The sequence below is a fragment of the Silene latifolia genome, chromosome 1, assembly GCF_048544455.1.
Source record: "Silene latifolia isolate original U9 population chromosome 1, ASM4854445v1, whole genome shotgun sequence".
Classification (NCBI taxonomy): Eukaryota; Viridiplantae; Streptophyta; class Magnoliopsida; order Caryophyllales; family Caryophyllaceae; genus Silene; species Silene latifolia.
The window spans coordinates 178,251,532-178,323,620 of NC_133526.1; the positions used below are offsets into that span (position 1 = coordinate 178,251,532).

Here is a 72,089-nt window from a genome sequence, read left to right on the forward strand (position 1 = left end):
ACTCCCATCTTTCTTTTTCACAAACAACATTGGTGCTCCCCACGGTGACATGTTAGGCCAAATATACCCCTTGTCTAATAGGTCATTCAGCTGTTTCTTCAACTCTTCCAACTCTTTAGGCCCCATACGGTACGGTGCTTTAGATATAGGCCTCGTCCCCGGTTTGAGCTCAACATTGAAGTCGATATCTCTCTTAGGTGGTAACCCCAGTATCTCATCTGGAAAAATATCACTAAACTCCCCAACTACAGGTATATCAGATGCTGACGGCTCCTCAACGCGCATATCCCTTACTTGGCAAAGGATCAAGGGCCACTTCTTCCTCAAACATGACTTTAAAGTCATCATTGCGATAAACTTCCACTTTGGTCTCACTACAAACCCCTAATATGATACCTTGACTCCTTTAGGCCCTTTTAAAGTGACTCTCTTTTGCCTGCAATCTATCTTAGCATCATACTTGCCCAACGAGTCCATCCCGACGATAACCACAAACCCATCCATAGGAAACTCTAACAAGTTGACTGGTATGTCTACCTCCCCCACCAACATGGATACATCTCTATATAACTTAGAACAAGACACCGACTTCCCAAAAGGTATAAACACACTATCTCTTACAAGTTCATGCTCTCCCAAACCCATCACTAAGGCGTGACTCCTAGACACAAAAGAGTGGTTTGCCTCCGAATCAAACAAGATAAAAGATGGTGTATTATGAATAAGAAAAGTACTAGTAATAACGTGAGCATCGTCCGCTGCTTCCTGTTTGCCCATCATAAAGAGCTTCCCACTGCTTTTCTGACCTCCACCCTGGACTGTGGTAGTCAAAGTAGTCGGCTTGGCATTCGAGTTCTGCGTCACACTGTTGTTCGGACGCTGATAGGACTCTCCATTGTTGCGGTTGAAGCCGTCGTTGTTGTTTTGCCTTTCACGATTGTACCATGACCCAGATGGCCTGTTACTAGCAAAGCTTTGGCTCGGAGCCTGAGAAAAGTTCCCCTGATAAGTTCCCGGAAAACCTCCTCCTCCCTTAGCACTGGTGCACTCATGCCTCTTATGACCCACTCCGCCGCAATTGAAGCAGGTAAGGTTGGAGTTATCACTAGTACTCCTACCTCCTCCTCTTCCCCAAGCTCGAGATCCCCCTGCATACCCAGATCCTCCAGAAAAGGCCCTAGCCTGACTGTAGTTGCCCCTCTTGTGGCCCGACTGATTGCCACTCTCACTCTCCGCTTTTCTCTTCTCAGTATTCCTTTCTTTAGCCTCCTTAGCCAAGTCCACTAGCCTCTCAGCATGCCCATCTCGTGCATATACCTCTTTCAGATCTGTGAGTAGACTAAGTACCTCAGCTGTTAGTCTATCCATGATCTTTGGTGCCAACCCATTTTCAAAGCGAAGAGCTAAGCCCCGTTGACCCATCTGCATATCCTTCGCGTATCGTGACAACTCTAGGAACCGGTGATAGTATTCCGTGACGGTCATATCATCTGTCATGGTGAAAGAATCGAACTCAGCCCTCAGCTTGTGATGGATGTGCTCCGACGCAAAATGTTCCCTCATAGCGCTTTTGAAGCCCAACCACGGTATAGCATCGTATCCCTGGTCCTTGTATTATGCCCTATCATCCTCTTTCACGTTCTGCCATCAGACCCCAGCCTCACCTCTCAGGTAGAACGCAACCTGTTGTACCGCCATCTCCGACGGACACTTCACGACCTCTAGAAGACTCTCCATCTCCCGGTTCTAGTTATCGAGTAGCTTTGGCTCACTGATGCCCTCATAAGTAGAGGGGTGGAAGCGAGAAATGGTGATGCTTAGTTGGGATGCGTCCACCGGTTTCTCACCTCCCTTACCCACATTCTTAAGTGCCTCCATGAGCGCATCCTGTTGCTTAATCATATGGGCAATCTCATCCACAGACATCTCGGTGGCTTGGATGTATGCAGTTGACCTCTTTAGCGGCATTTTGAGCTGATATAACCAAGGAAACGTAAGCACATAGCCTACGGCTCAAAATAAACAAAACCCTCCGCCAAAGAAGTACTCGGCCGAGTATGGTGAAATATTCGGTCGAGTATGGACTACTCGGTCGAGTAATGAGACTACTCGGCCGAGTATTCCACTTCAGTAGCCAACCTCAAAAACACATAAAAAATACTCGGTCGAGTATGTACGGTACTCGGTCGAGTATTGCCCTTACTCGGTTGAGTGATCACAACCAGTAGCTACTGCATCGTACACGCAAATGAACACTCGGTCGAGTGCTTGGTTACTCGGCCGAGTATCCCCTACTCGGTCGAGTACCCGCCCTGCTCGGTCGAGTCATGCCAAAACGAGCTATCTTCATAGGGGAAACATAGTTATACATGCATACTATACTCCCAACACTTTACTACCCTTCAAAAGCAAAGTAATAAATCATACATCATGTTCAAAGTCTATCATGTTCAAGCTACGCAATTCACTTACTCATTTCTTCCAACAATTTCACAAAAATCACAGCTACAAGTACAACACACATTACTTTAAACACACAACGATTCCCAAGACACCCCCATGTTGACCGGCTTGAAATTGTAAGGGCCCCAATGCGACTTCGGGACGTCTCCAAAGTCTTTGGGGTAGCTCCAAACAACTCTCCCCGGTATCATTTTATTTAGACTCCTTAGGTTCATTAGATTCATTGGTTTTAGGTTCAAGAATTGTCACTCTGATACCACTTTGTAACACCCCCACATACAAAGGTGTCTTACCAATGACCACCCTAGCATGAGAAGCTGTTACCATCTTGGTTGCCCGAGGATAGTATATCAAAAGAAACCATTCCACAACATTTATTAAAGTATAATGTTTAAACGATTACAATGTCTTAAAATCAAACCAAATGAAAGTGTATATGAATCTCAAACAACTGAAATCAAAACAGCTAAACTCGTAACAGCGGAAGCTAGACTCGAAGTGATGACATCCCATCTCGTCCCCATAGCTAATGATAACCATCACCTATCACAATCTGCTCACCATCCCCGAATGGATCACCATAGTTTTACAAAATAACAATGGGGTCAGTTCATTGTATAAATAAAATAACCAAATTACACAAAAGTAATGGCAGCTATTTCGCAACCGTTCCACATTCCCAAACATGCCTCAATACTGACTACACACTTAAGTGTGTAATCCTGCCAGTGGGAGACCGCAGCCTTGCCCACCTAAGCCCCGCTCATCACAACGAGCAACAACCCATGTTCTTTAATGTGCTCATCACAATGAATGGATTGTTCGTGAGTCCTTGTTTCTTTCTCTCTTGCATCGATATGTACACTAGTACAAGTATTAGCGGTCCAATACGAGATGTGAACGATATAATGAATATAATGAGTGGTTGGCCCTAATCATGAAGAGTATTCATATACACGTATATATGTATAATAATTATACACATCAAAACTCCATCAAATAGATATCGACCTTTGCCATGCATGTCATATTGATATAGTGAAACAAGTTGAGATCCTTTGGGGAACACAACATTTGACAATAATAGTAGATTACCGGGAGAATGTCATGTGAGACTTATAGCGAACTTCGAGACGAAGTTCTCTTTTAGGGGGAGTGAATGTAACAACTCAGAAAATTTAGAAAATATAGAGCACGATACGTGAGAAAGTAATGAAAGTGAACAGGAAACTTAGGATAAATATGATATACGCGTTGTTTCATATGCATATATTGGATGAAGAATGTGGTTGAAATCGATAATTTGGTTGGAAAAGATGGAGTGGTAATTCCATGAGAATATGAATTTTGTGATTAAGAATATGTTTATGTGACGAAGTGGATTTATAATGTTGTTGCATTAGTAACATGTTATTAGGGGATGCGATATTGTATATACATGTTATTGTTTATGTAAAGTTATGAAAGCATGCGAGTAATATAAGTCGTGAGCATGACTCGACCAAGTAGGGTGGACTCGATCAAGTAGGCTTGGCTCGATCGAGTGGGTATGTGTACATGTTGGGCAGTAGCTTCTGGACTCGTGTTACTTGATTGAGTAAGGGGTGTACTCGATCGAGTCTTGTGTACTCGACCGAGTACGCATGTGACTCGATCGAGTAAGTTTTATGTCATTTCTAGACAGCTTCTGGGGTTGGGGTACTCGATCAAGTGTGTAGGTTACTCGATTGAGTGACTCCGGTGTATCAATAAGAGTGATGATGGTAAGAGAACACACGAGAACCGGGAACGAGGCTTCAGAGAAGACCGACGAGGAATAATTGGGAAAGAGAGTAAGTTGCGAACTTCGGGGATGAGGTTCATTTTAAAGGAGGGAAGATTGTAATACTAGGATAATTTGGGACCCACAAAGGACCTAGGGACACGTGAGGGAACCCACATATACTCGGAAGTAAAGGATGACCCATCCTACAAGACCAAGTAAGACCTAAACTAGACCTAGTAGACTTCTAGTGGACCGAGTAGAACCTCTAGTGGACCAAGTGAGTTGGAACTCGGTCAAGTAAGGAGTATACTCAACCGGGTGAGTGCCACTCGGTTGAGTGAACCGGTCACTCGGTCGAGTGGCACTGTGCTGTACCTGAGAAATGATATTTCGGGATTTCATCTTATCCAAACCTTATCCCTTTCATTCTTCTTCTTCTTCCTTCTTACTCTAAAACACTCTCCCCTCTCTCTAAAATACTCCCTAAAACTTTCCCTTGGCCTTCAAGCTTGGACTATTGGTGGAACACCCCTCCTAATCCCCGATCTACCTTTGTAAGTCGAAATATCACCTTTTTCCTCTTTGTCTTAAGTTAATCTCGAATTAGGGTTTACTAAGAGAGATTAATTAGTATTTAGTTATGTAAAATGAGTAATTAGTGACTAATAATAAGGGGTTTTATGTTGTATTATAGTATAGAATGATTTATGATAGTTATTATATGATTTATGTAGGATGAGACGGTTTTATGAGATGGATACCTGGTGATTTCGATTAGCTTATGGATTATGCTAAAAGGTAGGTTATCCTACTCGGTTTCAATATTGTGTATACATATTTGGGTGCCTTTACTTACTAGAGAACTCATGAGTCGGTTAGTATGTATGTGGGATTGAATTCATGAATTTGGTCATGTGTTAAAGGTTGTTCTTCTATTGGTCATATATGGTTGTGGTCGTATTCTGTTGGAGGTCTTTGGTGGTGGTACTTGATTATTAAGGAGACGTAAGACGGTTGGGAAACCGTCTTACGCTTGGGTCACCCCTTGGAGCTTCCCTCTCCAAGAGGGATGTGCACATTAATGACTTGAGTCACGGAGGGACTCGTGTGGTTGAGGCACGACGTCTGGCAAGGGGATCCGGTTGGCTTCCGGACCCGGTACCTCTGGGCATGTCCCGCTACCTTTGTGTGAGGTGTGGTGTCGTGGGCGTGTCCCTGGAACCAGAGGTTGTGGGTACGTCTGGGCGTGTCCCGGTACCGGTATGGTGATTGCATAATCGAGTCACATTCACATAATTATGTCGCATCTACACTTATCGAGTCATGTCTTATGTTTGCGTATTGAAACTGACGTTTGTTGTGTCCGTGTAAATGTCACCTAATTCCGGGGTAGCCTGTGTCGATCCATATGATATTTCCGATCATATAGGGAGTAGTTGTTTACAGGTTAGCCTTGGTAGCATGCGGGAGAAGGGGCGAGCCGTGATGACATTCGAGTCGATGTATAGTTTATTAGATTAGTATGTTAGTCATGAGTTGTATTATTCATTTCCTTTATTCTTTATGTTAGGTAATCCATTAAATACTTTATTTATAATAAATGTTTCTTTATTGTATCTCCGATTGACCGCCTCGGGAAACCGAGATGGTAGCACCTCCCAATTACCTTGGACGGGTAAGAAGGGGGTGTTACAGGTCCGGTTTTGGACCGGTGCCCAGCCCTAGTAGAAACTCGTTATAAGATAATTGTGTATAATTAATTGATTAATTAATATGAGTACATGGGTTTATATAGTAATTACAAAGAATATAATTTAAACTATTACTAACAACTAGTTTAAATCCCGCGCGGTTTTTTTAGATAAAAATATTAGAGACTTTGAGTATTAACTTAATGATATTTAACACCATTTTGAAATGTGGCTAAACAATAATTTATGGAAAGTTTGTTTCCCAATTCTCACCGTAAATATTTATGGTATTGAATTAATTAGGAGGCAAATATTGTCTATTAATAAATATAGAAAGTAGGATCAATTAATTAGGAGGAAGATATTTTATATATTTTATACTAGTATGTCATTTAGGCAGGAAAATTTGGAGACTTGTTAATCTTTTAGTAAATAGGAGATTAGCCTTGATTTACTCCTAAATTAGTGGGATTACACGGCTAATAATCTTGCTAATTGATACAAAATATAAACATAACTGATACGTATTGTTTGTTGCCAAGTATAGAATATCACATAGCTTGATTTGTGGAATCAGTAGAACTATCTTCATTACTTCCGCGCAAGATGGACGATCTAATCTTGAAGACTAGGGTTTGAAAACGATGCTTGTGGAGGGGTTTAGTGACAGCGTCAGCTAGCTGATTAGTCCCGTTAATGCGTTGTATGCGAATGGTGCTACGTTGTACCTGTTCTTTGACAAAATGAGAGGCAAGAGCGAGATGTTTCATGCGTGAGTAGAAGACGGGGTTTGCGGAGTAATGTGTAGCACTTAAGGTGTCGCTGTAAATAGTGGGAGAGGTAGTGACAAGGATGTTGAGTTCCTTTAGTAGCGATGTCAATCAAAGATTCAAAGGACTTCGGAAGTGGTGTCAGTTATGGCTCGGAACTCTGACTCCGTAGAGGAGCAAGAAAAGCTTGTTATTTCTTTGAGGCCCAAGAGAGTGGGTTGTTGCTAAGGTAGACAAAGAAATTGGTTGTGGAAATGTAGTCATCGGGGTCACTTGCCCAACCGGTATCAAAAAAGGCGTGGAGACACAACAGAGAGTGTTTCTTGATGTGTATTCCATAGTGGAGGTGCCATGATGGTAACGTAGGACACGTTCTAAGGTTGTCCATTGGTCAGCCGTAGGGTGATGGAGAAATTGTGCTAGTTTGTTGACGGGGAAGGCGATGTCGGGTCATGTAAATGAGAGATACTGTAAACTACCAACGATTGCACGATAGTCAGTTTCGTTATCGATGGGTTTAACATGCTGTTTTGTGAGAGGTGGGTGAGATAACATTGGAGTTGTTGTTGGTTTGCATTCATGCATATGAAATTTGTGAGAGATGTATTTTGTTTGATTTAAGTGGAGTCTGTGGACAGTCGGTGTAACCTTAATGCCGAGAAAATAAGATAGGGGTCCAAGGTATTTGAGGGAGAATTCTTGGGAAATACTGAAATAGTGGAGATGAATTGGGCTATGTGACTTAGGTGTGGTCTTGTGACGATGATATCATCGACATAAAGGAGGACATAAAGACGGGGGTTTTTGTGTGGGTAAATAAATAGTGAGGGGTATGACAAGGAAGTGCTAAAACCATATGTAATTAAATAATTACGAAGTTCAGTGTACCATGCTTGAGGCGCTTACTTGAGGCCATAGATGGCTTTGTCAAGTTTACAAACATAATCTAGTTTCTCCGGGTCAAAGAAGTCAGGAGGTTGGCTCATGTAGACGGTATCGGTGAGGGTGCCCTGTAAGAAAGCATTATTAACGTCAATTTGCCTAAGGTGCCAATGATTTGTCACGACAAGAGTGAGTATCAGGCGAATTGTTGTTGGTTTTATTACAGGGCTAACAATTTCGGAGTAATCAATGTCGGGCCTTTGATGAGAACCCTTTGCAAGGAGGCGTGCTTTGTGTTGTTTTAAGCTACCGTCGGGATGCTATTTGGTGCGGTATATCCATTTGCAACCCACAACATTTTGAGAATAAGGGCTTGGTATTCGTCTATCATGGCTTCACGCCATCGTGGATCAACGGGGGCCTGTTTGGTGGTGTTTGGGGTTACATAGGGGTTGGGTAAGACATCGACATTGGAGTATTTAGGTTGGGTTTTCGAATGTTGTTGCATAATCGGGTGAAGGCACGGGGACGAGGTGGTGGAGGGGGTGGCGTGAAAGGACTATAAGCAACGTTAGGTGACTGAACATGGGAGGCAGTGTGAGGGGACTGAACAGGGGAGGCACCGAGAGGGATTGAACAAGAGAGGCAGAGGGTGAGGGTGTGTGTGGTGTGACGGCAGTGGGACTGGGAGGAGGCGAAGAGGGTGGTGTCGGGTTATGGGGTTCCAGGTGGTCAGTGGGAAGTGGGCAGTGGGTTAATGTTGTCGGGGATGGGTGGCAGAAGGACAGGAAGGGTGAGAGTGCACCATTTATCGGGTGAAATAGAGTCCGAGTAAGGTTGGATGTGAACGAGGGAGGTGTATGGGAACTCAGTCTCAACAAAGCGTACGTGACGAGAGACGTAAACTTTGTTGGTGGAGGGATCAAGGCATTGGTAGGCACTTTAAGTAGCGAAGTAACCTATGAAAACGCAAAGGATTGATTTTGGATCGAATTTATTGTTGGTATAAGGGCGTAATCATGGGAAACAAAGTCAGCCAAATGGTCGAAGTTTCATGTAATAAGGTGTCTGACGAAGGAGCTGCTGATAAGGAGAACGATTTTTTAGGATGGGTGTCGGAAGTCTATTGATGAGGTATACAGCCGTGGAGAAAGCATATGGCCAAAATATGGTTGGTAGTTTAGCATGTGTGAGAAGAGTGAGACCAGTTTCAATGAAATGGCGGTGCCTCCGTTCAACGAACCTGTTATGTTCGGGTGTGTGTGGTGGGGAGGTAAGATGATTTATGCCATCATCGAGAAGTGAGTGATTTAATTTTTTGTATTTACCGCCATTTTTGGAGAAAAATTGTTTAATGGGTTTTTGAAAAAAAAAATTGATAAGTGCTTTAAAACAATTAAAAGTGGAGGTTGTGCATATTTGATTTTAACAAGATAGAGCCAAATATAGTGAGTGAAATGATTGACAAAATTATATAGTATTTACCTCATGAAACATAATAGGTGCGGTCCAAACTTCGGAAAAAAATGAGATCGAGGGGCGCATTAGATTGCAAGAAAGAGACATAGAAAGGTAACTTGTGGCTTTTATTGATTAGGCATGTAATACCACGTTTTTCTAAGTTCTGTTACTCGGTCGAATATGGCTTACTCGGCCGAGTAATGCGTCGTGTGTTTCTGGTCAGGATACTGTCCAGGAATACTCGGCCGAGTATGGTAATACTCGACCGAGTAGGGGATACTCGGCCGAGTATCCTCTATACTCGACCGAGTATCCTCTATACTCGACCGAGTATCCGGTCTGACGGTAATTATTTTCCGCGGTTTAATTAAAGAGTATTAGAGTTATAAATTAAGACTTACAGTTTCACTTTCACTTTTACCAAAAACCTAAAAACATTTCTACGTAACTCTAATCACCTCTAATCTCTCCCAAGATCGTGGATTGTTCGTGAGTCCTTGTTCCTTTCTCTCTTGCGTCGATTGTGTCGGTAAGTCACTAGTCCTATACCTTTTGCCAGTTTCGTCTTTTAGGGTTTTACCCTAGTATTGGGAATTGGGGAAAAGGGATGATTTCATGTGGTAATTGGATTTTATGATTATTGTTAGGTGGAGAATTTATAGAAGAGCAATTCTAGATTCCTGTGTTGACTCGTGATCGGATCTGTACTAAGGTAGGGCTTCCCTACTCAGTTGATTGTATAATTGATTTAAGTTGTGATGATGTAATTTAATTGATATGATAAGTATTGTGGTTGAATTGTATGCCTAATTGTGGAGTTGTGGTGGATTGATGATGATGGTGAGGTGCGTCATCGGCTGAGTGGAGTCACTTGCGGGAGTGGCTTCACGCCCTTGATTCGCCCCCTATGGGGCCCGCCACAAGAGGGGATGTGCACATTAAGGAACATGGGTTGTTGCTCATTGTGATGAGCGGGGCTTAGGTGGGCAAGGCTGCGTTCTCCCACTGGCAGGACTACACACCTAAGTGTGTAGTCAGTATTGAGGCATGATTAGGAATGTGGAACGGTTGCGAAATAGCTGCCATTACCTTTGTGTAATTTGCTTATCTTATTTATACAGTGAACTGACCCCATTGTTATTTTGTACAACTGTGGTGATCCATTCGGGGATGGTGAGCAGATTGTGACAGGTGATGGTTATCATTAGCTATGGGGACGAGATTGGTGAAATTCTCGTGTGTTCTCTTACCATCATCACTCTTATTGATACACACGTATATCATATTTATCCTAAGTTTCCTGTTCACTTTCATTAATTTCTCATGTATCGTGCTCTCTCTTTTCTAAATTTTCCGAGTTGTTACATTCACTCCCCCTAAAATAGAACTTCGTCCCGAAGTTCGCTATAAGTCTCACATGACATTCTCCCGGTAATCTACTATTATTGTCAAATGTTGTGTTCCCCAAAAGATCTCAACTTGTTTCACTATATCTATATGACATGCATGGCAAAGGTCGATATCTATTTGATGGGGTTTTGATGTGTATGATTACTATACATATATACGTGTATAGGAATACTCTTCATGATTAGGCCCAACCACTCACTATATTCATTATATCGTTCACATCTTGTATTGGACCGCTAATACTTGTACTAGTGTTAAATACTCATCATGTGACATGTACTCGCCACTATTGTTTATTTATCCACCACTATTACGGTATGCATACATGTTCTCATGCACTTTACGCCATCATATAATCACTTGTAGCTTGACTATTCTCGTATATCACTCAAACAAATGACAAGATCAAATGTAAACAATCCATAAAAGTCCATCGTGTGGGGTTCCTATGGTCGTTCCAACTCTTAGGAGGTCGATATAGTCCAAAATCAAGGTCAAACGCGTCATAGGTGGTCTAAAATTCCTAGAAATGGTCAAATCCCTTGGTACTCGGTCGAATTCGTCAGTTACTCGGTCGAGTAAAGGTCACTCGGTCGAGTGGGAGTCTTTACAGGAGGTTTCCAGTGTCTGTCTTTCGGGCTACTCAATCGAGTGAAGGGGTCACTCGGTCGAGTGGACCACCACTCAGTCGAGTGAATAAGGCACTCGGCCGAGTGTCACTGGGTAGTCTAAATTTTTGGTCATTAATGGTCTCCAAGTTCTCCTATGGTCGAGCACACATGTAATGGGGTCCAAATAGTGATCACCACACCATCCCTCCATACAAGGTCTACTAGTCTTAACCATATGGCCAGTTTACAATACGAGAATTAAATTGTTCACAAAGTTTTAAACGATAACGAAAAGTTATAAAGAGTCCCGAAACATAAAGCCGCCACTACTCGGAGGGCTTCCTCTTGTTGCCAATGCTTGACACCCATTTTGCCCACCCGGAACGACTCTTCACCGTCTTGCTTCCTCCTCCCGATTACTCCTCCTCCTTGTCCTCCTCCTCTTCATTTTCCTCTTCTTTTCTCGGCCCCTTATGAGCCGTCTCCTCCCATACTTCATCAAGGTCCATGGCTTCCGCCGCTGCGGATGTTCCCGTCTCACTTCCACCTCCTTGGAAGGCATTGCTAAAGTAGACCCCGGCATCACCCATAAATGGATCACGCAAGTATCCTACACCGAAAGGGAGGTTGTACTCCCATTCCGATGGTTGGATTCCATAGGCCTTAAAGACTCTGGAGGTGTCTCCGGCTCCGGACCAAAAGCTAGGGCGGTGGGCGGGTCGTACTCCTTGGTTATAAGCCGCCTCGTGCATGTCTCTCAACACAAGGTCGGTGTTCACTCGGTGTATGAGGTACGATAAGGGATAGTTGGAGTCAAAGATGGGTTGGCTTTGGCCAAAATTCTCGGCATAAGGTAGGGCCATCATCGTTGTGGGCATAGAGTGGGGAAACAAGGTGGGAGCTTACTCTACGGGAGCACAAGGTGAGGAAGGTAATGGAGAGGTCTCCCGTTCCTCGGTAGCATCGTCAAGGTCAAAAGTAAGGCTACTAGGGATGGTGTACCGTTGGGCCTTGGGGCGGGGTGATCCCTCTCTTTCAAAAGGGGAAGTCGGGGGTAGTCGTTCACCGGCGAGAAGCTTCATATGCCATTGTTCATCGACTCTCCAAGAGTAGGTATCCTCCCCCTCCCCATCTACAACCCAATACTTAGCCTTCAACCACTCAAGGTCAAAATGGACAACCCCTCTAGACATGGGTGCATCCATTGTCCCCAATTCATAAGCTATCAAGTTCTTGGCTAACCGAGTCACCAAGGCCCCACAATATAAGGAGCACTTGTCCTACTCGGTCATCCTCTCAAGGGCAAGACACACCATAGACACGACATTAAAGTGGAAACGCTCTTCACAACGGGGGTTAAGGTAGGAACTCAAGATCAATACCTCCGTGGAGTTGAGTTTGCTCGGGTCCTTCCTCCCATAGAGGAGGTTGGTCAAGGAGCGCAAGAAAATCTTTAGGATGGGGTGTTCGATGTCACTAGTCTTCATGTTACTCACACCAACCTTTTCTTTACCCGTATAGAGATGAAAATACTTTGAGGCCTTCATGTCTTTCTCAACCTTATCATGGTGACCCACGACTCGCTTACCTACTCCTAAGTGGTCGGCAAAGGCATCACTACTAAAGTTGAAGGTGGTATTCTTGAGCCTAAAACTCACATTGTGGGTCTCCTTATCATAGGTGATGGAGCTCAAAAATTCAAGGGTGATGTTATGGTAACTTATCTCCTCTGAGTTGTACAATCCCTCCAATCCAAGAACCGTAAAAATGTTATGCAGTTCCTTCTCTATCCCTAAGGCCTCCAAGGTAGTTACCGATGTACACTTGGTCGGGGCCATTCTCCTAGTGGCTAGCACTTCAAACCTATCATGATACTCCTCACTCTCAAAGGCTATTGACGGGTACCCCAGGAGGGTGATAGCGGGCGGTGCCTCTTGTTGAGGTTGGCGAGCATTCTTTCCACGGTCGGCTCTAGTGTTCCTCGATATGTTACAAGAGAGAATCACACAAGATATGGAATGGGAAAGGTTAAAAATGGGAATTCTCTCTTTTTCTGACAGAATAAAATGTAAATAAAAAAATAGTTGAAGTACTTTTCTTACCTTAATCCGCGAAAATGAAAAGATATACTTTGAAATTTCCGACGTCGGTGAGGGAGTAGATCTGGCTGTTCCTTGAACAGTTCTTTTTTCACAAAAGTAATAGTTAATCAATGAGTCTAATAAGTTAAAATTAATAAATATAAATAATTTAAATTAATTTAACCTAAGTTCATTTATGAACCGCTAAAGGATTTATTTTTCGAAACCATATCGCTAAACTAAGGTCCGTGGACGAGAAATCAAAAATTACAAAAAAGAAATAAAAAAATTCCCGAACTCCGGAAAATGCTAATGTTATAAGGTGCTCGGAAATGGTTGAAGTAGTTGAATAGGAGGATCACTATGACTATAGCCGTTGCTAAATTTACCAAAGACGAAAAAGATTTGTTTGGTATTATGGATGACTGGTTACGTAGAGACCGTTTCGTTTTTGTAGGTTGGTCTGGTCTATTGCTCTTTCCTTGTGCTTATTTCGGTGTAGGGGGTTGGTTTAAGAATTTGAAACCAACTTCGAATATAAATGAAAATTTCTCTATTTCTCAAATGGGTGGAGGGCAAATAAATAATAATAAAAAATCCCAATATAGTTCTCTTGTATTTTAACTCACCTTTCAAAATTTCCTCATGTTACAAATTCTTTTCCGGAAACTAAAGATTCTTGTGACATAATACGGTTTTAAAACATGACTTTAATTACACGTACTATTCTTATTCATCATCCAACTTGTCAAATTTTGACTCAACCACGACACACTACACCTTAAAGTTTCACTTAGGCGGTTACATGTTATTATCATCACAAAATTTTGTTAAAATTGGTCAAGATAAAATTTAGCTTGTCAAAATTTAAAAGGAATCCGGGCAAGTGGAATGCTTCTTTGCCATTTTAAAGTCTTTAAGTGGAGTAAAACGAGAGGGTGGTCCTTAATAAGCCCAAAACAGGCCGCAAATGCTCAATAAAATAGCAACAAAAGCAACAGTACCCGAGACCGTTACATATGACACAAAAATAACATAAAAAGAAGCCTAAAACCGGGCTAAGGATAGGACGGTCCCGTAAACCGTTTGGCTTGTCCTCACCCTCGCATTGGAAGGAGCAAACGAGAAAGGGAGGAAGAGCCACGATCCAAAACAAATCCAACTAACAAACGACATATTACAAGACCCGAATGACAAAAGTAACAGTCAGGCGGACTGTTGCTTTAGGACTGAAAACAAGCTATTTTTTGTGTGTTGTTTGCTCTCGGTTTGGGGGCTGTTTTGGAGGGTTTATTTGTGTGAAAGATAGAAAGATATTACTTAAACAAGATCACAAAGAAATTTTAAGCCTAGGATAATACTCTTCCAAAGCACTAAGCAAATGGATAGAGTTCATCTCCAAACACTAAGTAATGGAGGTTGTTCAAGCACAAAGCAAAGAACTAAAGAAAGGGTTTTCAAAAACCTCCTATATTCATCTCAACTAATCTTCAAATCTGAATGTTTTACGAAGTTGGGAGCTCTTTAAATAGATGCTCAAGTTACATCCTAGCCACCCATCTAAAAGTAAATCTAAAGGCTACAAATAAAAGAGGAACAAAACAAAAATACAAAAGCTGAAAAATTACACCTAATAACTAGTTACAAGAGTACAAAATACAACTTGGGCAGCCATATAGGACGTGAGGCAGCAGCATGGGAAGTTGTTGGTTGCTTTTTAATTGTTTTGGACTCTTTAGAAGACAAAAAGAGGGGCCATATAATGTCATTTGTCCATGGAATCTTGCAATTGTGCTTCACCCTTTTATCTTGCAAAACATGACTGCCAAGACACCAAATATCGGCCATGTAACCTGATTTTGTCCATTAAGTCGGACAACTTTTCAAGGGTAAGGTTACTTCAAGCATCATGATTTGAAGTTTTGAGAAGTCACAAGTAAGTAGCAACAAAAGTAGTGAGTATAAAATTAAAATTTGACATGGTTAGTGTCGGATTTTCAAGTATTTGAGACAAATTTCCTTTAATCCCTATAGAATTGTAACAACTATAAAATTCTCAATCCCACAACATAGTAAAACCACTTTTAAGACATAAAATGCGTTCATGGGAGTTTTAGGAGAAGTTGAAAAATTTCACCCAAGTTTTAAGACGATATTGTTTTCATTTTGGGACCACATACTACATTATCAACCAAGACAGTAGTCTCATAAGACAATTAAGCTAAGTTTTACTCATGAAAAAATCGAAATTTGGGCATGACTTGTCTAAAATTCGAAAATTTAAGACAGAGTTTTAAGACGAAATTTTTCACATATTAAACAAGATTAACTCATGACAACAAAAGTTAAGCTTTTGTTGTCCAATTAGACACAACAACAATCACCAAAAATCCCATTATGGACTCAAGAACAACATTTTCGAGTTCATCAATGGTGGACAAAATTTCATCACAAAAATTTGTTTTTTATCAACAACAATGGTATTAAAAGCTTACTAGTATCATGAATTAAAAAAAATAAACAACTAATTAACAAAACTCAAAGGATTTAAGAGTAGATCTAAAGAAAACTCAAATTGGGAAATAGATGGAAGAGGGTGAATAAGCATACCTTGACAAGTTAATGGAACTAGGTGAGAAAAGTGGAGTAATAGGATGAATTCCAAGCAAAATAGGACAATAATGGAGGTTTTTGGGAAATTTTGGTGAGGAAAGAGATGAAGGTATGAAGATATGAAGATAAGAATGAACATTGGAGGAGATAAGGGCTTTTAGCCGAGTAGTCCAACTCGTGTGAACCCACTCGGTCGAGTGCCGAGTGTACTCGATCGAGTACGACTCTACTCGATCGATTGGAAGACCCACTCGGTCGAGTAACGGGTTTTTCGAGAATGTATTACCTCCTGGAATTGGGTCCACTCGGTCGAGTCAAGGGTCCACTCGGTCGAGTGCTTTCTTACTCGGTCGAGTTGGTACTCGCACTCGGTCAAGTGGTTCCGATGGGTCCAAATCTTTAATAAAATCTTATCGATGGATTTCCTGCAAGACAATACAAGGTTCAGGGGTCCACCGTCTATCGGTGACTCGTCCCGAGTTAGTTCATGCGACATCAAGATCGCCGTCTCTTATTTATTACATCCACACTCGTACTTACTCTACCAAAATGATCGCAATCTATATACTAACGATGACACTATCAAGCATTAGATATATACATAGTATGAATCAAGAGAATGGAATTATCATCTTCCAAGAGGTGTCATGACATGTAAATCTACTCATCAAATTTTCCGTATCTTACCATACACATGTGAACTCATAGCATGCAAAAGTCTAACAACAACCACATCATTCATGCAATCTCACAACATCGTCTATTTCGTTCACCCTTACTTGTAACCACCCACGTAGTGACCAACCGAAGCAATAGGCACTAATCTTGATATGAGGGCGCCGACTCATCCAAAACCGATATCCTATTGTACTCATGTCGGGTTCATTTTATTAGACACGCCTAGGTTCAATTTGGTTCATTCGTTTAGGTTCCAAAATCGAAGCTCTGATACCACTTTGTAACACCCCCTTCTTACTCGGCCAAGGTAATTGGGAGGTGTTACCATCTCGGTTTCCCGAGGCGGTTAATCGGAGATACAATAAAGAAACATTTATTATAAATAAAGTATTTAATGGATTACCTAACATAAAGAATAAAGGAAATGAATAATACAACTCATGACTAATATACTAATCTAATCAACTATGCATCGAATCGAAAGTCATCACGGCTCGTCCCTTCTCCCGCATGCTACCAAGGCTAACCTATAAACAACTGCTCCCCATATGATCTGAAATATCATATGGATCGACACAAGCCACCCCAGAAATAGGTGACATTTACACGTACACAACAAACATCAGTTTCAATACACAAACATAAGACATGACTTGATAAGTGTAGATGCGGCATAATTATGTGAATGAGACTCGATTATGCAATCACCATACCGGTACCGGGACACGCCCAGACGTACCCACAACCACTGGTGCCAAGGACACGCCCACGACACCACACCTCACACAAAGGTATCAGGACACGCCCACACGTACCGGGTCCGGAAGCCAACCGGATTCCCTGCCAGACGTCGTGCCTCAACCACACGAGCCCTCCGTGACTCAAGTCATTAATTTGCACATCCCCCTTGGAGAATGAAGCTCCAAGGGGGGACCCGAGCGTAAGACGGTTTCCCAACAGTCTTACGTCTCCTCAATAATCAAGTACCATAACCAAAGACCTCCAACACAATACGACCACAACCATATATGACCAATGGAAGAACAACCTTTAACACATGACCAAATTCATGAATTCAGTCCCACATACATACTAACCGACTCATGAATGCTCTAGTAAGAAAAGACACCCAAAGATGCATACACAATATTGAAACCGAGTAGGATAACCTACCTTTTAGCATAATCCATAAGCTAATCAAAATCACCAAGTATCCATCTCATAAAACCGTCTCATCCTACATAAATCATATAATAACTATCATAAATCATTCTACACTATAATACAACATAAAACCCCTTATTATTAGTCACTAATTACTCATTTTACATAACTAAATACTAATTAATCTCTCTTAGTAAACCCTAATTCGAGATTAACTTAAGACAAAGAGGAAAAAGGTGAGATTTCGACTTACAAAGGTAGATCGGGGATAGGAGGGGTGTTCCACCATTAGTCCAAGCTTGAAGGCCAAGGGAAAGGTTTAGGGAGTATTTTAGAGAGAGGGGAGAGTGTTTTAGAGTAAGAAGGAAGAAGAAGAAGAAGAATGAAGGGGATAGGGTTTGGATAAGATAAAATGCCGAAATATCATTTCTCGGGTACAGCACAGTGCCACTCGACCGAGTGACCGGTTCACTCGACCGAGTGACACTCACTCGTCGGTCGAGTATACTCCTTACTCGACCGAGTGCCAACTCACTTGGTCCACTAGAGGTTTTACTCGGTCCACTGGAAGTCTACTAGGTCTAGTTTAGGTCTTACTTGGTCTCGTAGGAGGGGTCATCCTTTACTTCCGAGTATATGTGGGTTCCCTCACGTGGACCTATGTCCTTTGTGGGTCTCAAATTATCCGAGTATTCTAGGACCGGATCGGAACCGAAATCGACTAAAACCATGGACCGGGACCGGACTGGACTATAAAAATTCAGGACCAGGACCGGACCTGAGAAATTCCGGTCCAAGATCGGACCGGACCAGTTGGACCAGAATTTGTCATTACATGCCCACTTTTTCAAATTCCGGTCCAAAAATTGATCGGACCGGTTAGACTAGACTAAAAATATAGGGTTAAGAAAAAAATGCAAATAACAATAATTTCAGGCATTCCAGTCCAAATCGGTCCGGACCGAAAACCGGAATGTTAGAAAAATGGTGGACAGGAGACCGGACCGAAATTTTAATACCAATTTCGGTCCACTAAATTTCGGTCCGGACCGGTCTATTTTTTGTTCCGAATCGGATTATGCCCACCCCTAGTTCCTACCGTATATAAAACCCCACAAAGGTTTGAAAGCCATTAGCTAGCTATGCTATAAGATAATCGGCAGAGGAGAAGCATTATCACAGTACTTCCTCTGACTCATCATGGTTTTTTATGTTTGTTCAAAATTCCTCTTATAAAAAAATGTAAAGAAGGTAATGAGTCATAAGGACAGGGGTATCATTTTTGTTGGACATAGCAACGCTAGGTTCTTTCTTTTTTTTTTTTTGCTGAAAAGAATTGAACTGAACGGAACGGAACTGAATGGAGTTGAACTGAACTGAAATAAGAGTTAATTTGTGAAGAGATGAGCTGAACTAAAGTAAATGAAGCTGGAACTAAACTGAACTAAATATAGCTAAACTGAACTGAAATAAGATCAAATTAAGTCTAAAGGAAGAGAACCTAAGCTTAGTGGATAAAACAAAGTTGAGTTTCATTGACATAATTGAGGTTCATGTTTAGAGGATGTCCTTAATCAAACATGGGAAGAAATGAGAACGCTAGACATAAAAACTCTCCTCACTCTAAGATTTTAGAGGGAGAAAGTTTCTCTGAAAATAAGAAACCCCCAAAAATGAAATATAGGTTTTGAATTCCTTCTTGGTTTTCTTCTCCCATTTAGTTCATCTATTTCTTTAGAAATTTCTTGAGTCAATTTTCTTGACTTCTACCTCGTCTAAGATTTGGCTCGATTTGCTCTCCATTTTAGCATAGGAGAGTTTTCTTGAGCCATATATCTTAAGAACAAAGGTTTAAATCAAGAATCTTAATAGAAAATTTGTCGAGTTTTATTATCACATATGATTATAGCAAATCAATGTTAACATTGGAAAATCTAAAATGACCTTTCTCATATCTATGGTGCTTTAGGAAATTTTAGCTAGGTATTTGTTGATTCAGGAAGTCTTGCTGAAAACGGGTCGGAGCAAGTGACGGATAATGTCACTCACAAAACGAATAAGGGGGACAAGGTGGGGCACCCCATGTGCTTCCCTCTCTCCTCTATTTGGATCATTTGTGAGAGAAAATGGTATCCGTCACTCCAAAGTGACGGATACGTGCCGTCACAAATGAGATTTTGTGTTGTTGATTAAGTATCTTTTCTTAAGCTGCTTGCTCATTTATGAGTTCCTTTCTTGTTTTGCTTCCATGACACAAGTGGAACTTGGAAGCCTCTTTTAAAAGACACTGAATAATTCATAATTGAATGACTTTTGGCTGAACTTTTAGGCAAAACATTGTGGATCTTTGGATTTACTTTTTTGGTCTTTCTTGTAGTTGGTTTTTCTTTTCTTTTTTTTGGGCTTTTGAAGATTTAGTCTTTCTTTGTGAGTCTTCTTTTTGCCCTCATTTATCAATAAGCTAAGAGGTTCAATTGGAACTGGATTTGGTAGATTGATTCCCCCCCATAACCATAGCTAAGCCCCTAATGCCTCTCTTCCTTCCGTCGTATGATTAATCAAATTATGCAAGTCCACCGCATTTCTTAATTATAATTCTCCAACGGGAACTCCGAAAAAATTGATACAGTGGTAGGGTTGACGTATACCAGAAACGCGATCAGTGGAAGAGTTAAGTTGACTATTAGAATTCTATTACTAACTCGACCAACGGAAACAGATGAAGAGTTAAGCAGCACCTGTCTTATAAAGAGAACCTCCCCAAGTAACAGCTCGGTCGTCTAACCGCGCTGAGAGCTGTAGAATTCCGCTTAAAATCAATTCCGTAGGTGAGCATTAGAGGTAATGAATGACCAACCCTTTAACATAGACGCAACAACTGGCGAAGCTAATTTGGGAATTGCTTTCTCACATACCTAGCCCTTCCCGTTAAGGGCGGACTGACTCTTGTGTTGGAGAAAGAGGAAAAGGAGGGTTCCTCGGGTTTGATTAGGTAAAGAAAAGACTGATGGGTCGTCAAAGCGAAGAGTTAAATTGAAGCATACTTCTCGGGAGCCAAAAGATGATAACTTCTTTCTCGTGACAGATCTCCATCACATAAAGAAGAAAGTACTAGTAATAACATAACAGAGTGAATTCACATATGAGCTTCGGTTCCCTGTCATGTTCAGTTTAAGGTTGCCCACATCCCGAACCCAGTCATGGAATTATGCCTGGAGCGTGGTTTTCACTATACGGTCGCGTGTTTAGTACTATTGGAGCATAAACTGGTAAAATCCATCGGTAGTACCTACTTTTGATGAGTTTACTTTTGATGAGTTTATTGGATCTCTGAGATCGTAATATTGGGAATAAAGTGAATTTCGTGACACGACACCTTATCAATGATATATCCACGGGGATTTCCGGACGTTAGGGGGATGAAATACCGAGCAAAGCTTGCTTGCGTTGAGGCCTCTTTAACTTTAAGCAAAGGAGTTCAAATTGTCTAGCAATCAACTCTATTGATAACCTAGGTTGCACGGACACTCCTCCTAATCAGCGTTCCCGTGTCGGACACCCGTGTCAGACACGACACTCGCTGGACACACGTCAAAACGTGTCGGACACTTGTAAAGCCGTGTCTAACTTTCATCTTTTATTTGGGCACGTATCCATGGTATTTTGAGCCGTGTCCATGGTATTTGGACACACCTCCAAACGGAATCAAGTTGAATTTAAGGTAAATGGCGAGAATTGTTATATGGTTGAATTTGGTGGGGAAATAAGCTGAATTGGAGACAAATGATGTTCTTTAGAGTTTAGACTAGTAATGAAATGTCGAAATAGATTGATTATAAGTTGGTTTTTGGTTTTGGAAATGAAAATGAGTTATAATTAACGTAAGTTTTACTTTCACTTATTTAAATTTAATATTCAATACTTTTTCAAAAATAAAATCACATATATAACTATAAAATATATACTTTATTAAATTTAAATGGCGTAATAAAGTGTCCCTAAATTTCATAGGATCCGTGTCACGATCAGGTGTCGTGTCAGTGTCCGTTTTGGTGCAACCTAGTTGATAACTAGACTTCAATCGAAAACACATACTATAAAACTACCACCTTCAAATTACAGCACACATTTGAAAAACTTGAATTTAAAAAAAAAAAACAAAAAAAATGAGATGAAAGCCGACGAGTGTATAGGAGACATCGCTATAGCTGCTAGCTTGAGTGAGGACTTGGTGTCAATAAAACGAACGAGAAACGCGACCTCTAGTATACTTATTACTAGAGGTCGCGGTAAATCAGATGGTTTTATGACACAGATCCAGCTCAAAATTAGAACCCAAATCCAAAGAATTGGCAGCAAAGAACAAATTTTATTACAATTCAGCAATTTCGAATGTTGTGAAGTAAGTACTACACAATACGCCTACCCAAACCTACAATGCACGCTTTCTGCTGCCAAAAAAATATATATATATACACAATTGATGACCGTCTACAACTCTCATGGTTCTACACCAATTACTAAAGCATCAATCCCACTTCAAGAGCGCTGCTCGTCTATACGCAACACATGACTAATACAAGCGCTGTAGCTAGAGATAGAAGTCTTGGCGACATTAGTCAAACAATCAGTTAGAGAGGAAAATGAACCCAGCTGCACAACAATCACTTCCTGGAGTCACGGCAGAAAAAAGGGTGCCTGAGAGCTTCACGAGCAGTGAATCGCTCTGACGGATCATATCTAAGAAGTCCTTGCAATACATGAATAAAATCACCACCGGAATGATCCACATGCTGCATCACTAGGTTCTGCAACAATTTTAAGGCTATTGTCAGAATAAAAGGCCCAACACACAAATTTAGACTTCCCCATGTGATCTTGCAAGATGATACAACTCAACTGCCCTGACCCAAAATCCCAATTAGATCCAAACACAAAATTATAAACCAAAATTAACCCTGACCTGCAGGCGTAGTAGTTTTCCAACAGCTCGTACACTCTCCCTAGAGGTAGACCCATCAGGCCAATCCAGCCTCCCTCTTCGAACATATTTCTCGGAGTGTCGACTGCACGGATATTCAAAATTATGATAAATAACAATCAAAAGAACGCATCGCAAAGTAACATTTGAGATTATTAGACAACTTACTCTACTCTTTTTAACATATGCTGAGGCAGTGGACCTAGAACCCTTTCCATCATGGCAAGGTGCTCCAAGTTTTCGTGAGTTTGAAACAAGGCTTCTCCCTATAAAGTTTAAAGGGAAACTGATCAGAACCTTTCCAGCTATAAAAAGAAGGCATACCTTACTACTGTCGAGAGATTATGAAACTTACCGAGCAAAGCTCCACCAGTATGCAGCCGATACTCCATACATCACAAGGGTAGCTCCAGCCAAGGCCTGAATGGTTTATAGCATAAAACATCAGGAAACAAGGCAGATAACCAGTCAGAGATTCGAAAGACGTCAAAACTGTGGTATACCTAAAATAACCTCTGGTGCCCGATAATGACGGGTTGACACTATATAACTCTGGTCCGCACGTTCATAAATGGTGCTACCAAAGTCGATGACTTTTATAGCACTGGACTTGGGAACTCTTTTGAAATACGAAGAATCTTTAGGTGACCTAGAAGATCCCTGTAATAACAAAAAAAAAAGACCATCAGCTAATTTACAGATTAATGAAAGCCAAAAGCAGTATGCCTAATAGCAATCAGTAAAATTAGAACATGAGCAAAAAAGCTTAAATAATGGAAATATCACTGCATACAAAAAAAAGGAAGAAAAGAAATAAAAGCCAAGCTAAAAATTATCTTAGTACAATGTCTCAACTAAGATTCAGACCTTGTAATCAGGGATCTTAACATAATCCGGTGAGACTAACAGCACATTTTCGGGCTTCAAATCAGTGTGAATGAGGTGGAGGTCATGCATAACTGCAACATTATTCATAAAGCTTAATGTCATGAAAGAAATCAAACAACTCCCACAACTAGTTTAAGACTTTCCTATAGTATCAATTCAACATTCATTAGCTCACTTCTAATCAGCCGACAAGAATAACAGAACTCGTAATATTTTACTAAGTCTAAAATATAAAACAGTTTGTGAACCAATAAACTTAGGGAAGATATATTTTATTACACACATGCTACACTTTCCAACAGTTGTCTTCCAATCTCACGGACATGATCAATGGGAAATGAGCGGTAATTGTTTTTGCGAAGGAAATCATATAAACTTGGTCCAAGCTTCTCAAAGACCTGTTAAGACCATTTGAATTCACCCATGATTCTCAGCCCCATAACTATTACGTCATCGGGGAAATCTATTCCAAATCAATTATTGTACTTACAATACATATATGGTTACGAAAGTCAAACCAGTTCCGTATTTGCACACAACTGCAAGGAGCAAAAACATTTAACAACCACAGTAAAACTTAGAGCCCTGCGACTGATGGCAGAATAGCCACCAACACAGAGTAGCAAGTGCAACATAGAGTCAGAAACTCACCGGCTGCCTCCTTTATCATGTTTACCAAGTTGTTGCAGCACATCAATCTCAATCATAGCTGCCTCTCTATATTTCTTAATCCCCCGAACAATCTTAACAGCCACCATTTCTTTTCGTTCGCGATCCCAGCATTCTAATACCTGACCAAAGGTACCTGCGACAGCCGAAGTTGGGAAGATTGAGATAAACCGGACTTGCTACACCATTAGAAAGCCATTCACAGAAAGCCTTCGTTATTTAACATACCTTCACCCATCTTGCTGTGGATCTTGTCTGTAAGAATCAATGAAAAAAAAAGAGCAAATGAGAATCAAGACAAGAAAGCCAATAGATGGAAAGCGTTCAGAACACTATGTCAACCTAAAGCTGCCCGCTTTACCGAGCATAATCAACTACAATATGTCAAATTGTCAAGCTGTAGCACCTCGCATAAAATGACTAGAACAGAAAATAAAGGAAAAGAACAATTGTTCAATGATCGAAGGAACGAAAATTACAGCGAGAAGTTAAATTTTCTCCGAGCTCAAAAATGTAATGCCCATCTTTGTCATCTTCCCTCCGAGGGGGAGAAGCGTTTCGAGTTGCTCCCTTGAGAAACAAAGAAGTAGTAGTACTTATATCACAAAGTGCGGCCGAAGGTGCAAAGCTTGCAACATTCCCAACTTCTTGTTCACAAAATAAACCTATCTGAGCCTACACACAACCATCCATCCATGTTTCGTTCATGTTAAAACAATTCCAATCAATTCTCATCGATTTTTACTCAACCTTCCATTACGCCGAAAAAATAAGATACCAACATAACAAAAACTGGCATAAAATCTACTCCTCCGTCTTAAAAATATCTTCCATTTTACTGTATTTGCTCGTTTCAAAGATAACTTTCAATGTTTCCTTATTTTTCACTTTCAGGACGTCTAATTTCATTATTAACCCTAACTTTTATATAGAAATCGAACAATTTTCGTATTTTTGAAGATATTTCTGAGACGGAAGGAGTAGAGATCAATTTAATTGAATAATCGACCAAATTCAAATTAAAAAATTACATTATGATCATCATATAAACCCTAATTGATTTATATCCCTCAAAATTATCAAATCGAATAGAAAAAAAAACAATTAATTTTTCAAAAATAAAAAATCAAGAAAAAAGTTCAAAACTTTTTAAACGTCACAGAGAAAGAGAAAATAAATCAAATCTAACATCACAATAATAAAATAAATCTAACATCACAATTAAATCGTATAAGATCTACAACAAAAACACAAGAAAATCAACCAAGAAAAAATTAAAACTTTTTAAACATAAAAAAGAAACAGAAAATAAATCAAATCTAAAATCAAAATTATCCAAATAAATTAAATCTACAAATTAATTCATGAATTAGCTGAATCAACATATATACGATATAAATCAAATTAAATCGCATAAGATCTACAACAAAACACAAAAAAAATCAAAGTTTAAGCAAAATTAAGAAGATCGATTACCTTAGGGATTATTGGCGCGACATCCCAACCTAAACGCGGTCGTTTTCGAGGGCGGCGATCGAGGTAAGCTAAAGGAAACTCGGTGACTCGTTCCGTCTCCATAGTTGAATCGGTGGTTGAAGGAGATATGTTTGATTTTGATTTTGATTTGTTTGATTAATTGGGTGGTTGAGAAGAAAGGAGGGAATAATTGGGGATAGAGATGAATGAATGAATGAGTGAAACCCTAGATTCGCAGAAATAGAGAGAGACAAGCTATTGAGGTGGGGTTATGTAGAGATCTGTTCGTACACCTGTAACCTGTAGGAATTGGTTAGTTGGGCTGGGCTGATTTTTTTTCCGAATCTGATCCGAAATCGGAAAAAAAAAATCTTAATATATGGATATCATTTAAATTGGATATTCGATCCAGTTTTTTCCGAATAAACTGGATCGGATGTGGATTGTGATTTTCTTAAAACCGGATATCTGAATCCGATCCGAATTTAAAAAATTTATATAAAAATAAAAAGGAGAAAAACTTTATGTTTAGTTTACGGATAATTTTAAATTCGGATAAAAATAAATCCGATCTGATTTTCGGATTCCAGATTTTCGGATATCCGGATTATTCGGATCGGATGTGGATCAAGAAAAATGATAATTTTAAATTCGGATATCCGATCCGGTTTTGAAATCCGGATCGGATATCCGGTTTTGCTCATCCCTAGTAAGAATTCATGTTAGATCGGGTCGGGTTATGTCGAGTTATAGTCTTTTATAGCACTATACTAGTTTTCATGCCCGTTCGTTGCACGAATACTAAGATAAGTTGTAACTATAGTGTCTTGCATTACTTATTTTGAGTTTTACTAACAAATGAGATAAAATAGAAAGATAATGAAGATATAAATAGTGAGATATATTTTCATCTCAAATACAAACCAAAATCCCACAAGCATAGGATAAATTTGAAGTAAACTTATCATATTCCAACTAGTTTTGGCACCCGTGGGAATCACGGGTTTTTTTTTTAAGTATTCTGTGTTTTTTTTATTTTTTTTTTGGTTCTTTTCTAGTCATAATGTTATTTTTTTTATATTTTTGACGTGTAGTGTTTTTTTGTGTTTATGCTATCGTATTTCCATAATCTTTGTTATTGGGTTTTTATATGGGTACGATAGGAGACACGGCTGGTTATTTATTATTTTTCGTTTATTGGAGATGGTTTAACATATATATGAATATGATCTGATACGGTTTTTTAGTAGCTTTATTGGTGGGGCATTACCGATACGTTGTATACGGTTTAATTACGGTTTTTGTGTGTTATTTTTTTGAATTTGAGAAATTAACATATTGCCTTATAATGTATTCATCATTTTAGGCGGTGAGAGTGTTAGACAAAACACACATCCACCTAACATTTTAAATCCCCCACCCCGTGTAATTAGATCCCCAAATTTTGATCCCAATTTTATTCGATTTCCGCTCCCGAGTTGCCATTTCATCCCGTTTATTTTCATTACTTTTCGTCCCGTTTAGCAGATCTCCATTTCATCCACCATTTCTCAATATGTGAACCGTTAATTTTCGTCTCCTGCCAGTGGTAGTGGTGAATCGTTTTGTCATTTCGCCATTTCCTGGTTGTTCTCATTCATCTCGTTGAGTCGATCTGGTTGGTTTTATTCGCATGCATCCCGAATCGCCATTTAATTCCGTTTATGATCATATCTTTCCGTCCCGTTTAGTCGATCCCCATTACATCCACCATTTTTCAATATGTGAGCCGTTAATGGTTGTCTCCTGCCAGAGGAAGTCGCGAATTTTGTGATTCTGAAATTTGGAGTAAAGTGAGAAATGGTGGTACTGGTGGATATTATAGAGATGTTGATGTTCTCCATTTCTCTTCTCAATTTCCTCCTGATTCTCAAGTAAATTTGTTTTTTCTCTAATTACTTTAGTAAATTTGTATAATTCTGACATAAGTAAATCAGTAAGAGGCAGAGTACTAACCCGCTACAAGTTTGAAACAATCAATCTCCCAAAATGTAATTTGGCCAGAATGCTTTATCCTATATCAATTTGCCACCCCTTAAATTCCACACTCAGTAAGGTAGGCTATCAATACCCTCCAAATAACCCAATTCACGGGAAAAAGAAAAGAAAATCATAATACTCCATCCGTCCCAATCATTTGTTTATCTATGATTACAATATCCCTCACGAAGAATAAAAAAAAAGGTAAGCAAATGATTGGGACGGGACGGAGGGAGTATCAATTACTAAATTACACCATCAAACCGTAAAATTGTTATTTTCACCGGAACATAATTCAGGTAAACTCATCTGTTGTATGAGTCAGAAAACGCATATAAGTTTGCGCCTTAAATTTATCGTAAGTCAAATTCAAACGGTACTAAATTACAATTATAAAATTTCAATAACCATTTACATGTCTATATCATATACGAAACAAAGGAAGGCAACGTACTAACCCACTACAAGTTTGAAACAGGTAGTGGATATCCAACGGAATTCGAAATTATTGGCTACAATTGTTGTGACGCTGTCGCACTAAATTACAATTATAAAATTATAATAACCATTTACATGTCTATATCCTATACGAAACAAAGGAAGGCAGAGTACTAACCCACTACAAGTTTGAGGCAGGTAGTCGATATCCAACGGAATTCGAAATTATTGGCTACAATTGTTGTGACGCTGTTTCTGTCCGGATTTTGTGGCACTGCAACAAATTGAAGCGAAATAACTATCAATCAATTTCAATATCGTCACAATAAAACACTTACAAAATTATAAGAACACAAATTGCCAAGTAACACGTTACATCCTGAGATGGCAAATGCGCGCGTCAGTGATAAGAAAAGGGTAATCCTAAAATTTAGGGAATTGCAAATAAGAAAAGCGTCTCAGTAGAAATGGAAATCAAAGCCCAAATAGTACAGTAATATGGCCTTGCTTTCAACAAACAGTAGGTCATGATAATAATATGAGAGTAAAAATATATTTCATGATGTGGTGATTTCGGTTTCGGACAGAGGTATACAAAGAGGTTGAAGATTAAGGATCTTTTTTTATTGTTTTATGAAATATAATAACTGTGTTTATGATGAATTTGACAACCAAACCATTATAATTAGTATGCACTCAATACGGGCATTCAATTGGATTTAGCGGTTTAACTGAGGAAGAAGATGAAGGAACTGAGGAAGAAGATGAAGGATTAGGCGGCTGATTTATTACTTTTAATGACTTTCCTTAAGTAGTAGGAAATATAAGGTGGCAGCTGATGTGGAAAGCACGTGGGATACGGAAGTCCAGCTGGCTTTTTTCAATCCTACGTGGATTTGTCCGCTTGGCGTTTATTAGCCATTTTAGAGGAGGCTTTTAATAATATTTATAGATTTCCATATTTCGATACCTTTTTTCTCCCTCCATCATATTCCTTCTCTTTTCCGTTATATTTTTATTTTTGCAAACAAAGTATAAGTAAGTTACATGACTTAAAATAGATCAATATCAATCAATTCAATATAAACTACTTATAGTCATCAAAACCCTCTTTTGTCATTCCATATTTCTCTCATTTTCTTCCTTACTCGCTTTCCCCTTTCCAATATTGTTTTTTTTTTCCGCCGTTATATAAAACGTACAAAAGTTGTGCGTTTATATACACGATACTTTAGAGGCATTTGGCCCATATTTATAGTATGTTTACGTTTTTCATTTCCTCATAGTACTTCCTTCAAATAAAATTTATCTATTTACCTCTTCAAATATTGCTCGCCATATCAACTATTTCTCCACGCGCATTCACCCTTCCCAGTTCCCACTAAACTAAACAACCTAAACCCATCGTAACAAACCTCATCCCTATCAGTGAACAATTTCCCCTACCGATATCTGCTTATATTCTCTAAATTGCACTATAAAGCGTCAGAGATTAACCCACCCATCGAGAAACTTACCCCCTCCCCAGAAGCACAGCATACTCCTAATCCTACCCCTTAGAAAAGCACATCAATTACCCTACCAGATTCATGTTCAGCATACCCCTACTCCTACCCCTACCAGTTTATATTGAAATTATATTGATTTTAGATTAAAGTTCTGAAATTATAATCATCAAAACTCTCTTTTGTCGTTCCTTCTTTGTTTATTTTTTTCTTACTCCCTTTTCCCTCTCCAATATTGTTGTATTTTTTTCTGTTATATAAAACATACATGTTATATACTTATATATATGGTTTTGTTTATATACATGATACTTTAGTGAAACTTACCCCTTCAAATAATATAATATACCTATTTACATGTTCTAATATTACCTCGCCGTATCAATTTTTCACGTGCATTCACCCTTCCTACCCAACTCGCCCTATAAGATTCATGTCCTACCCATAATGAATAAGACAATTTTAAAAAAAATTATATTTAATTGATTGATATTGATCTTAGATTAAACTTCAGAAGTTATAATCATTAAAACTCTCTTTTGTCATTCCCTATTTTTCTCATTTAGTTAAAGCCTAAAGAAAGAGAGAATAGTAGTTATTGTGTGGCTGATCTTATCAGTTTTCGTATAAATGATCTTTCCCTCATGTTCGGCTATAGCGAGAACCCCAGAATCTAGGGCCGCTTGGCGTTCCAACCCGGTTCCAACAATGCATTTCTCAGACTGAGAAAGCGGAACTGCTTGACGTTGCATATTAGAACTCATTAAAGCTCAATTTGCATCGTTATGCTCGATAAAAGGAATGAGGGAAGCTCCAATAGAAAAATATTGGAAGGGAAAAATACTTCGAAGATGAACCTGTTCCCACGCAATAGTCAGGAATTTTAGAAAGTTCTGAAATTATAATCATCAAAACTCTCTTTTGTCGTTCTTTATTTGTCTATTTTTTTTTCTTACTCCCTTTTCCCTCTCCAATATTGTTGTACTTTTTATGTTATATAAAACATATATGTTATATACTTATATATGGTTTCGTTTATATATATATGATACTTCAGAGAAACTTACCCCTTCAAATAATATAATATTTGTGATTTTCTCCTTTTCTCATAGTACGACCTTCAAATAAAACATACATATTTACCTGTTCTAATATTACCTCACCATATCAATTTTTCACGTGCATTCACCATTCCTACCAACTAACCAACCTAACTCTTCCTACCTCCAACCCCACCTCTATCCACGAACAATTCTCCCTATCGATATCTACTTATATTCCCTAAATTATACTCCTAAACGTTAGAGATTAACCCTACCACTCGAGAAACTCACCTCATCCCCAAAACCCCGCCATACCACTACCCCTACCTCTCACAAAAATACACACGCACAGTGAAGTCATCTATCGCCCTATAAGATTCATGTCCTACCCATAATGAATAAGAGAATTTTAAATAGATTTATATTTAATTAATTGATATTGATCTTAGATTAAACTACATAAATTATAATCATTAAAACTCTCATTTGTCATTCCCTATTTGTCCCACTTAGTTAAAGCCTAAAGAAAGAGAGAATAGTAGTTATTGTGTGCAACTGTATGGTGCAAAAAATAAAACAAAAGTGATCATTTTTTTGATAGACAGTGATAGCTAATTAGCTATATGATAATTAAAACGGGGAAATTTTATAATAATTTAGAAGTGGTAAATTTATAATAATGAAAAGTAGTTAATTTTTAACATAAAATAATAATTTTTTTTTTATAAAATGGAATTGATTATTATCAAGTTATTGAGTTGGTCTCAACCAACAAGACGAGTTATTTTGGTCTCAACCAATAAGACGGAATTTTGAGATCATTTTATAATCAAATGTGACCACTTTTGAAAAACAAGTTAAGTTGTCACACTAACTGGATCATTGTGGTTACATTTGACCATAAAATGATCACAAAATTCCGTCTTTTTGGTCAGACAAAAATAGTCCGTCTGAAACAAGAATTTGTGCAAGTTATCAGTTATTTGAGGAATAATAGTAAGTTTAACATAATAAAATATTCCGGGGATGTTTGGTTAACTTTATTGGAATAAAATGGAATGAATTTGATTCATTCCATTGTTTGGTTGAGAGGTTTGAGAATAGAGTTAGATACGCAATGTATTCTAATTTCTTCCTCAACCTCAATCCTTTCGAATCCCATACACACATGGACGCTCTACACATACTTTTTCTAGTCTAAGTTTATCCACAGACTCATCTTCATACTTCAGACTCTGTCACCTCAACTTTTCATTCTTCAGACTAACACTCATGCTCTCTCAAACTCACTTAAAAAATACACTTTATCCTCATACTCATGTGAAACTTTGCACCTCAACTTTCCACTCAACTTATTTTACTTTTATATTTCATTACATCAATATCTTCAATTATTTTATGATGACATATTTTTCACTTAAATAAATCAAATATTAAATAAACCTTGTGACATAATTTTTTTATTACCCATCTCCCTTAAACTAAAAGAATAAGAGATCTCTAAAGTTTTCCCGCCTAAATAAATTAGGCTATAAATGGGCTTCATAACATCATATATACAATTGGGCCATCCTGATTAATTTTGACTTATGTTATAAATGGGCTTCATAATGTCATATCTACAATTGGACTATACTGATTAATTTTGTCATTTAAAAAAGGGGATAATATTTTTTAATTTGCATAGACATAATAATACGATATTATTATTTTATTACATACATGAAATTGCACTAATTATATGTACAATGTGATTGAAATATTTTACTATTATTATTTTTAGAACTAAACACTATGGCCAAGAACATTTTTTAGGAAACATTTTCTAATTAATTCTATTTTTCTATCTTTTGATACAAACGTTCATAAATAATTGTTATTACTTTTAAAAAGAAAAACTTACTTATGATATATTTTTTTCTTACACTTTAACTTAATATTTATCTTTGCTCCATACTATATGAAAACTTAAATTTTGGGTAATTTTTTTTAGTTATTTATAAAAAGCCTTTAGTGGATATACTGATATAATTAAAAATAATATTTTTTTAAAACAAAGTTAATAAAATAATTTCACTAAAACTGACAATCTTATACGAAGTAAAAGTGTGGAACAATATCTTTTCTAGCTCTTAATTCAAAATATTATTAATAGTAACTTTTATAATTAAATTTATAATGTAGTTAAATACCAATAGTATAATTGTTAAATTCTCTAATATTCCTATCTAAAAAACCGCACATTTGCGCGGGATCTATATCAGTATATAAATAAAAGAAATTATATTACAAACTAAATTTCAAGATATGAAAGAGAATTACATAAACACATAATATAAAACTAAACAAAATAAATACTCCCTCCTATTTCATATGTTGTTCTCTTTTCAATAAAATACTACTCACATATATTAGAAAAAGTGGAACAACATATGAAATAAGAGGTAGTATAAATTTATAATTAGATTTTCCTACATTTCAATTGGTTAAGTAGATTTTTATCTTATCTATATTGATAAAAACAATACATAATTTATTATCACAAATTTTCATTTAAGACGGGCACTATCCGTCTTAACCTTAAGATAGGTCAAATACATGTCAAAGCACCTCTCTTGTTGCTAGAAAATGCTAAAAGTTTTGTCTTTATTACTACCACTTGGTTGTACTTGACCCGTCTTAAGCTTAAGACGGATACTATGCGTCTTAAACAAGACTTACTAATCTACTATATATATATATATATATATATATATATATATATATATATATATATATATATATATATATATATATATATATATATATATATATATATATATGGGCGGGATCCGTGCGAACTAAGTTACGGTGCGAACCGTACGAACTAAGAAATATACCCTTCAGTCTGTCACGCATTCCATTGTCCAATTTTTCAAGAGAGAGAACTATCTCGCACACTCTCTCTCTCTCTTTCTTGCTTCCTCACTTCCGTTACACTTTCCTCTTTCACTGGATCGACATTCGGCTCGACCGTCGTTCTACTAATTGACCAACATTACTGCAACCGTTATTTCGATCTAAGTTCACTATAGAACGAGGTGGGTTCAATTATGATTTTAGATCTTTTTAATTTCTCCCCATTTTTAATGTAATTTTGTGATAAATCATCGTTATAATCGAAAAATTAAGTATATCGGAAAAATTAGGGTTTGTAAAATATGAAATTTTGATTTTCATAGATTGTGTAATTGATTTATGTATGTGAATTTGAAACCCAACAATAAATACCATGTGTCCTCTTCATGGTTCTTATACCTATATTTTATTTTTAGTTTTTATCTGATTTTCCTCTGATTCCGTCTAGATGCGTTCATATTATAAAATTTCTAGCTGATATTAGTTAAGATCTAATCTGGGCTTCTGTTGTTTCTTGCTCGAATTCATGGGGCTCCGTTGAGATCATTTGCTCGTGGTCCACGAAGAATATAACGAAACCGACCTCGACACAACGTGATGGTTGAATTTGAATCATTTGAAGGATTCGATCGATGGGTTGCTTTGAGGAGAATCTTTGGTCGCGCAGTGGATGTGATCAAGTGAATTGGTCATGTAATCGCGGTTGAGTTCAAGGAAGAAGCGATAGTTGACTCTCGTTTTCGGGTTGCGCCATGGTGCTCGTCGAAAGTTGAGGAGAAGACGGAGCAGCTGTGGCTGCTGATGTTGTCGTGCTGAGATGTGAGACGAGGATGAGCAGAGTCGTGTCGGAACTCCGAAAAAGGAATATGAAGAGGTATAAATACTGTAACCTCACTCTCTGCTCCTCTTTAAAATTTCTGCTTTGACATAGTCATATTGCATTCTTTTCCTTGATTACTGGCTTCTACACCAACTATTGTATAATATTGCATATAAAGTGTTGAAAGAGGGCTATGAAGTGATTTCTTTGACCAAAAATGAAAAGCGGACGATTTTCATCTGGAAATTTGTATTTTGCTAATGCTACTTCCTCACTTACAATTGCAGACAGTCAAATGTTGTCCATTTTGTCTTCCTTCCTCCATCAAAACTTGAGTTTTCTTGCGATAACGAAGAATGGATACAGCTTTAGTTCTATTTTTTATATTGGGTATGGAGTTGTATGTCAATGTTATGATTTTTCATTTGGTGCGGGTTAGCAACAGTGAGAGCCCTTTTTATTCAAGTCCGTATTGCAATAAATCGGATATCAGAGAAATTGTTAAGTTCTGGAGCTTTGGAAAGTAGTGCAACATGCGGATTAAGAAAGCACATTGTGGAACTAGAAAGGATTCTTGAGGAGAAGAAGGAACATTTCGAGGTTGCTAACCCCCGTTAAACTGGTGGAGCCATGAGTTTAATGGGGTTAGGCTAAGTTTAATGGTCTTGTCGAGCCATGAGTTGCTCGAGTTAAAGGGGCAGCGAGTGGTTATTCTGGTGGTGCTCTCGTTTTATTGGTGGAGGAACCCAGCACTTGTAGAGCCAATTGTGCCATTTGGTGGTGTAGTGGTCCGCTCTTGTAGTGGCGGGACACGATGAGAGGAGGCGTGTCTTGAGTCGCTTTCGAATGTGGTGTGATGGATTTGGAGTTTGTTGGGTTGCTAGAGCTTGGTTTTCGGTCCAGTGACGTTGCTCTTGTGGGTGATCAACTGAGCTGCTCGAAAGGGAGTTAATTTTTAGTCAGATCCTCCATCTAATAAATCTTATGTTAAATTGTTGGGTTATTCTAAATAAAATTTTCCAACAAATTACTGGTCAAGGTCAAGTAGTAGTAGTAGTACTCGTAATATCTTTAATTTGTTAATATTTTCTACGAAGTATAATTTTCGTAGTAAATTTTAAAGTATCTTAATACGCTACTCCGTATATACTATCCGTAATTATCTTCGTATTGAATAATAGGAGATGATAATCTTACAGAAATTTGAGCTGGTGTCTCTGTCATAGGCTTAGCCTGCATTATCAACGTTATCTTCAAACTTAATTAAGCCTCAGCAGCTCAATGACTTAGTCAATTGTCTCCATCTACTTAGTGATCAATGATTAGTTAAAAAAATATAGCCCGTATATTTGGGCTGATTAAAATCCTAAAAAGAGAGGGGTAAGGTTATTCGGCTTTTCCTAAAACGCGGGTCCGCCTAATCCAACCCTAAACCCTTTCCCTTGTTATCGAAACGGGAACCGTAAACTGAGCGCTAAAAGGGGAAGGGTGAACCCCTTTCCGAGGGGACCGGGTATCCTAAAACGGGACGGGAAAGGGTTTAGGGTTGGATTAGGCGGACGCCAACGACGCGGGTCCGCCTAATCCAACCCAAAATCCTTTCCCTTGTTATCGGGAATGGGTTATTTAGACGAAACGTACCCACAATATATGTAAAACGAACCTAAGACTATTTCGAAACGTACCTAGTACGTAAAAGGGATTAAACGGTGGGCGGGTATCCTAAAACGGGACGGGAAAGGGTTTAGGGTTGGATTAAGCGTCCCGCTAACGCGGGTCCGCCTAATCCAACCATAAACCCTTTCCCTTGTTATCGAAATGGGAACCGTAAATTGAGCCCTAAAAGGGGAAGGGTGAACCCCTTTCCGAGGGGACCGGGTATCTTAAAACGTGACGGAAAAGGGTTTAGGGTTGGATTAGGCAGACCGCTAACGCGGGTCCGCCTCATCCAACCCTAAACCCTTTCCCTTTTTATCGGGAATGGGTTATTTAGACGAAACGTAACCACAATATATGTAAAACGAACCTAAAACTATTTCGAAACGTACCTAGTACACCATAAACCCTTTCCCTTGTTATCGAAACGGGAACCGTAAACTGAGCCTTAAAAGGGGAAGGGTGAACCTCTTTCCGAGGGGACCGGGTATCCTAAAACGGGACGGGAAAGGGTTTAGGGTTGGATTAGGCGGACCGCTGACGCGGGTCCGCCTAATCCAACCCAAAACCCTTTCCCTTGTTATCGGGAATGGGTTATTTAGACGAAACGTACCCACAATATATGTAAAACGAACCTAAGACTATTTCGAAACGTACCTAGTACGTAAGAGGGATTAAACGGTGGGCGGGTATCCTAAAACGGGACGGGAAAGGGTTTAGGGTTGGATTAGGCGTCCCGCTAACGCGGGTCCGCCTAATCCAACCCTAAACCCTTTCCCTTGTTATCGAAACGGGAATCGTAAACTGAGCTCTAAAAGGGGAAGGGTGAACCCCTTTCCGAGGGGACCGGGTATCCAAAAACGAGACGGGAAAGGGTTTCGGGTTGGATTAGGCGGACCGCTGACGCGGGTCCACCTAATCCAACCCTAAACCCTTTTCCTTGTTATCGGGAATGAGTTATTTAGACGAAACGTACCCACAATATATGTAAAACGAACCTAAGACTATTTCGAAACGTACCTTGTACGTAAAAGGGATTAAACGGTGGGCGGGTATCCTAAAACGGGACGGGAAAGGGTTTAGGGTTGGATTAGGCGTCCCGCTAACGCGGGTCCGCCTAATCCAACCCTAAACCCTTTCCCGTCTTATCGAAATGGGAACCGTAAACTGAGCCCTGAAAGGGGAAAAGTGAACCCTTTTCCGAGGGGACCGGGTATCCAAAAACGGGACGGGAAAGGGTTTAGGGTTGGATTCGGCAGACCGCTAACGCGGGTTCGCCTAATCCATCCCTAAACCCTTTCCCTTGTTATCGGGAATGGGTTATTTAGACGAAACGTAACCACAATATATGTAAAACGAACCTAAGACTATTTCGAAACGTACCTAGTACGTAAAAGGGATTAAACGGTGGGCGGGTATCCTAAAACGGGACGGGAAAGGGTTTAGGGTTGGATTAAGCGTCCCGCTAACGCGGGTCCGCCTAATCCAACCATAAACCCTTTCCCTTGTTATCGAAACGGGAACCGTAAACTGAGCCCTAAAAGGGGAAGGGTGAACCCCTTTCCGAGGGGACCGGGTATCCTAAAACGGGACGGGAAAGGGTTTAGGGTTGGATTAGGCGGACCGCTGACGCGGGTCCGCCTAATCCAACCCAAAATCCTTTCCCTTGTTATCGGGAATGGGTTATTTAGACGAAACGTACCCACAATATATGTAAAACGAACCTAAGACTATTTCGAAACGTACCTAGTACGTAAAAGGGATTAAACGGTGGGCGGGTATCCTAAAACGGGACGGGAAAGGGTTTAGGGTTGGATTAAGCGTCCCGCTAACGCGGGTCCGCCTAATCCAACCATAAACCCTTTCCCTTGTTATCGAAACGGGAACCGTAAACTGAGCCCTAAAAGGGGAAGGGTGAACCCCTTTCCGAGGGGACCGGGTATCCTAAAACGGGACGGGAAAAGGGTTTATGGTTGGATTAGGCGGACCGCTGACGCGGGTCCGCCTAATCCATCCCTAAACCCTTTCCCCTTGTTATCGGTAATGGGTTATTTAGACGAAACGTACCCACAATATTTGTAAAACAAACCTAAGACTATTTCGAATGAGGACCATAAACTCAGCCCTATATAGGGAAAGATGAACCCCTTTCCATGGGTCGGGTATTCTAAAGCGGGACGAGAAAAGGTTTATGGTTAGATTAGGTGGCCCGCTACATAATACTACAACTCACATGAAATTCCAATTCAATACGGGAATTTTTTGTATAAATGAAAGCAGAATGCAGTTTTAGACAAACGTATATACTTTAGATCTGTAGGAACATACAAAAATTATTTTCGCATATTACAATATCATTTTGCTATATGGAGTCCTACAAACGAGTTTTGAGTGACGAATACAAATGAATAATGATACATAAACTTAACATATGGGGTCTTGCTAGTGTAAATAAATCATACAACATCCAACATACAGCCTCACCAGTAACATGGCTTGAGGATGTTGACAGAATCAACATAACTATCATATACCTGCACAATGACGATGTAGTCGACTGTCAGCTAATTACTAACATTAGCATAATCATTGTTTGTTTGTTTGTTGTTATGTGAAGGGATCCCGAAGAGCAATTTAATGTTGTCTAGATAATTAGTACCAAATCTCGATTGGCACAATACAACCTTAACCACTACTGCCCACCACCATTCACCTACCCTCAACCACCCCCACTACCAATTTCGCCGCTGCCTTCACAAGGACCATGACAACGAGGCCCTCTAAACACCATTAATCAAACCTACGTTCATTAATCACAACCAATAGGCGCTGGCGGCAACCCAGACCCACCAGAGCCAACAGTCGCCACCCACCAGACACCACACACCACAGCCAACGACGCACCCACATCCAGCATACGCAAGGTCAACCAAAACTCGACCTTTATCCATCCGCTATACATTGGCGACGACATGAAATCCGCCACACCCAACTTGGGGTCGAGAACTCCTGAGAACACAGTCATCAAATGTCCATAATTGAGCACATTTGATGAAAGAATGTCCAGATGTTAAATAACTTACCTTATTTAACATTTCATTATTTCAAGCCATTGTTTCTTTTACTACTTAATCACAGCTAGAAGACACAGTCTAGAACTCCTGAGAAGTCGAGCCAATGTCACCTTTCCACTAGCTACCTTCTTTGGCAACAAAGTCTGATGAATATTTGGCATCATACCACCATTCGCAATTGTCACCTGTCCAAGTAACTTGCTTAGCTCCTCATCATTTCTTACAGCTAATTGAATGTGTCGCGGGACTATCCTGGTCTTTTTGTTGTCTCTCGCAGCATTCCCTGCCAACTCCAACACCTACCACACACCAAATAATTTCACTCTTATCAATTAACTAAATCACATTCATTAACCTCAACATCATAAACTGCTAAATACATATACAAATTAAAAATTTCGACATTTCATTTTTTTTTGCCAATGTGAAAGTGTGAAACCCATCTTGCCTCTCAATGAGAAGACATGTAAGTGATTCTCATTACCAAGTTTTGGCCATTTTTGTATCCAAGAAGACATAAAGTTATGATGTTTAGGGTTTCATGCAATTCTATAATCCTAAGTTCCTGACTACCTTAAATCTTTAGAAGACACAAAACTAAATCCCCAACAAATTCTAATGCTTGGTAGTTTAAGGGTTTTCAAACTCGAGAACCGAGTAATACGAAGTATTTCTGTAACATTTCACTTATGTGGGTTGTACATAGGATAAATTACCAGAACTCGATGCTAAACAAACCCACCCATTGCAACATCCAACAAGTTCAAGCTCATCATTTCAGTATATACAATGGTCTTCAACTTGATATGAAACAATCTACTTTGCGTGCTATATATATCATTATAACATCATGATCATAACACAAAATGTAATTAACAATCACATGTAATAAAACAACTATCTCATCTAAATTTTGAGTACTCCATCAGCATAACGTAATAATACAAGAAAAGTTTCATTTCATAATTTCGACATTTCCCCCCTTAAATCTCTTTGTGCTTAGGGGAAGTGGGGAAGGGAAAGGATGATTAAAACTACGAGTGAAAAGTACAGTATACAAATCCTTAAACCTCATCCTCACCATTTCAAAATGATTAATTGATTCATTTCATTTTTTTTGTTCACAATCGACAGCTAGATAAGTCTCTTATCGGAGTATTCTCTCTGTCTCAATCATTTCTTTACATTTGATTAAATACGGAGGAAGTACTCTCTCAGTCTGTCCATCTCAAATTAATCACAATCATATCCCACAGCATCATAAACTACTAACAAAATTACATATATACAAATTTCTCTATCTATAATGGTTAAAAACACCGCTTTCAACCCGAATTAATGAATTGTGGTAACATTTTGAGGCAAATAAATCACTCATTACCTCTTTAAATTCGACATTAGAGTTATAGATCGACGACGAGAGATGATCTAGATGAGGCATCGTCGCCGACAACATTAATGACGTGCAGAAAATCCCGTCGACGGATAAGAGAGAGAATATGGGTGAGGCGTTTGTGTTGATGGAAACGACGGCAGAAAATGTCAGTGATTGTACTCTCCGGTGATGCCTCCATCGTTGATAAGCCGCCGCGACATGGTGGTGGTCGTCGGAGCTCCGGTATCGGCGATATTTGCGTTGGGTGAAAGGAGACAGTGTGATGAGTGAGATTGAGTAGTGTGGACATGGGTTACGCGTGAGATATAAAATGGTTGGTTGGGATTTTCTTTATCAGCCGCATATTGTTTTAATCTAATGGTTGTTATTGAGTTCGTATAGTTCGCACCGTAAAATAGTTCGCACGAGATCCTGATTCTATATATACATATATATATATATATATATATATATATAGATAGATAGAGAGAGAGAGAGAGAGAGAGAGAGAGAGAGAGAGAGAGAGAGAGATTTAGGATCGTATGAGAACCCTCCTCGTATGAGAACCATGAGAACCATTGTCCACCGTCAGATCTATTAATCCAGCGGACCTGATGATGACGCGCGTCCTAACTTACCTTCCTAATTGGAGGTTATTTTTGTCATTTTACTTATTCTTTTATAACATTCTTTCTCTTCCTTACTCGTCTTCTTCATTCAGCTTCTCTTACTTTCCCAATTTCATCCGGATACTTCTTTTAATCTAGCTACTCTTCCAATGAAATTAAGGTAAGATCGTTCAATTTCTTCTCCACTTCATAATTGTTTCACGATTATGTGTATTTGATTACATTTTCCCCTTTGTTTTTCCTTCTAATTTAATTTTTCTATTGATTTTGTATTGTTGATTGCATGTTCATCTTTGATTTTTCCCTAATTACAGTTACATTCATTGTATTTTCGATTGTTTTGTTTTCTTCTTTCCAATCGTTTAGGTTTATTTTTGTAGTGTTTTGTATTGTTCCTTTCAATCGTTTTACGATTCTCTGTATTTGATTGCATGTTCCTCTATTGGTATGTATCTTTTTAGCTGCTATGAAGTATTTGCTAAGTTTCTGTAGAATATTTGAGTTACTCCAATTAGAGGCCAAGTTATTTACAAAATATTCTAGGTGAAGTGCATCTTATTAGTACTGCATGTTCAATTTTTCATCACTATATGTACATTTCCTATGTTTATAGAAATTATTGTCTTTCTATGCTGATAATAGGTTGGGTAGTGATGATAATCGCCCGAGTAGTTCTCGTCCTTCTAAACGGCAGAAGTCTCGTCGTCCTGTGTTTCCATTTGCTGTTACACGCATGTCTCCAAAGGGCTTATTTTACGTCATTCATTGTATGACGTATGAGCAATGGCAAGATATTAATGCAATTGGGTTTGGTGGTTTATTTTCGTTGGATGTTGATAGGTTACCTATGCGTCTCGGCTATTGGCTTATTGATAATTTTAATCCAATAACAACTTCTCTTATGCTCTATGGTGGTAAGGAGTCGCCTATTCGAGCCGACGTACATGCGACTTTGGGTCTTCCTATGGGTCCTAAGCAAGTGCAGTTAGCTTCTTATATTGATGAAAGTGAAGAATTCTCAGAATTCTACCACCAATGGAGAAGTCAATTTCCTGGGACATCTGGACTTGTCTTAATCACAACACTTCAAACTTATATTGCAACAAATCAGAAATTAGGTGGTGATCAATTTAAAGTGAACTTTGTTGTTCTTGTTGTCTCTCTTATGATGAAAAACAACCAAAGATCTTATGTGAATCATCATGTTCTCAAGTCTTTAATGGATGTGAATGATATTGCTAACTACAATTGGTGTGAGTATATTTTGGATAGTTTGAGGAATGCCAAGCTGAATTGGGCAGTTAAGAAGAACTATTTCGAGGGTCCTCTGTTGTTTTTAATGGTATAATATTCTATCTATTTTTCAGCGTGTATTTTTTACTCTTGGCTAATTATTATTCTCCTTTTAATTTTTATACAGATTTTAATGTTCTTGTTTAAATGTTATAGCTGTTTTACGTTGATCGGGTTGTTCACAAAAAGCGAACTGTTGATCGAGATTTTTTCACTCTCACCGGTTGGACCACTACTGCTCTCTATGCTAGACAAAAAGAAGAGATGAAATCGTTTCATTTTGGAGAGGGGACAATAGAAGATATGATGGTGGAGAATGTTAATATACAATCAGGTTCAGTATCGCCTAATACACAATCTGGCTGCCAAACAACTATTAAGGTAATCACTAAGAAAAATATTATGTACTTATGGTTTTGTTGTTCATAGCCTATGGTATTTTCTGTCGGAACTTATGTTACACTTTTTATGAACTTATATTTGCAGATTTTACTTGAGTCCCTATTTTCATCTACTTGTTTTTGTGTAGGATTATATTCATGAACTTGCATTCAAAACCAAGGCTACTGCAGAGCATTTGGTGTCCTTAGAGTCCTTAATAAAAGATCGTCCACCTAAGTTATATGAAAATCCGGACATGAAGAAGTTGTGTAATGTGGCAATGAAGCTAATGAATGAGCCGTATGATGAAGGAGGATGTTCTCAGAATGTTGAAGTAAATGATCTTCTTTGTCACTAATGTTGCTCCGGATAATCCAGTGAGAACATGAACTTGGGTCTTCTAGTCCTACGAAAGTAACCTCGAATGCCACTCTAGATGACGAATTTTATGCAACGATGAAGTTTTACTTGCTATTCAAGCAAATTTGAAAAGTTTTGTTCAAAGAAACGGGTTTCTTCTAGGCCGGGAACTTCTCAAGTGACTTCATTATTATCTATTTCAACATCTTCAACTCATTGCTCTAACCCAAAAGTACATTATGCTTTCATCTTATATTATTTGATCACTTTAATTATTTCTTTCTCATTTCAATATTATTTTTTGTGATTTTTTGGGTTTTTGTGTAGGAGTATATACATGAGCTTGCTGTTAATTATGCACGAATGGCTGAAAATATGGTTATTCTTGAGAACAAGTACGAAATTGGAGCTACAAATTTTCCAGAAAATGATACTATCAAACACCTACATAGTTCTATATCTTTATTATATCGTACCTATGGAGGATGTAATGAGGACATCTCTCCCTCATCTTGGTTCACTGATTCAAAAGAAGAAGCAGATTTAATAGCTTTTGCCAAGGCAGCCGAGGATGCATACAATAAAAAACGTGCAGTAACTTCTACAAGGCCAATCATTGAACATCAATGGCAAGCTGATGACGATTCCCATGGTGGTGTTATTCCTCTGTCTTTCAGTCTTGGTTTGTCTCAGGATGAACTTTTTAATAATCTAAAAGTTGCTTTGTTGTCACCAACTACAAATGTTGATCATGATGCAGTAGTGCGGAACATTTTGTTAGAAATATCTACTGACCAAAAGGATGAACACGCTGATAAAAAAACAGATCAGAAAGGTGACGATCTAGTTCAGAAAGATGATGACAAGTCGTGTGCGGAGGTGCATGAGGACGCTAATACACAATCATATTCTGAAAAGACGATTTCAGATGGTTATTGTGAACCTGATTCTGATTCAAGGCTTTCTCCTACCCGCTACCATGTTGTTACAAGGAGGAGAGGTAGTTCAGCAACACTTGTACCAGAACTTCGTTCTCCTTTTATAGTTAGGGATGTTGATACAGTAAGTAGCCTCACCAAAGTGCAAAGACTTGTGTGTGACTACATATACGCAGACTTTGGACAAGAGAGCCCTCTTCATAAGTAATTTTTCTTTGATTCCTTACTTTCCTTTTTGTAGCTAGTCTTGCTTGTGACGGGCTAATCCCGTCACAAGCTTGTGATCCCTCACAAAAAGGGAGAGGGGACAAGGTGGGGCACCCTCCATGTGCTTCCCACTCACCTCTCAATGGGTATTTTGTGAGAGAAAACAGTATCCGTCACAAGCTTGTGACGGATATCCCCGTCTTCAATGAGATTTGTTGCTGTTTTTATTTGCCATCCACTTGTTTATTATTTCTTGGTGATTTAAATGGGATATTTTTCAACAGTGAGAAGGTGTTCATGTATAAGGGCATTACTGCTATTTGTCCTCAGTTTCAGACCCTTAAACCTCGAGAGCTTGTGTCAAGTGTCATCCTTGATTGTTGGTCTGCTTACTTGAATCATCGAGAGATAGAAAAGAGCGATTCAAGTCCATTGAGATTTTACATTAGTACATTCGTGCTTGTAAGTTCACTATTTTGATTCTTTCTAAAATTTCTAATACTATTTATGTATGTGTTGATATTTGTTTGTTATATTTTAATCTTTTTTGTGCTTCTAGATTGTGTTTACCGATTATAGGAAGAATAAAAGCGATGAGAGTTGGTACAAATTTTTCAAAAATGCAATGAATAATGAGCTGAAGCAATTTTCCAGGATTTCATTGAAATCTATTGACATGGTGATTTCTTTAAACCTTAATTCAATAATTAGTACTTTTATTTATCAAGTCTAATCATTTTTTTTCCTACTTGTTAGTTTTTCTTTCCGGTCGCATTGAACGCACATTATTATCTCATGGTGTTTGACTTGAAGACCCCTGCATTTTACCTAATTGACAATTGGCTTACTCGCGCCAAAGTTGAAAACTGTTATGGTGATACTCCCATGCTCGTGGTAAGTGTTTGCGTAACGATCTGTTTGCACAGGTTTTTTGAAAGAGGCTGCCGCATTTCTGTCTATTCTTATGCATGTTACCTTTGCAATAGGCTGCCGCATTTGGGAATTTTCTGAAAGAGACCAGAGACACTTATTCTAAAGGAGTTGTTGTGTGTAAGCTTACTCCCGTCAGGATTAATATGCCTTGGAGGACAACTGACAATGTTGATGATTGCGGACACTACTACAAATACAGGCAACTACAACGGCCCTTTAACAACCCTTATTCACGAAAATCATCAAAACACGTTGTAGAATTGATGCCGCGAATTTTATCAAACTTAATTACAACGGTTCTGTGTTGTTAACCGTTGTTATTGGGTTTAACAACGGGTCATACTTTCAAAACCGTTGTTAATATAAAAATTAATAACAACGGTTAAATTTTAACCGTTGTTAATAATTTGGCGCAAAATTAGTGAAAAGTAATTACAACGGTTTGTTTAGAACCCGTTGTTAATACCTTTTAACAACGGTTGTAGACTCAATAACCGTTGTTATTAATGTTATGAAAATCTTAAAAACAACAGATTGCTTTATTCTGCTATACGCTACAAAACACAAACACAAGCTAATACTGCTACTATATCATCCTCCATTCCTCCCTGATCGTCTCTCTGTCTTCATCTCCGTCACTGTTGTCACCGTCTTCTCTCCCTCATCGTGTTTATCAATCAGGTATATATATGTTTCTTAGCAACGCTTATAGATATAGGATTTTTTGGGTTATTATCTAATTTGTTGATAATTTAGCTTAATTGCTTTCCTGAATTTCGTTTATTTGTTTGCTTATTATTATATTTTCTGAATTAGTTGCCTATTATTACGAATGTAGAATAATGACTCGAACTTGGATGATTGATGCAAATATGAGTGACCGCACCTACAAGGATGGTTTAGCTGAATTTTATGAATTCGTTTCGAACAATTTGAAAGGTTCTTCTAGTATTGCATGTCCTTGTGAAAGATGTGGTAATATTAGCTATATGGCTTTTTCGGACGTTAAAATACACCTAGAAAAGTGGAGATTTAGTCGATCCTATACACGTTGGATTTTTCATGGGGAATCATTAGAGGAAGAGAATAACTCTGAAGAAGATGATGTTGAGGTACACAAAAGGCTAACTGATGATTCTGAGTTTGCCGAGTTTTTTGAGTTGGAAGAGTTGGAAGTAGAGAAGTTAAATGTTGGGTCTATAGATAATGAAGAGAATGATGATGAGTCGATTGCTTTTGAAGATGTAGGTGATGACACTAGTAATTGGGATGACCTTAACAACATGTATGAGAAGTTGTGTGAGTCTGAAGCACTTCTGTATCCTGGTTGTAAGTTCACAAAAATGTCTATTTGTGGTGAAGTTGTATAATATCAAGGGGGCAAATGGGGTGAGTGACACGTGTTTCACTAGTTTTTTAGCCTTGATAAAGGAGTTGCTTCCCGATGGTAATGTTCTACCTGTTAAGACATATGAGTCGAAAAAACTAATAAGAGGAGTGGGTATGAAATATGGGAAAATACATGCATGTCCAAATGATTGCATATTGTATCTGAAATTATATCAAAACTTAACCAATTGCCCTAAATGTTTGGAGTGGCGTTATAAGGATAAGGAAGGGATCCCGGCTAAGGTGTTGTGGTATTTTCCATTGATACCAAGAGTCATAAGGATTTATGCGAATCCCGATGATTCAAAAATGTTAACTTGGCATGAAACAGGAAGAATAAATGATGGAAATCTAAGACACCCGGCAGATGGTATGCAATGGAAATCGTTCAACGCTAAGTATCCCGAGTTCGGCAATGAACCTAGAAACTTACGTCTAGCGCTGTCCACGGATGGAATGAACCCACACGGAAACATGAGTAGCCAACATAGTACTTGGCCAGTAGTGTTGGCTATTTATAACTTACCTCCATATGTGTGCATGAAAAGAAAGTATTTGATGTTGTCGTTGTTAATTTCCGGCCCTAAACAACCTGGAAATGATATAGATGTATATTTGGAACCTCTTCTAGATGATTTGCGATTGTTGTGGGATAGTGGGATAGAAGTATTTGATGCATATAAGAACGAAACTTTCAATTTGAGAGCGATGTTATTGTGTACAATAACTGACTATCCGGCTTATGACGACCTTTCTAGGCACACAGTTCATGGGAAAGAGGCTTGTCCATTGTGTGGGGAGGATATCGAGTCTGAATACTTGAAGTCTTCTCGTAAGTATGTGTATATGGGAAATAGGAGGTTCTTATATCATGGCCATTGTTATCGCAAGATGCAGAAAGCATTCAATGGAAGACAAGAACTTCGTCAACCTCCTAGAATTTTGAGTGGGCATGAAGTTTATCAGAAAGTAAAGCATATTGAGATAGATTATGGGAAGAAGAGCGGCTCTAAATTGTCTACTCGTGGGTATAAGAAAAGATCCATATTTTTTGATAAACTTCCATATTGGCCTGACCTGGAGGTCAGGCATTGCCTCGATTTCATGCACATTGAGAAAAAATGTCTGTGATAATATTATCAATACTCTTCTGAATGTTCCTGGTAAAACAAAGGATAACGCCGCAGCTAGGGAAGATATGAAAATGATGGGTATTAGGCTAGAGTTGGCACCACAGAAGAGAGGTAATCGTACATTTTTACCGCCAGTAGCTTATACCCTTTCACGGAATGAGAAAAAAGAGTTCTGTGCATGCTTGAATGGAATTAAAGTGCCACATGGTTATTCGTCGAACATCAAAAGCCTAGTGTCGATGCAAGACCTAAAACTCACCGGGTTAAAGTCACATGATTGTCACACTTTGATGCAACAATTACTACCTGTGGCTATTCGTTCCATTTTACCTGAAAAGGTAAGATATGATATAACTAGATTCTGTCTCTTCTTCCAGTCCATATGCGAGAAAGTCATCGATCCCGATGACGCGGATTTATTGCAGGACCTCGTTGTAACCTCTCTTTGTCAGTTGGAAATGTATTTTCCACCCTCTTTCTTCACTATCATGATTCATCTGACCATTCACTTGATTAGGGAGATTTTGTACCTTGGGCCCGTGTACTTGAGATACCAGTATCCTTTCGAAAGATTGATGAAAGTCTACAAGGACTATACATCTAATCGGTATCGTCCAGGAAGGTTGTATTCTTTGAACGCGCTATTTTAGACGAAGCTCTTTCATATTGTTACGCTCATCTCTCCCCGAAGGAGTTGATTGGCGTTCCTAAGAATCGTCATAGTGATTTGGATGACGGAAAAGGTATTAGGGCCGGGTTGAAAAAATTGTGACACGTGAAATGTTGCATTTAGCACACACGTATGTGCTAAACAACGAAGATGAGGTGCAACCTTATATTCAACAACACAAAGATGAGCTCAAATACGATCACCCAAACAAGACCGAGAAGTGGATTGCGAACGAGCATACGAAGACGTTTGCAGAGTGGTTTAGGAATATTGTCTTAGAGTGTACGGATCAAACTGGTGATGACATCTCTCCTAGGTTACTACGTCTTGGTTTAGGTCCAAATGCCACGGTCACCTTTTACAACAGTTTTGGCATTAATGGATATACTTTTTACACCCGCGAGCAAGATGAGTTGAGCACAATGCAAAATAGTGGCGTGAGTTCTGAATTTGAGGCAATGCACTTTGCTACTTCAAAAGATAAAAAGCCTATTTGGGGAAAATGCATTTATTATGGTGTTATTCAAGAAATATTGGTACTAGATTACATTGATTTCACAATGCCTTTGTTTAGATGTAACTGGGTTGATAACAACATTCATTGTGTCCGAAAGGATAAGATGGGATTTACGTTGGTCAATCTGGGTAAGGTTGGCAATAATAAGGATGATCCTTTCATAATGGCATCCCAAGCTAAACAAGTGTTCTATGTCACCGATCCTATGAATAAGAAGTGGTCTGTTGTACTGTCTATAAGGAGTAGAAGGAGTAGTCCATCCGATAATGGTGATGATGATCAGGATGTCGTTTTTGAGGGAATGGATCACTCTACCACTGTATCTTATTTCGACGATGTTGACATTGATCATGAGGACACTGAAAGCATCTATATGCGTGATGACCATGGTGAAGGTATTTGGGTTAACGAAGAAACTATGACATCCAAGAAACGTCCCCGATCCTGAGTTGGTCTATAATGTAAGTTATTACCTTTTATTTTTATTTTTATTTTTATTTTTTAAATATATATATCTTCCTTTTAGTTTTTTTTTTTTTTTTTTAAATAACTATCTCCACTGAACAGATTTGCATTTAGGAACTGCATATTTAATACAAACGTAAAGCACTGATACAGACACACACAGTGATATGGACGACCAACATTTTGAGTCATTTTCAGACCAGTAATTTGATGGTTTAATTTATTGGTAAATCAATAATGGTCATTGTTAAATAAAAATTTCCAAATTTGCATGGCATGGTAAATCATGTAGCTTAGATATGCAGTATGCATGCATGCTGGTGTTGTCTTATTTTCTTGATCTTATTATTAGATGTGGATCTTTGGTGTTGAAATTCTTTGAATAATGTTGCAAAGTATATGGTGCTTCTTTATTACATAAAGTATGTATTGTTACAGGTTTGGACTATAATGGAATTACAGTTAATTTAAAAAAAAAAAAAAGGTTCAACAATAACAACGGTTATATTTAAATTACCCGTTGTTATTAGTTTCAACAACGGTTATATTTACATCACCCGTTGTTATTACTATCAACAACGGTTGTAGTACCCTTACCCGTTGTCATTGATTTTTTTGACATATTTCATTTTGGCGCAAATTTGGTGAAAATATATTACAACGGATATATTTTAACCGTTGTAATAAAGTTTTGACAACGGTTGACTTTTATTGACCCGTTGTGATTAACATATAACAACGGTTTTGCTTTGAGCACCCGTTGTCAATATTTTGTCTTAATAAAAAACTAATTTACAAACACATACAGCATACCATACACAAACACACACAACACCAGTTCAACCGTTGGTATCCTGAGTTTATTCTTCTCTCTTCCTCGCTTTCTACATTTTTCTCGCCGTGCCGCCCTTGATTTCCGACGCCCAGATTCCGTTGCCTTCCCTTATCATCTACTTCACTCCTCTTTATCATCATCATCATCAGGTATGTTCACTTTAGTTTTGTGTTTCGTCATTAGGGTTTTAAGACGATCATCTTTTTTCCTTTTCATGCATCTGTTTGTTTTTCGTCTTCTTTGTTATCTTTATCATCCCGCATCATCTACTTCACTCCTCTTATTAGGGTTTAGGATTTTAGAAGCTCAATCTGCTATTTTAAATTTTCATTCCTATTAGGGTTTAGGGTTTTAGATAATACTTTGCATGTACGTTGTTAAGTTGTTCATTTCCTATATCATTCATATTTGGGTTTTAGGATTATCATGGGTGAAAAACGGAAAAGAAGTCAAAAGAATAATAAGCCTGGAGATAATAAGCCTGGTGAGAGGGGTGCTACGAAGTGCCCGAGAGCCCTTGTAGCTATAGCCGTTAAACAACCGATGGAAATAACATGGAGCTCGATGGGTTTCCCTACTGGTCCAAATGCGGGTTTTTTATCCAGTTGGATTGGATGTTGCACAAGACAGTTTGTGCCTATCCATTTAGATGATGTTAGAACTTTGAATCCAAAATTGGCGGAGTTATACTTGGCTCGTGTAAAGGAAGCCTTTATTATACCCGATGAAAGCCATGATAAGTATTTAATGCATAAGGCAGCGGATGTCCACAGGCAGTGGAGGTGTGACATTGTTAGGGATTGGTTGTATGTGGACAAGGCAACGAGGGAGACGCGTAAGAGCCCACCGGCAAACAAGTGTCCCACCATCAGTCTGGAACAATGGGATCTTTTCAAAGAGATGAGAACTACTGAGAAGTTTCAGGTTAAATATCCTCGCCTTTTAACGATTTACCTATCATTTTTTTAATTAATGAGTCCTTTATATAATCTTTTTATTATCTCATCTACTTGCGCTTTTATATAATTATTTGAAGGCCGTTAGCAGAAGAAATCGTGCTAACATTTCATGCAAGAAGGGAAAATGGTATGGTTCTCGAGGCGGTTACAGAAAGATAGAAGAGAACCTCGTAAGTAGCATGCATTATTCCCTGGCCTGTGAGACTTTATTTTTTTTAATCACACTTGGACTTGCATTGATACACATTTACATGTATAAATGTTACCATGTTAATGTGTAGGTGGCAAAGGGAGTGACCAACTTGGATCGGCATGTAACTTATAAAGAAGGGCACACGCCTAAAGGATCCCGGTCGTCGCGTGACAAATATGATGAGGAAGTGTTGGCCAACATAGTAAGCATTATTTTATTAAGACGAGTTCATTACTAACTTTATTATTTTAGTCACAAATATAATTTGAAGTTTATTTAATATATTATAGGACAACGTATTGAAAGAGGTAGAAGAAGGAAATTCACTCCCGTGGTCGTAATGACGTTCTTCTAGAGCGATCGGCCGACCCGAACATCCAGGTCGTTTGAGGGGCGTCCGTTACGAGGTTGGAATAACGAAATATTATGGGACAACCGCCCGATAAAGAAGAAAAAGAAGACTAAGTCCGAGAAGGTGACATGGTACCATTTATTCTATTATTTTCATTTAAGTTCAATTCACATGTTATTGTTGGGATAAAAATTTCTGAAACATTACATTCTTGGCATGCGACTTGATTAATGGCATCCGTACTACTAAAGTTGAATCTTTGGAGGCAAGTTTTCCGAAGAAGAAGTGAAGATGATGGAGGATGTCATTAACAAAGGGGGTAATAAGGTACAACAGATTGGTCAAGAGGCCGCTACTACCTTGGCAATACATGAGAAGGAAGTATCGGTCAACGAGATTCGAAAGATCGGTACCTAATGCTTCAAGTCAGTAACAACTAAAGCCGATCAGGTACCACCTAATACTTCCTTAATTTTTTTTTTTTTTTTTTTTGAATAAGATCAGGGGGTGTGTTCCCTGCCAGCTCTAATGCTATAACTTCTGACATCGTGTCATTGGTTAATTTTATTTGGTAAATAATGGGTCTGAAAAGGAGATGCAACTTGAGAAGCAATTTCTTTGGAAAACAAAGATACATCCCCTTCAAATCGGTTCCCCTGTTTTCAGTAAGGTATGCATACATGAAGTGTTTAATTAGTTAAATTTATATGAATTCTATTAAATTTTGGGATATAATAATGTATGTGTATATTATTCAGGCCGTAAACAAGAGGGTAGTAGTTATTCTTGCTGACCCTAAATTCGAAAATCCAAAAGTGCGTGTTGGTCGGGGTCTCGAAGAAATGCAAACCAAATCAGCAGCGGTAACTGTAGTAGTTCATGGCGAAAAACTTTTGCCGAATCATAGAAAAGTAGAGATAACTACAGTCTTTCCAGGCCATGAAAACTTTCAATTTGCTGTCCCGATTCGTGACGACATTACCATTCGGGAGATGCGGTTGGAAGTTTCATCCAATGGCTGAAACTCACATCTACTTGGCTCGGTCGTCTCCGCCTCGGTAAAGCGATTGGGGTTAGAAGAAATACCTTTATATATATATGTTACATTTTTAATTGTTGAATGTTTTTATATGTTAAATTTATATGTTATTTTTTTTTTGTAGGGAACAAAAAAGCCGGCTTTGGCGGATAAGCCTAATGTCCGGGGACTTGATGAGGTATTTAATTAACTTCTCCATTTAATTAACCTCCCTTTAATTTTTTTTGTTTCTGTATTTCTAAAAAGCATGGAAATTTTTTGTATGTAGGAAACAGAAAAGCCGGCTAAGGCGGATAAGCCTAAGTCCCCGGACATGCCAACTACCTCGTCCAGACAACAACTTGATGAGGTATTTAATTAACTTCTCCATTTTTATGAAAACCTCTCTTTAATTTTTTTTGTTTCTGTGCATGGAAATTTTTTGTATGTAGGGAACAGAAAAGCCGGCTAAGGCGGATAAGCCTAAGTCCCCGGACATGCCAACTACCTCGTCCAGACAACAACTTTATGAGGTATTTAATTAACTTCTCCATTTTTTTAAAAACCTCGCTCCCTTATATTTTGTTTGTATTTCTAAAAAGCATGCATGGTAATTTTGTGTAGGGGACAAAAAAGACTGATAAGCCTGCTACTACTACCTCATCATTGAAAGACCATGTTGACGAGGTATTTAGTTAAGTACGCTTTTATTTTTATTACTCCAACTAGGATATGTTACCTTTGGATTTTTTATTATTTTAATTATCTACATGTGTAGGCTGGTGGTAGTAGCACAAAATCAAAGAATCATTATTTCCCCGACCTGAAAGAAGTTAGGAGTTTAAACGACACACAATATAGTGGGAAGGATTACATGCAAAAAGTAAGAACGACCACGATGAGGAAACTGCATGAGGAGGCTGGCCGTCGCATAGAAACCGAGTAATTGATAATTATTCCGCTCGAGTAGGATATTTTAGGGGTTGAGCGCGAAGCACTTATGTCATGGGATATGCTAGCCATTTGGGCTGACCTAGACCTGATTGATGTCCAACACGTATTTGTTTGGATGAAGTAAGTTTCTTAATAAATAATTTCATATTCTAATATTCTGACTACTAGATAGTGTTTTAATTAAATACCGGAATTAATACCGTAATAATGTAGGATATTGAAATTGAGAGTGATCCTCGAGAAGAATATTCCAGTTGATCAATACGGATTCCTGTGCCCCTATATTTTATCTTTATTTATTCCGGAATTCTCGTTCGAAGATCGGGTAGATTATATTGCTCAGCAATTGGCGACACCCAAGAAGCTGATTTTTGCCGCTTATAATGAAAAAGGGTAATAAACAAATTAATATTACGTTTCCTCCTACAATTGCATTTTCATAACTAATATATGTACTTGTTAATAATGATGATGTCTCTTGATGTAGGACTCATTGGGTGCTAACAGCCATCATGCCGACAAAGAAGAAAGTTTTTTGGTTGGACTCTATACATAATCCACCAAGCGAGACTTTTAAACGCTTGATTAATAAGTAAGTTTATAATACTGATTTATTTATAATAACATTAAGTTTCAATTTTTATTTATAGCAAAAAGCTCATTTTTGCCCCTAAAAAAATTAGTGTCTGCCTCTTTTTTTTTTTTTTTTTTTTTTTTTTTTTTTTTTTTTTAAAAAAAAAGGGCCTTTGAGAAGAGAAAAGCTAACGAGCAGGATCAACCCACGAAAGATTCTGATGATGGCCCTGATTTTATTACGATAACAGGGGTACATGCTCAAATACAATACATTAAGTGCAAAAATCTGTGTTTAATACTAATACAATACCTAAAGTTCAAGATTCTGATGTGAGCCTTCTCTCGTCTGTTTGTTTTTATGTAATAATAGGCCCCTCGCCAGCCGGATAGCACATACAATGTGGATACTACGTTTGTCGGTTCATGTTGGAGATTATTAGGCGAAGATATATCCTTATTCCAGAAAAGGTTAGTAATTTAATAATGTGTTTATTACTTTTTTTAAATTAGAGTGATGTTGTCTTCTTGCTTTGCTATACCATGATGTTGCTATGCAAAGTATTTGATGTTGTTACAATAATGTCTTGTCTTTGTTTTTTCCGCAGTATGTAATCAACCCGTCACAAGAGATTCAGCAGTACTCAAGTGCAGATATAGACGAGGTAAGGGACATGTTGGGCAAATACGTTTTAGAAAATAGAAATGCATGATACTCGAGTTTAGATCACTTATTAGTAAATTTTTTGTTGAAGTTAGGGAATCTTTGATTAGTTCATGTAAATTTAACTCCTTGTAAGTATATATATATATATATATATATATATATATATATATATATATATATATATATATATATATATATATATATATATATATATATATATATGATCTTCTTTGTTGTGGTTGAATTGAATCTATTGAGTTCGATGAACTTATTTGTGATTTATCTTGGTCTTTGGTATATGGTCTTTCTTTGATATATGCAGGTTTTGAATAGCATGAAACAAATTTAATTTTTAAAAACATTAGGAGTTCGTAATAAAAACGTTTACTAAAAAAAAACCGTTGTTAAGACCTTTAACAACGGTTACTAAAATAAAACCCGTTGTGAATACCTTTCACAAATACCGCGCATAATATTTAACAACAGGTTTTAAACGAAGAACCGTTGTTAAAAGTCTTCACAATTTTGGAGGGAACGTTACAACAACGGGTTTTAAACTAAGAACCGTTGTTACTAAAAATTTCAACAACGGGTATGTAGCATATACCCGTTGTTACTACAAATTTCAATTTTGGAGGGAAAGTTACAACAACGGTTATACATATGACAACCGTTGTTATATTATTCGCACCAAATTTTTGAAACACTTTCCACAACGGCTTACACGCAACAACAACGGTTTTTAATCGTGGTTAATACTTTCGACAACGGTTTAGGTAAATAACCTAACCGTTGTAAATACCTTTTACAACGGCCGCTTTAACAACGTCCGCTTTTTGTTTTTACAACGGTTTTTACCCGTTGTTATAGCCTGTATCTGTAGTAGTGGGAGTGTTTACCATGAGACATATGGAAACGTTCATGGGTGATCCAAAATGGAAATGTGGTCTTAAAAAGAATGACGTAAGGGTTCATTTATTTAGTTTTGCTTATATTTTGTTGACTGATTATTTCAATTATTGAAAATAGTTTTATTCAAGCTATTCTATACATATAGGTTGCAACACTTTCCAAGCTGAGAGACAAATACGTTTCGACTTTGCTTCTTTTTTATGGGAACGAATTGTCTACAGAAGTTCTTCTTCGAGCAAAACACCATCAGAACCAGGTTCAAGGACTCCAGGTTCAAGGAGCCGAGAAAGATGGTGAAAAATGTGTTGATGATTCTAATGAAGCATAATCCCTAGTTTAGGCACCATATGAATTTAGTATCTTTTGTTAGCACTTGTTATCGAATACCCTATGGTATTGTACTGCTGTATACACTATGTGAAAGGTGGCCACAACCATGTAATCATGTTCTGTGATTTTTCAGAAAATTTATCAAGCATTTGGTGTTGGACCAATTTCTTTGTTTTCGTTTGGTATCTGAAAATTTCTTTTGTTGGACCAATTTCTTTGTTTTCTCAAGCATTTGGTGTTGGATTTAACAAGGCAGCCAAATAAGAGACATTCTGGGGAAGTGAGGCAACCAAATACGAGATTTCTGAAAACAAAGCAAACGAATACAGAAAAGCACAATAAAGACTATCACACATTAAACAGTATACGTATATGGTATACTGAATTGTATTGCGATCATTTGTTAGAATGAACGTGGGGTATTCTGAACCTGTAGCACAAATTTTCTGAACCTTTCATACATAAGTTCTGAACCTTTCATGTATATATAATAACGTGTAATGTGGCTTTGGAGAATGAAACTATACATGTAATATATAAGATTAAAAGCAATTTAGAGTCATAAATCACCTGTAGAACATCAATTAAAATTATCCAAAGCTTTTAGAACTCTTGTTCGGCCATTGACAATCAATCTTCATCATCTGAATCTTTATACTGTGAATCTGATTCTTCAACCTTTTTAGAACATGTTCTTGAGTTGTGACCTTTTTTCCCACAAGTTTGGCATACTCTTTGTTTTTTCCCGCTTTTCTTGAGCGCTTTTAGAACACTTGACTGAATTCGCTTACCACTCCCCTTATTACGTGATTTTTGTGGAACTTGGATGTTTATCTCTTTAGGAATGCTGCACCCAACATACCTTTCCATTTCCGATATCGTGTTGAGGATGGGTGGCTCGTTGCTTCGATGTTGCTTTATTTCCATTTTGACTTCCCTAAGTGTATCTATTAACATTTGTATGTCTTTCTCATTTTCTTCTGCAAGGCTGACACAAGAATACATTTCTTCCCAAAGCTCATTTGTCATTCTTTTTTTGTTGTCTGATTTCCCAACATCCTCTATTTTATTGCCATGCTTATCAAAGACGGGCTTCATCAATGTATTCTTCGGCCATCTATTAAGAATATATTTGTCTGGAATCCTTCTTATGTTCTTATGCTTTAAGACCCATATGACATGCTTACATAGCATACCCATTCGTTGATACAAACAACAACTACAAGTGATTTCTTCTCTACTTGCTGTAAATGCAACTTCCCACGTCTTTCTTTCTCGCTCTATGTCGTTGATAATATATACCTCGGTGCCGTCCGTAACATGTACGTCCACCATGCCACAATTGTACACTGCTGCACATAACTCATTCAGGAAATCCTTAAAAGTTGCATGCGTGTAAATTTCTGAAGCGTGTTTTTCTAACTGAACTAGAGTTTTCAGTGGAGATGTTGAGTGTTTATTTTCCGAGTTCAGTTTTGATTGTTTGTGGCGTTGTGCATCCATTGCACTCTCAAAAGACATCCAGAATTCAACAAGAGTCGCATGAGGTATAAGAAAACGATCGAAGAAACTATTTTCACTCTCTGATCTTGATGTCACCCTCATAATACCCGCCATAAATATTTCTCTAAATATGCAGGAACCCAATCTTCTTTAATTTCGTAGAGAGACGAAAACCAAGGATGGTCTACCAAATCATAATCAATCATGATATTAGCCCAAGCTTCTTCAAATTCATCAGGTTCACAATGATTGTTCCAAACACATGCATTTAAACGCTTCTTGAAATCCTCGTCTTGCCATAAATACGCATCAACTTTTTCACGAAGTTTCTTCATAATATGCCACATGCATAACCTGTGAGATGTATCTGGAAATACTTCTTCAATTCTTTGGTTTCATAGAAGGACATTGATCGTTATAATTGCTTTAGGTGCACAACCCCATTGCGTCAAGAAATGCTTTGAAAAGCCATGTATATGCTTCAATGCTCTCGTGTGATAGTAGCCCCGCTCCTCTTGTTACACACCTTTTATGTTGATCAACAAGCGATAGAATGGTACAAAAACCATGTCGTACTTATTTGTACGAAATGTGGAGTCGATGGAAAGCATGTCACCAAATAAAGCATAGTTTTTCCTAGATATGGTGTCCGCTCAAAAATGTACTCGGCATGGACAGCATTTTTTTTCATCAACTTCAAGTCAAAATAAAACGTGCTACACGTCCCTTTTTTTGAGAAAAATTATCTACCACCATTTGTGCATCAGACAAACCAATGTACTGTTTCATATCTCTCACAAAGTTCTTGAAATCAGTCTCGGTAGCACCAACATTACTATAACCTCCCGACAACTCTTTCCAACCTCTAAATGCTTTTACTAGCCCCATCTTTAACCGTCCGCTTTTACAACAAAGGTCTTCGAATCGATGTCATTTTCTGTTTTCCTTCATAAACAACATTGATGATGGTGATGCTAGAATATGGTTGGGTCCTTCATGGAATCCAGTAACCTTATACTTTCCATCTACTTGCAGCGAAAATTGTACCATAGCTTCACATTCAATACGAGTAATCAACCGCACACGATCTGTTTTTTTTATCTTTACTCTCCTCCCTTGTTCCGACCTTGTTGCATAACACTCTCCTCAACGTAAATACTTCAAAGATTTCCTTTTTCCTTTTTGTTGTACCCAATCTAGTCTGAAAGCCACAATGTTTTGCATAGTCTTTGTAAAACTGAACTCCTTCTTCTATGGTATTGTATAAATCTCCTAATTTAGGCTTCTTCTCATCTACACATGGTGGAAAGTACTCCTCAGGTTGTTCTGGTAGAATAGTACAAATTGGTGTAGACAATAATGTCGAAATCGCTGTACTAACTTCATCATTTGCTTCCATTTAATCTGCACAACTGGAAATTGAAAATATTAGTACACACCCATTGTTACAATCAATCAAACGTTTTCTGAATCTATGATATATAAGTTCTGCACATTTACTATAAATGTTTTGTTATTTTATAAAATTACCAGTAATTTGCCAAAACCAAATTAGAAAAAATACCATACAACATTGAACTCAACTGGGTACATTGTTTCACTACATGAGGTCCACTATAAAGTAGTTACAAGTACATATTACGTGGAGTATCTCACACCAAACCCAGTACAAATTTTCTGAACCTACAATACAAATTTCCTGAACCTATGGTATTTATTTGCTGAACACTACAAAGAAGTACAAATTACATGGAGTATCTCACACCCAACCCAGTACAAATTTTCTCAACCTACAATACAAATTTCTTTGACCCTATGGTATATATTTTCTGAACCTATGGTATATATTTTCTGAACAACTTCTATAATACACATCATCTCTAATAACTAATCTTCCAACTCTGATCTTATAAAATTTGTTCAGAAAATATCCACACAATCAATCAAATATCTCTTTATGAATTTATGAAAAAATCCACACAATATCAACTCTAATCTCATGAATTTAAGATAACAATTACTGAATCCGTACAATTTCATCAATCAAACACCAATTCATTTAACCAATTCATGAATCTAAGCTAACAAATAATCAATCCGTACAATTCTTTAATCAAATAACAATTCAATCCACAAAAAAAAAATCGAACAAGTTTAATTAGTTGTTTACCTGGATATAATCGATTACTTGCTGTCAATTACTTTGATAATCTTCTATGCAATTGGTTTGATCATCCTTGTTTTTCGATTACGAAGAAAATTTGTGTTGTTTTTTGGGTGGATTTGTAATTGCAGTGACAGGGTTATGAAATTTGGGCGTTTTTGACATTAAACAGTGGTTTTTGTAATAAGAAAGGCAAGCTAATTAATTTTGCGCGCGTTGATCTTAGCCGTAGATAGTCTTCATCGGATGGTCAGCAGTGGTTCTCATGGTTCTCATGGGAAGGGGGTTCTCATGGGATCCCAACCTATATATATATATATATATATATATATATATATATATATATATATATATATATATATATATATATATATATATATATATATATTATATCAAAAAATCCTACAATTTATATTAATAAAATAATAACTTAAAATAATACAAAGTTATTATTTGTGAGTCTCAAGTAGAGTCTTCAAAACCAAAGACATACGTTGAGACTCTCATATGATACCCACTACTTTATCCCTCAACTCTTAATAAAGCGTGCAAGTCTCAAGCTGAGACTTTCCTTCATACCCCCAATAAACTTAGTCTAAGATTCAAACTCCCATGGTTGTATTTGGATAATTTTTTTTTTTTTCAAATTAATCATCTTTTCGAGAAATACGATTTAAAAAAAATAGCTGTATTTGGACCTCCGTGGTTAGGAGTTATTGTAAGTCAAAGTTTTTTTGACAGAACAAACTTTGAGTGACCATATCTCTTGGTCACGAATTCCAAACTCAATAATTTTTTTTCAAGTAGTAGTTCTCGGAAAGGTGAGCAATTTGGAAAAAAAAAACGTCACTTTCCGAGCACGTAACCACGAGCTATGACCTCTTAAAATTTTCGGATAAAAAAATTGGGTAGTTTAGGCAAAATATCAAATCTCAAAGGTACAACGTGCATTTTTCATAATTTTTTTTTGGTACTTATATAAACCAACATTTTGTTTTGGAGATAATGGTCCATAGACCATAATCATCCATCAATTATAAGTAAAATTACTTCATAAATTAAACTACTGGGTATAATGATGAGCAAGTTTTGATTAACACGGATTATTCGTTTTAGATAAAACGAATCTAAATATTATCACATGATACTAATAATGATTAATTTTTTGATATTTTCTAGACAATTAATTATGTGATATGACATCTACTAAGAACATCTCCAATGGTTTGGCTTAGGGACTTGCTTGCAATTTCATAAAATTCCAAGCTAGTAGCTTAACCATTGGAGTTGGCCATATAGACTAACTTTGCCCAAAATTTTTTAAGCTAGTAGCTTCATGAAGCTACTTGTTTAAATGGACCCACAAGTGTAATTTAACCAATATGAAAATAGTGATTCTATTAATAAAGTTTTTTTTTTTCTTGGAAATTTGGAAATTGAATAAATAAATAGAGGAGTATATTAAGTGGGTCCAATTAAGCTAGTAATAAGTTGGCGGGGGTGTTTGGTAAACAGCGGATTGACAAAAAAATAGCATATTTGAGACTTCTAGCATATTTGACCGCAATATACTATTTGGGGTGTTTGGTAAACAACATATTGGGATAGTAGATTGGGGCCGAATCTACTATTTTACAATATGCCGCGCCCCCAGCATATTCTAAGAGTAGATTGGGAAAAAAATAAATTCACATTTTTATCCTCAGGAAAAGATTGAGATAATCTGCTAATTTAAATCTGCTACTTACCAAACACCTTTAACAGAATCTGCTAATCGAATAGATTAGTCAAACCTGTCAACAAAATCTGCTAATTATAGGCCCTGTTTGGTAAACAGCGGATTAATTTCAGCATAAGCAGATTGCAAAAGCAGATTATAAATGACAGATTTTATCAGAAGGTTTGACTAGCATATTATAATTAGCAGAATTAATTTAAGTGTTTGATAATTGGCAGATTACGATTAGTAGATTGTTAGTTTTATTTGTAAAATGGAGAAAAATTTCCTATTTTACAATATGCTAACCAATATGCTAGGGTAAGCAGCATATTGTAAAACAACATATTGACCCCAAATATGCTGTTTCAATATGCTGTTTACCAAACACTAAAATTAGCATGTTGATTGGTCAAACATGCTAAAACCCTTGAATATGTTAAAAATTGGTCAATATGCCGTTTACCAAACAACGCCATAATCTGCTTTCACAATCTGCTTCTGCCAATATTAATCCGCTGTTTACCAAACAGAGCCTAAACCATTGGAGTAAATTCTAGCTTAAAATGGTTGTAGCTTAAGAAAATGATGTAGCAAAGGTAAGCTAGTAGTGACAACTAACTTACCATTGTAGATGCTCTAAGCCTCTTTCAAGGTCTGAAGAGTTGAGACCGATACAAATATATTGGTCTTAAACAAAAAAATTGCGATAATGAGGAATACTTTGTTGGCATCAGCTGAGGAATATTGGGATATCCATTAAGTTATGCCGACCATGGTTAGGTGTGGGGGTTTAGGAACAAAACTATGGTAAGAAGCATCCCTAGTTTCGGTAATGGATCTTTTACGAGATGAATTGGGCTATCCCTTTACCCGTTCACAAATCTTGGGCCTAGAGGCATCTTTTAAGAAAACAAAAGTGGACTAACGATTGGGCTTCTCGTTAAGGATAAATTTGGACAATATTCAATCAAGTGTCCAAACATATTAGGCCGTGTCGACTTTGTGTTCGTGTCACATGTAAATGAGTTGTGAACCTCATTAATCCAAACTCGACCTAATTAAATATTGTGTCGTATTCGTGTTGACCCATTTACATCAATGAGTCATTAAGCCTTAACCTAACCCGTTAATCTCATGTCGGGTTTATGCCATGTTTTCGTGTCATCATGTCTATATTTGGAAAGTTTAAATATATTTATGTGATAAAAAATCAAGAAAAAATAAGATAAATTTAATAAGTAGGTCATTTCTGTCGAGTTCGTGTTTAGAGAGTTCAACCCAAACCTGACCCAATTAAATCTTGTGTAGTGCTCGTGTCGACCCACTTACCTAATTGGTCATTAATCCTCAACCCAACCCCACTAATTTTGTGTGGTGTTCTCGTTTTGTCCAACACTAAGTCCATACAGCGTACATTCTAACGAATGAAAATGAAGTTTTTTTTTTTAAGATTATGTTTTGTTCGTATAGTTTTTTTTTGTTTGAGTCTATAATTTTCATTTATTTTGTGAGAAGTAGCAAAAGTGATGTAGTGTTATGATAGCAGGAAATTATTTCACAAATCGGGTCACATTAAATTGGGCAAAACCTGTTCGAGTTCGATCAAGCTCAGGCTAAGCTAATCCTCTAAAATTTCGGTGAAAGGTTTTTCTATTGTTTGGATAAAAATGAAAATGAGGTCCGAGAGGGGAAGGAGAGGAAAGATAAAAAAAAAAAAAATTAGTCTTCATGAGCTATAAGTCTAACTTATTTAGTAGATGAGCAATAAAAATTTCATTCTTCGGATTTTTAAATCACTCAACTTGTAATTTCCTGAGATAATTATATGCCTTTATTTTGGTTTACTCCCACTGGAAACAGATAATATTCCGTCTCCAATTTGTGAAAATAAGTGTTCATCTTTAATGAAAATTGGTGCTCACCAAATCCTTTTAAATCCCTCCTTTAACTAAAGGCCACATTTTTACTCAATTATTTCTATTCAGACGACTTTATAAAGCCAACATTCCACATACTAATTCCATAAAATAAGAGGGCTGATTTTCATCGACAACGCTTTTAAAAAAAAAAGACGATAATTACCCTTGCACTCACACACTACTTTCTCTCTCTAAAAAATTTTCTCTCAAATTGTAGTAAAAATCAACTAAATTAAAAAAAAAAAAAACCACCAACAACAATTAACAAGATTAATTAACATGACGGATCCCGAATCACCGGTACTTAAACAACTTAATCGCTTCATTATTTGGTTAATTTTTATTTTTTTTGCGCACCGTTAAATCTATTCGATAATTGATTTACGTCACGTATTGACTTAGTAATAGAAAACATTGTGATTTTTCTGCGTAAATCTGAAATTTGTGCACCCAAGGTTCAGCCATGGACCAAACGTTGAGACCCAACGTTCAGCCATAGACCAAACGTGGGAACCCAACGTTGGCATGGTCTAAACGTGGGAACCCAACGTTTGGCCATGGTGAACGTTTTTGTTTTTTTATAAAAAAAAGGGTTTTCCATGGCCAAACGTTGGATTCCCACGTTTGGACCATAGTTACACGTTGAATTCCGACGTTATCCCATGGTTACACGTTGGGATTCAACATCCGTCCATGGTCTAACGATGAGTCTCCATGTTTGGTCCGTGGTCGATTGTTGAATCTCAACATTTAGTCCATGGCTGGCTAGTTCATTTTTATTAAAACCGTGTTTAATACGTTTATTTGCTGATTTTTTAAAATTATTTAAATTTTTTAGTCGATGTGCGTTAATTTCTAACATTTTTTAATTGGTTTAATACAGATGAGAGATCGAAATATAGTTGGTTTTTAGTAGAATTTGAGAGAAAATTATTTAGAGAGAAAAATGAGCGTAAATATGCAAAAGGCATTATTGTCTTTTAGAATGAAAACGTCAACGATAGTTACTAAAACGTCGACGATGTTTATAAACCGGGTAAAATAAAAGGTGGGCTATCGTTTCGTTGTTCTTACAATACAAATTGTTACCAATAGAATTGTCAATATTATGCAACTACGTTGACTTAGAAAGTTCACATATATAAGAAATTAAGAACGGTACATTGAGGATGACTCCTAAAGTCCTAATTAAAGAAAAAAAATCAAGGTTATTGTCAATGAGGTTAATGATGAGATAAGCTATTTTTGCAATAATGCCCCATGTAATAATATTTCTTCACTTTCTTTTATTTGGTGTTTGTGTTTGAAGCAAATGTAAAGAAATGGTCAAACGAGTAATGTCTAACTTATTACAAATTCAAAGAGCACATCCAAATTTTCGTGTAAAGTGATCTTAAGCAAACTTATTGTAAGGCCTGTTCGGCTTAATTTCAACTTTTATTCAGCTCACTTCAGCCCACTTCAGTTCAGTTCAGCTTAATTCAGCTCAGTTCAGCTCAACTCAGCTTGTTTCAGCTCTAATTATCTCATCAATTTCGATTCAATTAAGCTCCATTAGCTTACTTCAGCTCATTTTAGTTCAGCTCATTTCAACTCAGCTAACTTCAGCTCAACTCCAGTCAGCCCAAAAGAACATGGCCTAAAACAGGTTCCTATAATAACTTATTCACACTATCTTTGTATAAAACCGCTTTATACAAAACCAATCTTACGACTTGTGTCACAAATTTTATATTCTAATACTCGACAAATACTTATCGAAAATTAATTTATTTTAGTGGTGATAATTGTCTTACATATCAACTTTGACGCACCTAAATAAACCAGCAGATCAGTAGATCAGTAGATGAGTATTCCTCCTTTTCATCCATATCATAAACAAAGAGAATGTCTACACTTCTACTCAACTTACAGAAACAACTACTCACAATGAATCCTCTATCAATCCTCCCCTTGTTCCTCTTCTTATTCCTCCTCTACAAATGGTTTTACTCCAACCACACTCGAAACCGTAACCCGCCTCCGTCTCCACCCAAGCTACCAATCTTGGGCCACCTTCATAAAATTGGCCTGCACCCTCATTGGTCTTTGCAAACCCTGTCGAACCGACATGGCGAGCTCATGCTAATCCACTTAGGCAGGAAGCCTACACTTATAGTCTCCTCAGCTAATGCAGCTAAAGAGATACTCAAAACACATGATGCCATACTGTCGAATCGACCACACTCGATTATAAACGATACGATGCTGTATAACAGTCGAGAATTAGCTTCTGCGCCTTATGGAGAGTACTGGAGGCAAATGAAGAGTGTATTTGTTCTTCAACTTCTTAGCAACAAACGTGTTCGAGATTTACGTGTTATTAGAGAGGAGGAAACCAGGATTTTTGTCGAAAGTCTTAGAAAATGTTCCTCATCGGTTGTGAATTTAAGCGAAATGTTTACGACTTTAACAAATGATGTTATTTGCAGGGTCGCGTTTGGGAGGAAGTACAGTAATGTGGATTTTCAGGATTTTTTGGAGGAGTTTATGGAGCTTCTTGGAGTGTTTAATGTTGAAGATTATATACCTTGGATGGGTTGGATTAATAAGTTGAATGGTTTGAATAGAAGGATGGATGAAGCTTTTCGTAAATTCGATACGTTGATTGAAGGGATAGTTAAGGAGCATTCTGAGAGATCAAATATGCAAGAGAACAACAATACTAAGGATTTTGTGGATGTTTTACTTGAAGTTCAAAGAGAAAGGTTACTCGGGTTTCCTATCGAAAAAGAGAGCATCAAAGCTTTGATAGTGGTAAGTGCGAAAAGTTATCCTTCTGTTACTCAGACTCGGCTTGAAGCCTTCAAGTGTCGGACGTGAGGGCATATTGGACTGTCAAGACGAGCAGACGACAGTTTCTTAGGATATTCATGTTTTATGTCCAAAATGAAGTGTCAAAATTTCGTGTTGTGTCATGTCGACAGACGACACACAATACGTAGGCAGTGTAAAATGTCGAAGCAACATAACATAGAGCTGATGAGTGCAGAAAGATGGATATAAAGCACATAATATTTATCAGATGTTTACCTGAAGTAGGATATTGTCATTTGAACAATTTTGATGTTTGATGCAGGACGCCTTTGCGGCTGGAACACACACAACGGCGACAGTACTGGAATGGGCAATGGCAGAGCTCTTAAAAAATCCAAGAGTTATGGACCAACTACAAAAAGAGGTAAGAGGAATCAGCAAAGGCAACGAATTCGTAACAGAAGATTCTCTAGAAAACATGAAGTACCTGAAAGCTGTGATCAAGGAAACTCTACGACTACACCCACCAATCCCTCTACTAGTTCCTCGCGAATCAACACAAGACCTGAAGATAAACGGCTATGACATCGCCTCCAAAACAATGGTCATTATCAATGCTTGGGCAATTCAGAGAGACCCGGATATATGGGAGGAACCAGAGGTGTTCCGTCCAGAGAGGTTCTTGGACTCCTCAGTTGATTTTAAGGGGCAAGACTTTGAATTGATTCCATTTGGAGGTGGTAGAAGGATATGCCCAGGAATAACATTTGCGATGACCAACAATGAACTCGTACTGGCTAATCTTGTGTGCAAGTTCAATTGGTCATTGCCGGAGGGAGCCCCGAGTGAGACACTGGACATGTCTGAAGGTACTGGTCTTACTATCCGTATGAAAAACCCGCTTCTTGCTACTGCTACGTCCTATACTTGCCAGTAGAGGCATTTGTCATTAAGAATTCTAAAATAAGGCGCGATTCCAATGGGATACTGCCTGAACTGTCAAGAAGCATTTCAGATTCCAGTAGCAAGATTATTGGACGAACGCTTTGTATTGTAGTTGCAACGCCGTGTGTGTATATACAAACTCCCTTGTACTCCATAAATAACAAAGAAAACCTTTATTCAGATTCGCCTCAATTATCCCGGAAATTACCTTACAACATACAGAATGCAAGTTTAAGACCATTTTACTCTCTGATTAATCTCCAATCCGATGACTTGTTAAGTAAAGTGCAATGGTCGTTGCTGACTTGTTACTAGACCTGACAAACGGGTCATTCCGCTTTATTAAGGCATAAATCATTGGTTGACACTGTCTTCTCACATGCTCAATAGGGGTCAAAATCTCACGCTATTCGATCAATTATCCAAGTTCACCCTTTTGTTACATAAACAATTTTTGTTCCATGAAACAAAGTAGAAAGATGCACAACTGTATAGCAGTTCAGCAGTTCTTTTTGGCATATCATCAAACAGTTGATGGGCAGATATACGAGATAAAAATATTTTGTGCTTGCATCTCCAATATAACTGCAAAATACGAGATAAATGCTGAAATTCCAAATGTCATTATATGTAACCGAACGGTCTCAATTGAAATTTTGTGCTTCATAAGAAGACGGTGTCAAGTAACAAAAATATTGTGCAAAGGAGTCGCAAGTCCGATTTTTTTCTTTTGATAAAATTCGCAACTACCATCTTTAGTACGTGGAAAAAGTGAAAATAAGTTAAACATTGGTTCCTATAATTTTATTTTATTTTATAAAGGAGACACAAATCCGATTTTGATGCCGAAGGAATTTGAACTCAGGTCATGAATACCACCTCTCATGACTAGTTGAAATCTGCAAGGCATTCCACAATAGGGGTAGTTTCGGGGCGGGCCAACCTTGGTTTACCCGGAATCGACCTGGTTTAGAGGTCAGGTCGACACGGGCCGGGTCGCGCCTGATGGAGGTGGACTCAAAACTGGCTGGTCTGGGTTGAGGGACGGGCCTGGACAAGCTGAGTCATCTGGTTCAAAATTATTTTCAAGTAATATCAATATTTATTTTCATATTTGAGTTAATGTACTTTGGTGGGAAAATTTTTCAGGACGCCTATTCTTTTAATAGATAGGAGATTATATCACCATAGGGGCAGATTGAGCCGTTGAGGGCATGCTGGGAGGGTCTACAACAGGACCAGGTTGGATTTGTTCGGCCCAAACCCGGCCCTAGTTATCAACGGGTCGGCCGGGCTAGCGAAGAGTTACACGGGTATATATTGACCCATGGTGCCGGGCGGCCCGAGTCGGCCCAAATGTTTGACCAGGGCTAGCCTACGATATATGATTAAAAAGGGTCACCGACTCACTGTTTTTTTAGTTTGTTGTTTGTTTTAACCACTGAATACAACCCGTTTGAAGGCAAACAAGTACGGTCGGAATATCGGATCCTATTTTTGCCACCGATTTCACAAAATAATCTACTCCCTCCGTCCCGGTTATTTGTTGTCCTTTTCCATATTGGGGTGTCTCAGTGAATTGTTGTCCTTTCTATTTTAAGAATGAATTTGATGACTAATTTAATCATTCACACACAATTTGTTCCACTTGTCATTTTGTAATTGGTCCCTTCTTCTTTCCTTGGTTTTTGTGCCAAAACCAAAAGACAACAATTGACCGGAACAGATGGAGTAATTGTGAGTGAAACATATAAACCATGAAAGCTAAGTTAGCTGACATCCTGCAAAATAAATAACCCACTTAGCTTTGCGCGATTAATAACAAAACCCGGAACCGTACTTACGTAATTATTCGTGCAAATAACGGAGTACGTAAATTTGTTCCATTAATTGAATGATACTCCGTATCTCAGTTCCTGCAGCTGGCTTTTCACAACTCAAAAGAACATTTCCAAACAAACAGGGCACCCTCAATGTAATGGACATCAAAGGGATCAGACATTTCAGAATTCAGACACGCACATATACAGTAGTACTGCAAAACTAAGTGATTGTAGACAACTTCCACCTTCCTTCTCAACCAGGACATTATACACCGGCATCAAAACGGATAAAATACCTCACAACTATGGTCTATATACACCAATCATTTGTCCAAATTTCGGCATTACAACGACATATTGTAGTGCATGTTATACATCTGTACATTTTTCTCCCAATAAATTTGCACTCAATTGTTACCCGAAAAACTCACCCTTATGTTTAGAAACATGTGTTTATTTGTTGTACTAATTCTTGTTATTTTGTTGATAGTCTATAATAAATGGAGGAAAAAATGCGACTCAAAACCCGTCAAAAACCCACCACCTTCACCACCGAGGTTGCCTATTCTAGGGAACCTTCACCAACTAGGAAAGTCGCCATATCGATCACTTGAGTCAATGTCTAACAAATATGGTGAGTTAATGTTGCTTAAGCTAGGGAACAAGCCTACCCTTGTCGTCTCCTCAGCTAATGTAGCGCGACAAATCATGAAAACCCATGACATAATCTTCTCAAATAGGCCTAAGTCAGTGACTGTAAGAAAGCTTTGTTACGATGGTAGAGATGTGGCCTTTAGTGATTATGGAGAGTATTGGAGGCAAATGAAAAGCCTATGTATGATTCGGCTATTGAGTAGCGCGAAAGTAAGATCTTTTGGGTCTATAAGGGAAGAAGAAATGGAGATTATGGTTGGGAAGATTAAGGAAGCTAATGGTGGAGTGGTTAACTTAAGTGAGATTATTATGGATTTTACTAACGATGTTATTTGTAGGGCCGCGTTTGGGAGGAAGTATTGTGGAGACGATAATGGTAGGAATTTCGATGAGTTAGTCAAGGCTTTTCAAGAAGCTTTAGGGACAATGAGTGTAGGAGATTTTATACCTTGGCTTAGTTGGTTCGATAATGTGAGTGGCGCGAGGAAAAAGGTGGAGAAAATCGGGAAAGACTTCGATGATTTTCTTGAAGGAATTGTTGAAGAACATGTAGCTAGACACGAAAATGGTGATTATGTCGATAAAGGTGTAGAACAGAAGGACTTTGTGGATGTCTTGCTTGAATTTCAGAGAAACGGAGCTAACGGTTTTGCTATTGATAGAGAAAGTATAAAGGCTCTAATTTTGGTAATTACATGTTGATAATTTCTTGTTTATTTTGTTTTGTTGATTAAGATTGTTGTTTATGATTGTTTTCTGGTGTATACCATCCGGTTTAGTCCGGATTCAAACCGGGTAGGACCACTAGGCCCCACTAAAGCTCTCGCTCATGAGTTTTAACACTGCAGCATTTCAGGGTTCGAACTTGATTGTTGGTGCATATTGTTGATTCATAATTTGAGTATAACATTGAAACAAGGATTTCTATGGAGTGTGTAGATGAATAATACTCGGATTTATCGAATCTGCCCAAACTAATCTCGGGTTTGTATGATTTGTCCAAATTAATCCCGGGTTTGCATCATTCTAAATTTATACTTCATGAATAATGCAGGACATGTTTTCAGGAGGGACAGACACATCATACACTGCAATAGAATGGGCAATGTCAGAGGTGCTAAGACACCCCAACATCCTTAAACAACTCCAAGAAGAGGTTAGAAACATCACAAAAGGCAAACAAGACATAAACGAGCACGACTTGGCGGAAATGAAGTACTTGAAAGCAGTGATCAAGGAGACACTTAGGCTACACCCTCCAGACCCACTACTAGTGTTTCGAGAATCAACCCAAGATGTGAACATACATGGGTATGACATTGAGGCAAGGACACAAGTCATTGTCAATGCTTGGGCAATTCATAGAGACCCGGTCTCTTGGAATGACCCGAATAAGTTTGACCCAAAGAGGTTCGTGATGGACCCGATGGACTTCAGAGGACAGGATTTTAAGTTCATACCGTTTGGAGCGGGCAGGAGGAGCTGCCCAGGGGTATCATTTGCTACTGTAAGTATGGAGCTTGTGTTGGCGACCCTAGTTAAGGCATTCGACTGGAAGCTGCCCGCGGAGGCCGAACCTGAGAGTTTAGATATGACTGAGAGGAATGGCATAATCATTCATAAGCGCCATCCCCTTCTTGCTGTTGCAACTACTGGACATATTACTTGGAATTCTTCATTTAGTTGTTCCGAATAATTTAATTGTCGTGGAAACTCGATAGATTATGATACTTATGGTCTTGTATAAGTAGGCCATTTGTGCAATGCAATTTCTTAATAAAACCTAATAGACCAATGTATTGAATTGATATGAATAAGGATAGGCAATTCACGAAATTAATAATCGACTCAAAGGAAGGTTAATATTTGATCGAATTAGTTACACTTCACGGCTAATAAACCACCCTACTTCCATGCTCCAATAGAGCTGTTAATAATTCTCTAAAGAGCAATTATTCACCCTGTTTCTTCTGTTATTTTTTTTTTCATTCAAAAAAAAAGAAAAGCAAACGCGGTCTTCTCCATCATGACAAACAACACAGAAAAACTTCAAGATTCGAAAACCGAAACCTCATACAATCTCATCCATGTCGAAAATACCGGCAGCAAAATCACCCAAGTCGCCTTTAACGGCACAAATTACGACGAATGGTCTCAATCCTTTAAACTTGCTCTTCTCGCGAAGGGAAAGTTGGGATACATTGATGGCTCGTTTAGAAAACCGCCTGATTCGGCATCAAATATTGAATCATGGCGGTCTGCTAATGCATTGGTAACTCTATGGATATATAATGCCCTGGAGTCCGACATTCGCAAACAAGTCTCCCTCCGACCTGAAGCAAAGCAGGTTTGGGAGAATATCAAAAACCGGTTCTGTCAAAACAATGACGCGCGGGTGTATCGATTGCAAGCCGAACTAATCGCGT

At 38.0% G+C, this 72,089-nt stretch overlaps 4 protein-coding genes and 1 long non-coding RNA gene across 6 annotated transcripts; 3 read left to right on the forward strand and 2 right to left on the reverse strand.

The window, feature by feature from the left end:
• Nucleotides 1–21,891: 21,891 nt before the first annotated feature.
• On the reverse strand, nucleotides 21,892–25,868 carry LOC141612533 (serine/threonine-protein kinase AFC2-like). Of its 2 annotated transcripts, XM_074431351.1 has the most exons (12): nucleotides 25,604–25,868; nucleotides 24,607–24,802; nucleotides 24,356–24,382; nucleotides 24,110–24,263; nucleotides 23,949–23,997; nucleotides 23,742–23,856; nucleotides 23,438–23,529; nucleotides 23,074–23,230; nucleotides 22,926–22,990; nucleotides 22,739–22,836; nucleotides 22,553–22,655; nucleotides 21,892–22,397 (listed from the first exon to the last, which is right to left on the reverse strand). In XM_074431351.1, exons 1-12 carry the CDS (start codon nucleotides 25,703–25,705, stop codon nucleotides 22,254–22,256), a joined length of 1,302 nt encoding a protein of 433 aa, XP_074287452.1. In that variant the 5' UTR covers nucleotides 25,706–25,868; the 3' UTR covers nucleotides 21,892–22,253. The 2 variants fall into 2 exon arrangements, with proteins under 2 accessions (XP_074287452.1, XP_074287458.1); XM_074431357.1 differs by lacking the exon at nucleotides 24,607–24,802 and having other exon boundaries at nucleotides 25,604–25,725.
• Nucleotides 25,869–51,262: 25,394 nt separating this feature from the next.
• On the forward strand, nucleotides 51,263–51,652 carry LOC141613051 (uncharacterized). The gene is made up of 3 exons (XR_012529217.1): nucleotides 51,263–51,310; nucleotides 51,422–51,535; nucleotides 51,624–51,652. It is a non-coding gene; the product is annotated as an uncharacterized LOC141613051 (long non-coding RNA).
• A 5,117-nt stretch (nucleotides 51,653–56,769) lies between these two features.
• On the reverse strand, nucleotides 56,770–57,744 carry LOC141588148 (protein FAR1-RELATED SEQUENCE 5-like). The gene has a single exon (XM_074409605.1). The coding sequence runs from the start codon at nucleotides 57,742–57,744 to the stop codon at nucleotides 56,770–56,772; it is 975 nt and encodes a 324-aa protein (XP_074265706.1).
• Nucleotides 57,745–65,280: 7,536 nt separating this feature from the next.
• Nucleotides 65,281–67,366, forward strand: LOC141613081 (cytochrome P450 736A117-like). Its single transcript, XM_074431836.1, has 2 exons — nucleotides 65,281–66,241; nucleotides 66,564–67,366. The coding sequence occupies exons 1-2, from the start codon at nucleotides 65,333–65,335 to the stop codon at nucleotides 67,176–67,178; spliced, it is 1,524 nt and encodes a 507-aa protein (XP_074287937.1). The 5' UTR covers nucleotides 65,281–65,332; the 3' UTR covers nucleotides 67,179–67,366.
• Nucleotides 67,367–69,340: 1,974 nt separating this feature from the next.
• LOC141588157 (cytochrome P450 71A22-like) lies at nucleotides 69,341–71,359 on the forward strand. Its single transcript, XM_074409611.1, has 2 exons — nucleotides 69,341–70,350; nucleotides 70,718–71,359. Exons 1-2 carry the CDS (start codon nucleotides 69,445–69,447, stop codon nucleotides 71,357–71,359), a joined length of 1,548 nt encoding a protein of 515 aa, XP_074265712.1. The 5' UTR covers nucleotides 69,341–69,444.
• Nucleotides 71,360–72,089: the final 730 nt, after the last annotated feature.

Bases quoted from the DNA above. Each gene is read 5' to 3' on its own strand.
- LOC141612533 (XM_074431351.1), bottom strand. From the start codon at position 25,705: ATGGAGACGGAACGAGTCACCGAGTTTCCTTTAGCTTACCTCGATCGC. The intron at 24,383-24,606 runs GTAATTTTCGTT...TGATTCTTACAG, and splicing joins AGAAAATTTAACTTCTCGCT to ACAAGATCCACAGCAAGATG. The intron at 23,530-23,741 runs GTGTGTAATAAA...ATAATGTTGCAG, and splicing joins ACTGTTGGAAAGTGTAGCAT to TTATGCATGACCTCCACCTC.
- LOC141613081 (XM_074431836.1), top strand. From the start codon at position 65,333: ATGTCTACACTTCTACTCAACTTACAGAAACAACTACTCACAATGAAT. The intron at 66,242-66,563 runs GTAAGTGCGAAA...TGTTTGATGCAG, and splicing joins GCATCAAAGCTTTGATAGTG to GACGCCTTTGCGGCTGGAAC.
- LOC141588157 (XM_074409611.1), top strand. From the start codon at position 69,445: ATGTTTAGAAACATGTGTTTATTTGTTGTACTAATTCTTGTTATTTTG. The intron at 70,351-70,717 runs GTAATTACATGT...TGAATAATGCAG, and splicing joins GTATAAAGGCTCTAATTTTG to GACATGTTTTCAGGAGGGAC.
- LOC141588148 (XM_074409605.1), bottom strand. From the start codon at position 57,744: ATGAGGGTGACATCAAGATCAGAGAGTGAAAATAGTTTCTTCGATCGT.